Consider the following 72,089-nt stretch of genomic DNA (forward strand, 5'->3'; position numbering starts at 1 on the left):
AATTTTTCGTAAGACCAAAAAACATCAAAACTCTCTCAGTTTTCCTACAAGGAAGGAAGACATCACTGGGACTTTGGAGCAATCAGGCTCTTCAAGAACACGTCTTTATTATTTTCATTTGGTTTATTGCACAGGGTTCCTTTGCAGCCTGGGGAAGGGGTGGCAGAAGGTCAAGTGGGGCAAGAGCTCCCCAAAATGCTCCTCTAGACACTGTCTCTAGATATAGTTTTTGAGGATTAATTCTATCAGGTCGCCTGGGGTACCCATTAACAATGTAGCTTCCTGCTCCCCATAAGAGATGCACTGTCCCCAAACCCATCGTGTGGGACACTGATATTCACATGGTAGACAAATTCCCTGGGTAGCTCTTATGCATACTGAGGTTTCAGAACCAGAGCCCTGGTGCAGAATGTGGTCATCATCAAGTGTGTTCTGTTTCTCTGAAGGAAGTCTGCTCACAGCTCACTCGCACCTGCCTCCGTCACATGCCATCTTGTGACGCCCCACTTGCACCATCCTCTGCTTCTGCCACATGTCAATGTTCAGTCACCAGTTCCAGCTGGTCCCGGTGATAGAGAGCAAAAGTGCATGCTACTGAGACATAGGAGGGCTCCAAGGACAAAGCAGGAAGGAGGCAAGACTAGAAATGAGCCCCATCAGACCCTGCTGAGGCATGGCAAGACACAGGAGGGGGCTTTGGGAGTTTGAAATGAAAGAGAAATCTTCAAAGGTATTAGAGCCCTTGTTAGGAAGTCACAAAATCACCTTCCCCTGGAGAGTCACCTCAGGAACCAATTAGAGGTACCATGCTGGGGCGGTGAATATAAGAAGTGCCACCAGCAGGGGTGAGGGCTGGAGAGGAAGCAGGGGGAGAAAGGCTGGTCTCCTAGCCCTGCTGACTTGGGGTGGGTCTGCAAAACCTCCCAGGAAATGCTAGTGTCAGAGATGTATTGCTTTGTCAAGGGTGAGAGGAGAGATTCCAAGAAGTGAGAACAGGGGATAGAGGTACTAGAAATGACCCCATGTCTATCAGGTTCCTGTGACTGTGGACACAGGCTGCACCGTTGCTTACTGAAAGGGAACACAGGCAAGGTAATTAAGCCCAGGGAGGAAATGTGACTTGCCCAGGGTTTCACACTTGATGTGGATGAACCACAACCCAAGTGTCCTCTGGATTCCCAGGTTACAAGCAGAGGAAACAGCAAACAGAGGATGAAGACACCAGCAAAGTGGAATTTGGGTAAGGACAGTTCAAGCCCAGCTGATGGCCTGCAGGGCCAACTTCTTGTCTTTGTTATTATCCTTTTCGGGTGAGCTCAGCATTGGCCTGACTGCTGGTGCCCAAGCTATTCAAACATGACCAAGGTGCTCCTGACAGCCTTGTGCTAGAACTCCATCAAGGACCCCCAAATCTATCAACCCAGACTCCTGTCCAATAGCACTCCGACAACATCAGATTGCAAAAGCATTTCTGCTTCCTCCTGATTTCAAATTTGTATGCTGTTTATTATCAAGTTTCTTCCTTTATTAGAGTCTTTGAGAATAACTGAAAAATGCTTCTGGAGCTTTTTTAGGTGCCTAAAGGAGCTTATGTTTGCTGTTGTTTCCAGGGTTAATGCTAGTGTGTGTATATATTTATATAATGCCTCAGTAAACCAGCCAGCTCTAATGAGGATAACAGCTGTTTGTTAAACATTCATGTTTGTAAACTGAGAATAGATTTATTCCTATAAGCAGAGCCCATTGCTGATTGCTAATGAATGTTTTTTTTTGTTCATAGAATATTAATTTTCCTTCCTTAAAGTTTTCACTTAAAATTGTAAATAGCCCACATATATCCGTAGAATGCTTTTCACTTTTCAATGTGCATTTACATCTGTTTTAATTTATGCATTAGCTCCTAAGCAGGGCAGATACTACGATCACCTTTTGGCAGAGGAAGAAATTGAGGTCGAGAGAGGTTAAGTGCCTTGGTAACATCAAACAGCTAATTGGAAAGCGAGTTGCAAATACAAGATCTGACTTGTAACCTAGAGAATCACTTGCTTTCCATTCCCACTATAATAGAACCATTCATCACTTGTTATATTACCTCGAATTCTCAACTTGCTCATGTCACCCTGAGATGGCAAAGTGTGTTGAAGTCAAATGACGACATGTCAGACACTCAATTTAAGCTTTATTACTTGAAATGACTTGAACTTCTCTGGAGGGGTCTCCTCCTCTGGCTCCTGGATGGCTGAGGTGAATCACACTTTGGTGACTGAGTTCTTCCTCGTTGCCTTCACTGAGCATCCCGAGTGGGGGCTTCCCCTCTACCTGGTGTTTTTGAGTTTCTATCTCACCACTCTGCTGGGGAACGCTGGGATGATCCTCCTGATCCACAAAGATCGCCGACTCCACACTCCCATGTACTTCTTCCTCAGCCACCTTGCCTTTGTGGACATCTGCTACTCCTCTGTCATCGTCCCTCAGATGCTGGCCGTGCTGTGGGAACACGGCCTGGCCATCTCCCAAGCTCACTGTGCCACTCAGTTCTTCCTCTTCACCTTCTTTGCTTCTATTGACTGCTACCTCCTGGCCATCATGGCCTATGACCGCTATGTGGCCGTGTGCCAACCGCTGCTCTACGTCACCATCATGACTGAGAAGGCCCGCGTGGGCTTGGTAGCTGGGGCTTATGTGGCCGGTTTTGCCAGTGGCTTCATTCGAACAGTGACGGCCTTCACTCTCTCCTTCTGCGGGAACAATGAGATTGACTTCATTTTCTGTGACCTCCCTCCTCTGCTAAAACTCACTTGTGGGGACAGCTACACCCAGGAAGTGGTGATTGTCGTGTTCGCCATTTTCGTGATGCCTGCCTGCATCCTGGTCATCTTGGTGTCCTACCTGTTTATCATCGTGGCCGTCATGAGGATGCGCTCCGCTGGAGGCAGGGCCAAGACCTTCTCCACCTGCACCTCCCACCTCACTGCTGTCGCTCTCTTCTTTGGAACCCTCATCTTCATGTATCTGAGAGATAATTCAGGCCAGTCCTCGGAGGGCGACAGGGTGGTGTCTGTGCTCTACACAGTGGTGACTCCAATGTTGAACCCCCTCATCTATAGCCTGAGGAATAAGGAGGTCAAGGAGGCAGTTATGAAATTCTTGAGCAGATCAAAGGTTTCCAGAAGGCCCTAGCCAGACCCCTGTGAAATATGTCATTTCCCAGTTTCTCCATCCTTCCCGTCATTTCTCAAATGTCACCTTCTCAGGAAGGCTTTCCTGCACTATTCTAGTAAAAAATCGCACCTAATTACACTCTGACTTATTATCCTATGTAATGTTTGTCATAAATGGACATACTAGATGTTTTATATGTTTGATATTGTCTGATACTCACAACTGGAAAGTAATTGACATGAGACAAACATGTTTTCATACTCAGGGCTTAGCAAAGAATGGAGCACATAAAAAGCCCTCAATAAATATTTGTTGAATGAATGAAGCTTCAGTGTCTACCTTCAAATTTCATCTTCTTCAGTCCTTAGTTTCTTATCTGCCCTATGGGTTTACTTACTTAATAAGTCTTTTTTTTTTTTTTTTGAGCATCTTATGCACGAATGGGTAGGGACCATGTTTGTCTTTATTCACTAATATCTGCTGGCCCCAGTACATTCCCTGACACAGAAGTACATGATGAATTAGGAAAAAATATTTGGAAAAATCATGAAGCTGTCTACAAAGGAAACTTCTGTTTTATTCGAAGGGATTTTCCAAATCCCATTATTTCTTCTCCTTTTGTTTTCCTTCTTTCTCTGTGGCTTGAAATGATAATAATAAAGACTGTAATAATATTAATATATAGCAACTAATGTTTATTCGATATTACCTTCCAGAAATAATAGATTTGCTACAGGAATTACCTTATTTAATTTTAAGATATCCTTATAAGGCACGGTCTCTTATTATTCCTGCAGGTCGACGAAGCACTTAAGCTTAGAGAGGTTGAGCTGTTTTCCCAAGGTCAGCAAGCAAATGGTAGAGTGCCACTTCCACCCAGCCAGAGTCCGAGCTCTTAATTGCCATACCTCCTGTCTCTAGCTGTGATCTACTGCCTGCTCTAAATCACTCAGCCCAGAATTTATTGTTATTGTTCTTTTCTTTTTCCTTTTGTCTGGTGGAGAAAAGGTAAAAGTCCAATCTCTGGAAGTAGAAGGAAGCTGGCATCATTCATTTTATAGCCCAAGTGCTAGTGCTGTGTAATGTGACTGAGTGTGTGTGTGTGTGTGTGTGTGTTCTCGCACATGCACATATAGTTGTGTATGAGAAAGCGAGGTGCGCAGATTAAACAGATGGCAGCTTTCAAACTCTAAAAGGTAAAGATATAGGGGAAAAAAACTGTGCAGGTGGCCACAACATTGGAGTTCACCTGTCAGCTTTCGTGTCTTTGCATCAAACACCTAAAAACTGCTGAATGGGGTGAAAACAATCCAACGTTTGGCCTTTTTTCAAATATCAACTGCTATGTAAGTGTTCCCTCAACACACTGGCTTCCTGTGAGTGTTAGATGTGTTTATGTTGTAGAAAAGTCCTTGAATTTGGCATCATTGTATCCAGTTTATTACTTCTTCGCTGTATGGCTTCAGATTAGTTAGTGCCTTTCAACCTGCTTCTCATCTGTGAAATTCTACTTACAGAGCACTTACCCTGCGTGGGCTTTTCATGTATCATTTATTCTTAAAACCAACTGGGTGCTTGTGGAATAGGAGTGTGCTGATTAGCTCTATAACCATCCATACATGTTACTAAAATGAACGTCCAGGTTTCAGAACACAAAGAGCTGATCTGTGGGGCTTTTTATTTCAGAACTGTCTGGGATAGTCCCTCCTGGTCCCTTGAGCTTTGGAGGTAGACACTTCTACAAGTGGAGAGTTCACTAATAATTTTTAAACTTAACTCTTAAGTTAATGCATCCTAAGCACATGCAAGGCACTATGCTAAAAGCTTTACATGAATCATTGATTTTAGTCCTAGCAAGTGTAATGGAAAATAATTATTATTGACTCCACTTAGCAAAAGAAAAAAAAAACCACTAAGACCAGAAAGGTAATGTGACTTAACTGACTGAACTGAAAGTATGTAGCAAGAAAGTGGCAGACGATGAAGGTTCTGCTCTGAGGCCTCTTACTCCAAAGTGTCTCCTCTTAACTGATTCTGCCTGCTCTGCCCTTTCTTTCTCCAAGGCCCCACATTCTTGAGATTTTCTTCAGAGTGGTCCGGGTTTCAGTTGCACACTTGTTCTCAATGTTCTGTCACTGTGGGCTGCAGTGGGGACATTTTTGAGACTGACATAAATGGAAAGTTCATGAAACTTACCTAGGCACCTCCCATGGGACAATGTGGAAGGTCTGGGGGTATTTTCAGAAAGAGCAGGATTGGTTCAGCTGAACTATGCCTACCAAAGCCTTCCCAGAAAGACCTGTTCTGTCAAAGCTTTTTCCAATAAACAGCTAATCAATATGGTGCCACCATGCAGTCACCAACCTTGCCTTCAAATCTTCTTTTTTGGGCTTAAGGAATCATTGAAGGAATTGAGTTTACTTTCCAAATATGATCATTGCTATTTCTTACTATTTAATACCATGCACAAACATGGAATTGAATATTTGTGTATATATAATTCATTATTTTTGGTTCTATGGTCATCAACCTAAGCTATACTCGAAGGATGTGTCTAAAATCCTTTCTGATTTGCTGACTTAAAAAAGTGGCTTTGTTGAGGTTTAATTGGCATGCAACAAATTGTATATTTAAACAATTTACTATTTGATATGTTTAACAAATGAATATGCTCATGAAACTCTCACCATAATCAAGATAAAAAATGTATACATCATTCTTAAAAATTTTATTATGCCCTACTGTACTTCATCCCTTGTGGCCTTTCCTACTACTCTTTCTCCACATCCCAGAAAAACACTCATCTGCTTTTTGTCATAATACATTGATTTGAATTTCTTACAAAATCATGTAAATTTGGTATAAAGGAATAATGTATAGTTTTTTTCAACTACCACGATTATTTCAAGAATCATTGACATTGTTGCATATGTCAACAATTTACTCCTTATTGCTCAGTATTATTACATCATATGATATACCATGTTTGTTTATCTGTGTATCTGTTTATGGACTTTTGGGTTGTTTCCGGTTTTTGGCTATTATAAATTGTCAATGGAAAACCTTTGACTGGATATATACTTTCCCCTCAAGTATATACCTAGGGGTAGAACGATTGGGTCATAAAGTAGAATGTGTGTACAACTTTCTAGGAATCTTCTGAAATTGTTTTCCAAAGTAGTTGTATCACTTAACATTTGCATCAGCAATGCTCGCGGTGCATAAGAATTCCACTTACTCCAAATTATCATGGACACTTGGCATGCCTAGACCTTTCTTAAAAATCATAGTAAGAAAAGATAACATAAAATCTACCCCTTAATCAATTTTAGAAAAAAAAGGGGGGGAGGGGAACCAAAAAGTGGGGGAGGGTAATTCCATGAAAATAGAAGGGTGATCAGTGGAGCAGAGAAAGGGGATTAATAGGGGAGAAGGAGGGAATGGGAAAAGCTCCCTCATGGGATCAAGGACCCCACCAGAGAAGACAGTTGAGGCGAATTGCTGGGATAACTCAGGTACCCAAAGCAGCACTCTCTGATGAGGCTTCCCAGCACATTGCAAGCTGTCTCGTTCCTCTATGGTAGTGAGTGCACATTTTCCTTTCATCAACCATCTTTTGGATGGTGGAGTATTGAATTAGAGGTTAAGTGTCTTTTCATACCTGTTGGGCATTTGTGAATCTTCTTTGGAGAAATGTCTGTTGCCCACTTAAAAACATTTGATATAAATATTTAAGTGACAAATAAAGATGGTATGCATTCAAGGTGACAGTGGGATGACTTTCACTGAGTTCCCTTTGCACATCTGCCCCAAATCAGTTGTTCATGTGGGGGCCTATTTCTGGACTCTATATTCCATTCCAATGATCTCTCTGTTTTTGTACCAATACCACATGTTGAATACTAATGTATCTCAATTTCAATTAGTGCTAGTCCTTAAACTTCACTATTCTCATGGCCATTTCAGGTATTCTATGCCCTTTGAACTTGCATATAATTTTTAAAACCAGTCTTTCAATCTTAAAAAAAATAAGTTTATTGAAAATTTGATTGGAATTGCAATGTTGAATAGAAGTTGGGAGGGGATATAAATTCCTGTTCCTGATCTTAGAGGAAAACTTTCAATTCTTCACCATTCATTTGAGGATTTCTCATCAGGTTAAGGGAGTTCTATTTGATTTCTAGTTTGTGAGAGTTTTTTTTTTAAATATCAGGAATGGATTTTTGGATTTTTTTCATGAGATTTTATGCATCCATGAGATACCCTTTTGTTTTTTAAATTTTTGTTTATTAATATGTTGAATACACTGTTTGCTTTTGGAATGTGTATACTTGGTCAATAGTGTACTATTCTCTTTATTATGAGAGAAAAATAGAAGATATTTTCGATCATTCTTGAGTAGTTAAAAAGGCCACAGATAATATTGCCTAAAGCTGTATGCTAATTTAATTCCATTTATTTATTTTAAAAATTTCTGATTGACACATATTATTGTACACATTTATACAGTGTGATATTTCCATGCATGTATACAATATGTATATCAAATCAAGGTAATTAAAATTTCTATTTCCTTATCACTACTTTGTGTTTTGAGACTGCAAGCTCCCCTCTTCTAGTTATTCATAAAATATATAATAGGTTTATTTTCAATTATTAAAGAGGTTTGTGTTCTGAGTTATTGACAGTCCTTTGTTACAAGGAGAATAGAGCAAATGAAAGGAAGACATGTGAGATGTTTGTATCTCCTTACAAATCTGTTCTGCAGAAGTCAGTGTCATTTTGATTTCATTGCTGAGGTTGAAAGATAGCTAGGGATGATAGCAAATTAGAACGTATTTGTAACAGTGGATCTGAAACAGTTTTTCTCTTCTTGGAAAAATTCATTTGTCTTTCTGGGCATTATGTTATTCTGTTCTTAAAGATCAGAGTCTTCCAGGGCTTTGTCAGAATCTTTCTCTCTAGTCACAGGCGATTTCATTCAGCTGTATGTACCAAGCAGTCCTTCTATAAATACTTGATATAAAATTCCTTGCCATGACATGACCTACAAGACTGCATCTGGATGGGTTCCTAACCACCCCATGGCTGTCTCTACTTCCTTCTCCTCCTCATTCTGCCCTAGGGCTATCTGCTGCCTGTCCCTTGAGAAACAACCCTGTCCCTATGTAGGTTATCTTTTAAATTCACTCTTCCCTTGTCTTGAAAGTGTCTCCAGATCTTCTCTTGGCTCACTCCTTTGTTTTATTCAGTTTTCTGCTCAAATGCCTAGTGGAGGTGTCCCCCAACTCCTAATCCTCCCTACCTAAAAGACACCTTCCACCCTATTTCATTATCTTCCCCAAACCCTGCTTACTTCTTTCTGCCTTGTATTATAGTCATCATTTATTCATTTACAAGCTCACTGTCTCCTGACCTATGAGGTAAGAGTCAAGAAAGCAGAGACACTGCCCCTATTTCCTTCTGACTCCCACAGGTACTCAAAAATTTTGCTTAGTGAGTATTTGCAAGCTTTTTATACATATAGATTTTATAGCTCACTCAATATCCAAATATATAGATTTTTTTTGGTCTTTATAGGCATCCATCTTACATTTGCATTACAGTTAGATGGCAGAGGTTTCTCTTTTTTATTGATCAAATCACAAATTGGCTATTCTCAGGCATGGCTAGAGCAAAAATAATACACAATTCATTTGACTGTGTTGTGCAAAAATCTTATGCTTCCTTAATGACACGAATTACTGGCCAAACATTGCCTTTGCTTAGCAAGTCTTAAAAATCATGTAAAATTATTTTTAATCTTTCTCTGGTTTGGTAGTGCTTGAGGTCATGCATGGTGAGTCATTTATTCTCTTAGTCCTGTGGTCAGACTCAGAGACTGGTAAACAGAAGGTTCCCAATAGATGTTTGTTGACGATGACAAATTGGGGTCTAAGGATTATGCAAGCATCTAGATACAAATCTCGACTTCTCCTCTGTGAAGATTTGTCAAGGTCCTCTTAAGAGTTTGTGACTCTCTCTTCTTTCCCAATTATCTTCTATGTTCTAATACTAATTCTAATTCATGTTCTTGAGCAAGCTCCCAATTTGCATATGAGTCTATTTCTGGCCAAATTAGCTTTCCTGTTACTCACTCCCTGCCTTCCAGTCTCCTGTGGAACCTCAAATCCAAAGGCAATAGACAGAACAGGTCATAGGGATAGAGACCAATTTAACCCAAATCTCTTGGGGGTAGCCCTCTGTGTTTTGCAAACATGAGTGCCTGATTCCTTCTCTAGAGAGGCTGGGTCAGCATGTCCAGGGTGGGTTTTGGGGTGAAAGTAGTAAAACATGGCTGGTAGCATTTCTTTTAACCTCGGAGAAGACTGAACGTTTGAACCTTGGTCAAAGCCTTCTTGCAACTAATCTTTATAATTGATGAGTAATCTATATTTGCTGAGATGCAGTTGCACCAACAAATGAGCATCAGTCACACGCCTCTGAGGGTCTTTTGTGATTAACAGGGTATAATGCCTAAGGAGCTCTAGGCTTAATGTTTTCCAGAACTGTGGTGGCTCATATCACTCAGTGCTCTCTCTTGACCATACATGGAACAACTGGGATATTTAAAAAGCATGCCTAGGAGTCAGGAGATTTCCACTGAACTGCTTTATGTGACTGTCCTGATTATTTTCTTAAAACTCAGTAAAATTGACTCAGGGGGAGTTAAAAAGCCTGAATCCACACCACTGCATCTGGCCAAGGAAAAAAGGCATTGCAGGATCTAAAGATGTGAATTTTGGAAAAAAATTTCCCCAGTAACTCTGATGCACAAGCAGCCTAGACCAATCACCTTATTTTGTAGATAAGAAAATAGGCTCAAGAAGGTGAACTGGCATGCTTTAAGGTTAATAGCAACTTGGGGACAGAGTCAGGACCATCACTGATAACTTCTGTATACACACTTCCATGGTTTTCTATGGAAATAATTGAAGTCACCTGGAATCACATTTTTCAAAATGTATTCTATGCAACACTAGTTCCACAAACCACCCTGAGATGAATTAGTTTCTGTATTATCGAATCAGCTCAGTTTTGAGAAGTGCTGCATACCACTTTACCCTTTAAGTTAATATTAGCTGAAAACTCAGAGAAGTTGGCTAGTTCATAACATTTTGCCTTATTTAACTCAGAGTTGCCCCAAATTATTTGAAAGTGGGAATATTCCTTTTTACAACTATTAAACATCTCACTGAATAGAACTTTGGCAAACACACTTTGGGGAAAAACTACCTAGAAAACAGATTGAATAAATGATTAATAATAACTGGCTTCAAAGCTGCAAAAACTAGACTCTAGGCATTACATGTACCAACTAGTGTCTAAGTTATTAAAATTTTACACCAGAGTTTGTAGATTGCAATCAAGATGTGTGTTGTTGTCGGGACAACAATATGTATGTGGGGATGAAGGATCTTGTTTTCAAGATCAGAACTATGTGGGAAATCACCAACCCTTCAGAGTTTGGAATAGGAGGCAGCTATCTGGAAGTTCATCGAAGTTGAACCATCCCATCTCTGTCACAAACTCTGGGCTCAATCATCCATCTGGCCATGAAGATCAAAGGAATTCAGATGCTCATGGTATCAAAGGAAGTAACCTTTTTTTTTATTGATGAGCTTCTTCAGAGTTCCTTTCATATCCTTGTTCCTTAGGCTATAGATGAAGGGGTTCATCATGGGTGTCACCACAGTGAACAGGACTGCCCCAATCTTATCTGTGTCCTCAGGGTGAGTGGTCGAAGGGAAAAAGTAAACCCCCACAATGGTCCCATAGAAGAGCAGTACCACGGTCAGGTGAGAGCTGCAGGTGGAGAAGGCTTTCCACTTCCCCTCTGCGGATGAGATTCTCAGGACAGCCCTGACGATGCAGGCGTAGGAAAAGAAGATGAGGGCAAAGGGGAAGCTGATAACTGATAAGCCCACGATAAATAACACGAGCTCGTTGATCATGGTGTCTGTGCAGGACAGTTTGAGCAGAGGGGCCGAGTCACAGAAGAAGTATGGGAGAGCATTGCTGTCACAGAAGACCAGTCGAGTGAGCAGAAGGGTGTGTGTCAGGGCTACCATATTACTGAGGAACCAGGGGATGACAGTGAGTAAAACACAGAGCCTGGAATGCATGATGGTCGTGTAGGTCAGAGGGTGGCAGATAGCCACAAAGCGGTCATAGGCCATGACCCCCAGGAGGAAATTGTCAATGACGACAAACACGATGGAGAAGTACATCTGTGTGATGCAGCTCTCATAGGAGATGGATTGACTCTTGGTCTGAATATTCATCAGCATTTTGGGGACTGAGGTGGAAGTGGAGGAAATGTCGGCAAAGGATAGGTTGGCCAGGAACAGATACATGGGGGTGTGCAGGTATGAATCCAAGCCAACGGCCACGATGATGAGTCCATTCCCAAGCACAATGACCAGGTACATACCCAGGAAAAGCACAAAGAGGAGATTCTGCTGCTCAGCTTTGTTGGAGAGTCCCAGGAGGATGAACTCTGATATGGTGGTGTGGTTTCCTTGATGCATATTTCTGTTATCCTGAAGAATGGAACACAAAGTCTTCATACCCCCATAAGAAATAACAAAATGGTACCCCTCAGCCATTTCCGTGAGTGGGGGCACCTCCTCTAAACTGAAGGAGAATGAAGTTCCTCCTACTTAGTAGAAGGGCTACTTAATAAGGAACTATCTCAGCAGTGCAGAGACTTAGGAAATGCCTTAAGAAAAAGACAGCACATGGTAGATAATTCTCAATTAACGTGTTTTAAACTCTAACAGGATTCTGTATGTGATTTTTTCAGGTAGCTCTGAATATTTCTTGAATCTCCCAAACTGAGGACCACAGATGAAGCGCACCCCATATTCCAAAGATGCGAGATACCCTTATAGGAATTACTTAAGAATGAACAAACTCATCCAAAGGCTGTCTCCACTGTCCACTTCATCCTTTCAATCTAAGGAGATAACATTTTGAAAACTGAAGAACTCAGGGAAGGAGAAGCAACTGAATATGAGAATCCTTATGTTATATAGAGGCACACTAGGGGAGGACTCCAAAAGAACTGCTCTTGGGAAATGAATGCAAGAAGGGATGACCAGAACTCTGTTTCACTGGCACCTTTGTTTAGGTGATCCATGAGAATTTAGAGGATTCATGTGAACCTTCAGACTTGTAGCTCTCCCTTCTAAAAGTGGAAGCTTGCTGGATCAGCTTACTATAGCAGGGCAGAGTAAAAAATGGGACTTAGTAGGAAAACCGTGCATCACCACTCATGGCTGAGCAGGAGTCTGTGAAGTGAATGCTACAGGGGGTCATTGGAACTCAAGCCACTCTGTTGGGATTCCAGCCATGAAACAGTGTGCTGGGTAGAGGTGGCTGTAGCAAGAAGACACCGGAGACAGCTCTCTTATGAAAGAGATGAGGGTGAAAAGTTATTGCCCTTCTCAGGGAACTGCATAATGGAGTAGTCTGAAAAGGACACCTTGGAAGAACCCAAAAATGGTCCCAAGAGGAATCATGTCTGACACATGGGAGGCACCAACGGCTGGGTGTGTTATGGTAATAGACTTGGGCCATCCCACCTTTTCCTCCCCACTCTCATTTTTCCTCCCTGGCTCAATAAAGCTGAAAAAGAAAAGAAAGGAGGACCCAAACAACCACAATGATGATGACAATGGCAACCATTTGATGGGGATGTGGGGTTAAAGAACGTGGGGAGAACAGCTGCCTCTGGTTTGTAGAGCTCCATGCTGTACATCAGATGTGAGCTGTGGAGAGAGGACCTGGGCTTTGAAGTGGATATAAAATGAAAGGATTAAATTGGGCCAGGCTTGGCTGGGCTTGGCTTTTTAATACCTGGAAGTAGATCTTCAGTGTCAAAGTAAAAGTCATTGTTAAACCATAAGTGACCCAGAAAACTGCCAGGACTCACGTGGTTTCACCAAAGACTGGGAAGGGAGCGTGGATTAGTGACTTACTGGAAAGAATATCAGTGTGAGAACCAAACGGGGGTTGATTGCCATCTTTCTAATCTCCTTATATAGTCACCCTCTCATTTTTCCTCTCTTTCTTCTCTTGTCTCCCAAGTCCCTTGTCTCTCAAAGGATTTTTTTTTTTTTTATTCCCATGGAGTGGTCAGGAAACAGTGAGTCTCCACCTCTGGGATTCTGGAAAACTGAAGGTCAATGGAGCTTTGAGGTCTCTTTGCTTCTGAGAAGCCTGGCTTACAAATCAAACAGGGAAGGGGAGGTTCCATGACAAAACTAAAATGAGAGAAGGGACCAGCAGGGATCTATGCCTAAGACACAGACTGATCTTAGAGGGTCTTGTGGTTCCAGGTCTTGGGCTGGATTGGGCTTCACTAGAAAGGGGGCTTGTGTGTTTTTGAGTGTTGATCTCTAATCTCTCCTTCCTGTTCCCCCTCTCCCAGCCACCAGCCGTCTTGCACACATTGTTCTGAGTCTTTGAAGTGATCAGCTGGTTAAGTAAGACCAGTTGCTAAATTTTAAAAAGATTCACCTCTGAATGTCGGTAAGATCTCAGGAAGTTACAGGAGTCTGGACTCAGAAGCTTTCTTGTAGCAGATGGGGCCTGGGGGCAGCTGTCATGCACCTCACAGAGCTGCTGAGTTCTTGCTCTGAGCGTCAGCGTTAATGGAGTCATGGTGTTGGGCTCACGGGGGACATTGAGCTCCTTCTGAGTCATTTGGGATAACATCCCTGAAGTGTTTCCCCAGAGACAAATATTCACATCCTGCCCTTGATGAGGTAAATGGGGAATAGACAGGCAGCTCTGCTTTTCCTGTCTGTTTTGTTCCTATGTGTGATTTCCTACTTGTAATTTGGCTGGATATTGCTCTTCAGAGCAAGCCAATTACTGACTTGTGTGAGTCTCATGTTCCTGGGGAGATGATAGCATCTCAAAAGTCCCTTCTCTGTTTTCTCTCTAGAGCCTGCTGGAGGGGACACTTAGTAAACACTGGAGAACTGGTTTGCATTCTTTTGCTAGTGATTTTGACTCCAAAGAGATGCCATCCCCTGTGGAAGGGTATAGACCATGACCTCTAAGCACTCCAGTCATTGTCAACATTAGAAGGGAGTCCGAGACCCAGTAAGCAAAGAAAATGGATGTGTGCTAATAATATTGAAAAGAAACTTTGAAATCATATTTAGTGGTTCAAAATACATTGGGAAATCTGAAAAAACAGACCCCAAAATGGACAGGAATGAAAGAAGCTGCACAGCTGGAGATACAGCCCCAATTAATACTTCTCTTCTTCTAGTATATACATGTGCCTCATAACATGGTGCAGTTATTTCTCACTCAAAACAAGAGCATGTATTCTCTTCTAAACAGCAAGCAACTCAACATGGTTTCATGACATGGATTGAATAACATGTATTCATGACTAATATTTAAAATAACGAGATAATGGGGAAGAAACTAAAGGCAAGTTATTCTTTCTTTCTATATGTGCATCAACTCTTCCCACATAAAATTCTTCTTCTCTTCTGGACTATATCTATCTATCTATCTATTATCTACATGTCTAGTCACAGGAAGGAAATGTGGGTGGAGTTAGTATCTTTTTGTTGGCAATTGGTCCATGAGGGATATTTATCAGTCCCTTTTCTTACTGTTTTAAGATGGGCCTTCTAGAAAGCAGAGCCCAAGGCAAGAATTTAAGTCTTGGTATTTTACCGAAAGGAAAAACCTCAGAGAGGTTAGGAGGAGGAATACAGTCATCTGAGACTATGGTAAAGGCAATAAAATGTAACACAATGCATTACTCCAAGAATCATTGTTTACAACAGGCATGGAAGAGCTAGATAAGGTTATTCCTCAGATATGTTCACTCAGGGTATATTTGTTATGGAAGGAGAAGTCACAGCTGGGAGCGGTCTACAGAGGGGAGATAGGAAGGCATCTTTATATGGTCTTTCCTTCTCATCTCCTGTTTTCCAGTAGCTAAGGTCCACTCCATATCTTGAGCTTCCACCTTGCATTCTCTGGCCACTTGGTAGCCACACAAGAAGTTAGGAACCTTGCTCCACAATATACGTCTCTCACTCCGAGTCTAGAAGAGAAGGGGAATTTTGTGCGGGAAGAGTTGATGCACAGGCTCAATGTCACTGGCTCAGAGAAGTTGGGAAGAGGAAGCAGGCTTTGAGAGGTGGGTGGTGTTGTTAGAAAGAGGAGGGACATGTGGTGTGCAATGCAGTTCACCTGTCCTGCTACCTGGATTGGCTCATGCTGTCCCATCGACAGTACAGTGTGGTGACTCCATTTTCTTAGGAGAATGAAAATATTTGAATGGGGAAACAAAATTCTCAGCCAATACATAGAAATGTTCCTTAATATTTTATTTTTTATTGCTCAGATACTACCTTAGGCGCCTTTGTAGACTTTTATCCTGGATTCTTTTCACAACCTCACCCCCATGACATTAAATACTTTGGGGAAACAATTTTTCTCAGATGGCATTGAGCTTTGGAGAGAAACACATTACGACAATATCTAAGAATTTTTTTTCTCCCCTGTAGGACTAAATTTGGGCCATGTGGATGTGAACTTGTCCCTGTTGAGAAGGCATGGTCTAGAGTCTCTCACAAGGTGATGCTTTGTCTTGATCAGAAATGCTGAGGCAGGAACGCTGTCCACATGCATTCCAGAATCTTCACTTCCGTGGCTGTCTCCCAGGCTCTGATGGATATATTCTGTCTTCCATCCCTCACACTTCAGCTCACAGTTTGGTTGACCAGTGTTGGTCTTTGGGAGTTGGACCTTTTTCCCTGAAGGATCCCAGTTCTTATGGCCCTGATCTTGCTGGGTTTTGGTTGTGATCATTGCTTATCACAGTTTATAATTTGGAATTACTCTGATTCAGGATTTCAGGAATGAGAAGCAACAGTTGCCTAAATTGGACTTTGGGTGTGAGAGAGAAGGGCCACTCCTGCTGTTATCCATTGGCTCCTGAATCTGTGTTTTAGCTCTGAAGGATGCCTTCCTGCTTATCTGAGGTTGGCTCGAAGAATATGCACAATCCAGAAGGACACTACCCAACTCACAAGATATTGCTTCCTGCTTGGTACCTTAGATAGTTTAATTAGATTGCTCCATTGTTCTATCAAATGGATTATGTGATAGAAGGATGAATTCTGTGGTCATGAGTTCATTCCTACACCATCTTTGGCCTAAAAAGAGTCCCTTGGTCCCAGGCAGTTTGTGTGAGATGTTCTTATAATGACAGTTTAGACATTCTGTGTATGCTTGGATTGTGCTGGCAGAATCCTGTAGACAGGAATGGCAAACCCACATCTAGCTGCGCTGGAATGTATATGTCAACTTAGCTAAGGTAGGGAAATGATTTCTCCATAGCCCTCTTCCTTGTGCTATTTTAGGAATAGAATTAGCCAAAGAGCTTTTAAAAAATTTTTAAGGATGAAATTCAGCAGAAATCATTACTCTCAAGAGGTCATATTTTAGAGCATCACATGGTGATGGACAAGGGATGAAGTTGCCCAGCAGGGCCAGGCTGTTGCTACTCTCCTGTGCTCTGTATTCAGCACATCTTCCTGGTCTTCCTGGGAGACAACACCTATGGAGAGTGGGTGAGGGTCGGGGGTGTAGAACATCCAGGTGTAGGCAGAAAGAGGGTGCATTGTCTGCAAAGAATTTAACACAGCAACAAAAATAACAAAAAGACAGCCTACCTTTCATTATCACCTTGTGCCTGCAATGCTGAACATTGTCAGTGCTGAGCTTAACAGGGCAGAGCACACTCTTTGCTCCCTGTTCTTAGGATCCCCCTTCTGCCCCTTTCTGTATGTCTCTGAGGATAACTTTCCACAAGAGTATACCTAGATGTACCTCATTTTTTATGATGGCATAATAAACGATTTCTTTATTCTCATATTAAAGGGTTATCAGATTGCTTCTAACTTTTCCACTTACGAATAACGGAGAACTGAAATAGTTCTAGATATTTTTATGCACTTCTGCAGATATTTCTTTAGGATAGATACTTAAAAGTAACACAACCAGAGACTGGGGCTGTAGAAGTAGAGGGGGAGTAGAGAAGTTATCAATGGGTCTTAAACTGCAGTCAGACAGGAATAAGAAACTCTGGGATGCTATTGCACAGTAGGGTGGCTGTAGATAACAATTATGTACTGTATATCTCAAAAAGCTAGAAGGAAGAATCTTGAATGTTTTCACCATAAAGATATAGGAAGAGATGGATATACTTAACTAAATATTACATAATGTATTACATAATATACATTATCAAACTATTACATTCTATTCCATTAGTATGTATACTCTACATTTTTACATATCAGTTAAAAAACAAAAATTAAAAAAGTCATAAAAGGTAATGCACAAGTAAATATATATTTTAAGTAAAATTTGATATTGCCAAATATCTCCCCAAATATGGTATGGAATCTACATTTACAATAGTTGTGAGCCTCTGTTACCCTACATCTTTATTCATATCAGATATAAGCTTGTTTAATCAGATTGACTAAAATGCTTACCCTTAAATCTTTCTAATTTATTTCATTATGTGCAAGCTTGTGAATACATATATTTTGTTTATGGCTCATTCATATTTTATTTTCTGTAGATTACTTGTTATCTTTTGACTATTGTTTCCTACTAGGTTATGCTTTATATTGATTTATAAATGATTTTATATTATGAATGTAAATTCTTTGTTTCATATATATATATATATATATATATATATAGATATAGATATGATACATCTATCTTCTCAGTCATGTTTATAATTCAGTTTTAAAACATATTATCTTTCTCATAATAATTCAATTTTTCACATAATCAGAGCTCTCAGTTTTCCCTATTGTGGAAACTGAGAATGAAGTTAACTTTCTAATGAAGTAAAAAAGCATTCTTAAAATTGTTGTAACTTTGTTGTCATTATGAAAGGTATTTGTAATTTGTTTAATAATTATAAATGTTAGGTTTATCAGCATATTCCAAACACATTAGACTATAATGAGTAGCCAAACATGGAATACTCATCTTCGGCATTTTAGGTAGTATTTCAAACACAGACATTCCAATACCCCAGAAAGATTAACAGCATGACACAGATCACACATCCCCAATGTTAATTCAAGGACTTATTTGCTTCCAAAACATGTTGTTTCTTAGAACACCACTCACAGGGTTTACACAAAGTAAACATACACACACATAAATGTATATATATAATATTATATATACATATACTGTATGTATATATATTTTTTGCTTTCAAAACTTGTTGTTTCTTAGAACACCACTCATGGGGTTCACACAAAATCATATATATGTTAAGAGAAATGAGCTAGGCACAGAAAGACAAATAACACAAGGTATCATATATGTGAAGGATAAAAAACATCAAATTCATAGAGACAGAGTCTGGGAAGTAGCTGGATTGAAGAAATATCGGCCAAAGGATGCAAAATTTCAGTTAGACAGGAGGAATAAGTTCAAGAGATGTATATCAAGATGACTACAGTAATAACAATATACTGTATATTTGGAAATTGATAAGAAAATCAATTTTAAGTGTTGCTAAAAAAGGGTATCTGAGGCAATGCATATGTTAAGTAGCTGATGTAATTGTTCCACAACTGTAGCTTCATCAAAACCATGTTGCCTATACCACGAACGTACAAAATTTATTAATTAAAAATAAATAATAGAAAAAGAAAAGGAGAAAAGAAAAGAGGGGCTTTATTCTATTTATCTCAAATTTATGCAGGAAGGTAGCTGGGAGAGCCCACTAATTCAAGTTGAAAGGATCAAGCAACCCCTAAGGGCCTTCTTTGCTATAGAGTATTATTTCATCCTCTTCTTTTTGAGTTCCAAGTTAATTTCCTGTATGATTTGTTACATTAAACAGAGAATGAAAGGAAGCATGAAAATACAGTTGCAAACTTCTCTTTTGATGGTATTTCAGACAATGCCTGACACAATGTGTACAAATATAATTGATGCCTTATGTTCTGATCTGACTTGGCCTGGATAGGCTGATAAGCAGCCTGTCGACCAGGGAGTTTTATTCTTCTCCTGCAGCATTTACTTGGAAGCAAAAGCATTTCTAATATATTGTCAAATCTGTGGCTGTCCCCAGAATAAGTAACACTTTGTAGTTCTTCTCCTTATCCCCATGTGAAATCAGCTTAAAAATTAAATGCATCAAAAGCAGTTTTGAAGGAAAAAAGGAGCCCAAAGAATCAGTCCTAAACTAGGAAAAACACAAAAATGGCTTCAAGCTGTGATGATGGGAGGTTTGCATGCCAAATCAATCTATATGAACCTCCAATTTCTTTTTAAAAATTTTATTGGTCCGATTATAAGAACACAGGCTTGCTTTAGAAAATGTGGAAAATGCATCAAGAACTAAAGAAGCAAATTTTAAAAAAGCATCCTACAAGGCACAGATAATGACTATTAACTTTTTGGTGTATTTCTATTTAATATTACACACCTATATTTTTACAAAAGTGGATTTCTAGTGCTGGGAATGTAGCTTAGAGATAGATCACTTACCCAGCAAGCACAAGGCCTGGGTTCAATCCCCAGTTCTGCCAAAAATGAACAAAGAAAATTAGGTTCCTACGGTAAATACAGGTTTGAATCTTAATTTTGTCACTTATACATATAATGATAAAACTTTCCCTGAATTATTAAATATTATTCTAAATATAATTTTAAGTTTGCTTCATTTTTGTATAGAATATTATAAATTTTGTAGGTCTTAATTGCTTTCCATTTTATAGATTTAATTGGTTTTCATTTTATATTTATGTAAGCAGCAGCCTTATATTTTTCGATTTTGTTTGACTCTGAAAATTTACTGAGATGATGTTTTTGGAGTACACATTGCATGAAATCAAAGGATAAAAACTTTTCAAGACCTTTGTGATACTTAATCATATGGCATTCAGAAAATTCATACCAATTTCTTAGGTCAGTTTTTAATACTTGCAAGCAGATACTCTCACTTTCTTCCAGGTGTGGTTCACTGGAATCAGCTTTTGGGGCTGGACCCTCCCATAGCTGTTTCGGAAGATATAATTCCTGGGAGGAGTTGTCCCCAGAGCCCTCTTCACCTTGTTGTTCCTCAGGGTGTGCATGAGAAAGTGGAGCAGGATGTTTGCTGTGAACACCAGAGAGGGATGTGGATTCTACTTGAGAGTTTATCCCGAACTGGGTCACAGGTACCTGAAGATCATGGTTCCACTGGAGAGTTCTGAAGTGGGAGGAACAGTAGCGCCACCTGCTGAGTAGATCTATGAGCAGCAGCCATTATGAAGGTGTGAAGAAGGCAGAGCGCCAAAGGCCTGCGTGAGAACCACCAGTAGGGGGCGCTCACGCAGGCCGTGCTGCCAATCATCAGCGGTTGTCCTTAATACCCTCCTAAGGCTGGGAATCTGAGGTGCTTAGTCAATGAAAACTAATTCTGTGGTTGATCCGTCCTAGCGTGGCAAAATGAAAGAAAATGAAGACAACCAGTTGGGATGGATGGAATGAATGAAATTCATACATTAAATAAGCTACGATTTACCATTACCTTTAACACAGTAAAACACATTTGAGTAAAATGTGTCTTTATGAATTTTCCTTTCTTAAGATACCTTTCACGGGATAAAATCAATATCATTATCTCCTCAGGAGGATGCGTCTACAGGTACCAACCTTTATTCACTGCAGGAGGGTTCCTGATACAGTAATTACTTGGGTGGCTGGGAATCTTTTAAGTAGGACTAAGTAGAGGTCCTACACTGGAAGAAATTCAGTTCAGAAATTCAATCTTATTTAAAGCACTTTAAAAAAAAAGAGTGTAGGTTTTAGAAATAAGGCACAACAACAAAAACAACAACAAAAATTCAAACACCGAGTTTGGGAAAGTAAATATTTTTAATTCAATTTTTGATTTAGAGTTGATTGACATACAACTGACAGATGCCCACCCCAACCCCTAGGCCTTCAGTTGGACTCAGAGGCTGCTTTACTGATGATGGCATTCCTCAGAGCACCTTTAACATCCTTGTTCCTAAGGGTATAAATCAAAGGGTTGAGTAAGGGGGTAACAAAGGTGTAGACCAGGGCGATCTGGCGGTCCTCGTCCTCCGAGGTGCTGGACCGCGGCCGCAGGTAGACCAGGCTGCAACAGCCGTACTGCAGCAGGACCACGGTGAGGTGCGAGGAGCAGGTGGAGAAGGCGCGGCGCCGGCCCTCGGCTGAACGGATGCGCAGGATGGCGGAGGCGATGAACACGTAGGAGACACAGATGAGCAGGAAGGGGACGGTCAGCACCAGGATGCCCACGACGTAGAGCACGGCCTGGTGCACGCGGATGTCGGCACAGGCCAGGCGCAGCACCGGGGGCACGTCGCAGAGGAAGTGGTTGATTTCCCGACGGCGCCCGCAGAAGGGCAGGGTGAAGATCAGGGCGGTGAGCTGCAGCGAGAGGACTAGGGCCAGGCCCACGGAGCCCACCACCATCTGGACGCACAGCCTGTGGGTCATGATGAGGGTGTAGTGCAGCGGGTGGCAGATCGCCACGTACCGATCGTAGGCCATGACGGCCAGGAGAAAGCAGTCGGTGCTGCCAAGGGTGACGAAGAAGAACATCTGGGCCCCGCAGCCGGCTAAGGAGATGGGCTTCTGGGCCCCCAAAATGTTAGAGAGCATCAAGGGCACCACCACAGAGGTGTAGCAGATTTCCAGGGAAGAGAGAGTGGACAGGAAGAAATACATGGGGGTGCGGAGCGAGCTGTGTGTGCACACCACGCAGACGATGGCTGTGTTGCCGCAGAGGATCAGCAAGTAGAGGAGGAGGAAGAGGAGGAAGAGCAGGACCCGGAGCGCAGGGACAGCCGTGAACACGCGGAACACGAACTCGGCGGGGCCGGACTGGTTGAGCCCAGGGTTCCAAGCCAACATGCCCTCGGCCAAAGGAACCAAGGGCAAGTGGCGAGCGCTGGTTGGTTGAGTGGCTTCACGGCCTGCACACAACAGGGATTTAAAATCCGAGTTTTGACTTGGAATTACCTATTTACTTATCTGGTTTCCAACCACGATGCTCGGGAATGAATTCATGACAGGGGTCTGGCATGTTTTTCCTTGGAAATTTTTATGAATGGGGTAGACACTCCTCTGTGGAAGATCCTGGTGAGGAGACATGGAGGTATTTCTGGTGAAATGTCTTAAAACAAAACAAAACGTCCTGGTATTTTAAATCCAATTGACAGAGAGTTAATACTTTGCTTGCATTGAATTGAAGAGTTACATAGTTGTAGATATTTTTATAGTTAGATAAATGGGTGCTTCATATTTTGGTAAGCATTCTTATTGAAATAGAGACTGTACACAGAGGAGTTCCCAGATCCTACATATACAACTTTATTTATTTATTTATTTATTTTTGTACAGTAAATATACCACCCTATAACCACTACGAAGGTTAAGAAATAGGAACAATTCCAAGAATCTACAAGCAACCTTCCTTATCTCCTCACAAAAGTAATGACTGTTGCCTTTTATCACAGCTTAGTTTAACTGTGACTCAATTTACATGTGTAAGGACAAAGCAAGGACTTTATTGTAACTGGTTCAACACCTTGTCTTCAGAGGTTATTGTTGTTATTGTGTAACAATACTCTTCTTTCCATTACTTAATGAAAGAACATACCCATTATAGTAGGTTATTCATGAGTTGTTCCTTTATACTCAGATGTTTTGCCTCCATATAATACTAGGCAAACATCTTTTATTCCAATCCTTTCTGATACTTACTCATCTTTTATTCCAATTCTTTCTGATATATGCTCTTCATACACTTCCTTTTATTTAAAAATTTTCTCTAAATTTCCAACCAGGAACCTAAACTTTTGGTCTTGGACAAATTCGAATGACAAAGTACTGAACAGCCAAGTTAAAATTAAATTGCAGCTTTCTGAGATAAGAAAAAGATGGTAAGAAACCTAAAAATGCAATAGAAGGATTGAGTTATGCGTTAGGACAATCAGGAGGATAAGAAGGGGTTTTATAAACATCTGGGAATGGGAAAAATGCCCATAAATTAAGCACTTTCAGATTGGAGTACAACTTTATTTTTAACAATAAAAAAAGATCTAAGAGACAATAGAGCGCTGTCTACAAGAGTTTAAAGAAAAACAAATTGTGAAAGAACAGGCTTTAGTGATTTATGTTCAAAAGCAACAGAAAGACTTTTCCAGATTTACAAGGGCTTAGGAAACATATCCTAGCAAATACAATTAAAACAACCCCTCGACAAAGGCTCTGTGTTGCTGAGTGAGTAATCAGAACATATAATTCAGAACTGGGAAAGTTGTAATGTAAAATAATATGCTTTGAAAAAAAAAATCACATAGTAAATAATATATTTAACATTAAGAGGTCACTGCAAACAAATAAAAAATTGCCAAGAATAATTATTTAAAATATACATAATATAATTTTTAAAAAGTAAATAAATTATGCATATTTAAAACTGTAATTTGTATAATTAGGTAATTGATAGAGAGGGATAAGAGAAATAAAAGTATGCTAACGTCCTCAACCTATATAAAGAAGGATTTCCAGAGGTATTTCATTTAGATGTGACTAACGAGAGAAGTATTTACCCAAACATGTATTTCTGAATAATCATAAATAATGTAAAACTCAGCATACTCATTTTAAACAGTCAGATGATTCTTAAAAAGTAAATATGGCACAGAGCAAAAAGTTGAAAATGAAGGAAAATGTGAGCAAGCATATAAAGTAGCTTCAAATAAGCTGAGAAAAGTAAATATTTCAGCTATGAAAATAAATTTAAATGGGGCTTATATTCTATTAAAGACAGACTGTCACATTCACACATGAAAAAGTCCATCCCAGTGTAAGCATGGTGATATAGAAAGACTAGCATTGCTTTTGTTTGTCTTTATGTCTTCTGATCTAACCAATGCAGTTGAACAGAAGAGGTGCAGAGGATTTGACTATACAATAGGATTGATTGAAAAAAGCAGGATCAATAAGATATTTATTCTTTTGATTAGCCCCCAAATACAATGTAGTAGAGGGTCTTTCAACTCTTCACTTAACTGATGTGACAGATCAACTCAGGTTCCTCCTTCCCTCTGTATGACATAGGACATGTTTTCCACAATGTACCGAGCACCAGGGGCCTTAGCTCCCTCTGCAGCAGCTCTGAGGATTCCCACATCCACACATCGATTTGCACATCCACCAGCCAGCTGCATTTTCCTCCAAACTGTTCATATCATGCATACTAATTTCTAAAGTCATAAAAATTTATTAAATGCTATAAAATCAAATAATGAAAACTATCATTTGAATATTTGAGAAATACTTAACAAGTATAAGCTGCTAAAAATGGCTATGGGATAAGATGTGAGACAGACCACTATAAAAAGTTAGAAGGGGAAAATGAGAAAAGTTTGTATAATTTTATATTCACATTGGACATGAGTCTAATTTTCAATTCCATGTTCAAAAAGTTAAAACTGGAATTAGTACTTGATTGTTGTAAGAAAGGCTTTGACTTCATGTAACGTAAAACTAATAGTAAATCTCTTGGCATTAGATCAAAAAGTTGATGAGCAAATGCCCATTTCAATGGTTTCAGTTAATTTACTTCTAGTTTTATGATTCCACTAAAAATAATTATCTTTAATTTTAAATTAAAAATGCATACCTAGTAATGATGGGTGCTGCTGGGTCAGCAGGATAGAGATCTTTCTGTTGATGACTTAACCTTTTCTGTATTTACAAATTTTTGTCATGAACATATAACAATTTTGCAGTTATGTAATGACTTAAAAATCTTCCTTCAACATTTGTTATTTCAACAAAATATTAGGAAGGAAGACCAGTGGGTGTCAATGGCTTAGGGTTTTTGTATTCTGTTAAATTTGGGTTTGAACCCAGTTCCCTCTTTTGTTAATGATTTTCATATTGACCATGTTATTTGGCCCCTTAATGTATATAGGAGACTGGAATATGGAGCATTATAAGGAATTTAGAAAGATTAAATGTTTCAGAAGTACAATGTTCCTGAGACATAACAGTGTCTAGTGGGATGTATCTGCTCCTCTGCCTCTTTTCTCAGGATGGTGTAATTTCCTTGGATACTTACCCTTTAATCCTTATCTTTTCTGGAGTAGGGAATGAGGCTTCTCTAGAGCTACATCCTCTTAGGTCTTCCAGTTGCTCTGCAGATCCTTGAATAATAAGAGAAACAGTAAAAGAAAAGGAAGAAGAATAAACAAAACAGAAGAGAGATTTCAGCCAAACAATTGTCATTATATGTCATCAAAACCAAGTAAGTTAGAACTTGACTCAAGAAAACATTTAAAATGATCCAGTCTTACTAAGACATGAGCATCAAATGAGCAATGTTGCACCTGAAGAGAAACAATCAAAATCTTTTGTGCAAAACATACCTAATCTGTGGTTCAAGCAAGATGTGGATTTAGGAGCCTGAAGTTTGCCAGGACAAGATGTGACAAGGTGATATAGAAAAGAAAAAGGACATGTATTCAAGATAAGGCTGTCACATGAAAAACATACAAATTATATTTGAAAATAAATGTTTTCCTCTCTAGTGGTCATTTTCAAAGGGGTTTGGCCTACTCTAATGATTTCATCTCATTCCAACTATTCCTGGAACTCCTTTGGAAATTATTTTCTTTTTAAAAAAATATTTTTTAGGTTTAAGTGGACACAATATCTTTATTTCACATTTATGTGGTGCTGAGGATTGAACCCAGTGCCTCGTGCATGCCAGGCGAGCACTCTACCACTGAGCCACAACCCCAGCCCTGGAAATTATTTTCTTAAACAGATTAGTTGTGATATACATTCACATTGGGATGATACAGTAGCCATTTTTTTCCTTAACAACAAAACATTGAGACACAGTGAGATGAAACACAGTGAAGGAACTGGGTAATTGTATTTGGTACTACAGGATTTGCCCCAAACCAAAACAGGAGTTGGCGAAGCTAATATTACTGTGCAGAAGAAACATACAGCTAATGAAATGTAGGAATAAGTATCATTTCTATTAGGTTCATCAGATGTACCTGATTGTATGGTACAGTCTTTGTGTAACCTTACTTATTGTTGAAATTAACTGGAATCAATCCATTCCACCATTCAAATTCGACTCTTTTGAGCATCACATTCAAGTATTCTGTCCATTGGCATGAACGGATGGTCTGATCATTTAAACATTTCATCTGGCTAATGGGTAAGAGGTTGATTGACTCTAAAAGTTCTTAATAGAAATCTGCACTGAGACAACTATTTATTTCATGTCTACAAGAACTTAGTATAAATATTTTTTTTTTTCTATTCTGGACCTTCATCATCCTACCCCACTCCCCTGCTGTTTTTTTTCCAGTTATAAGGTATTCAAAATTTAATTTCCTTATCACCTAACAGTCCATGCAAATCTATAAGCTTTTATTTTTTATCATTATCAATGTTCTACTGTTCTCCTCAAAGTTATTCTCGAAGAAGCTTCCAATCCTTCCGTCCTCACTGTGCACAGAGTACACTTGATTTCTGCTGTTCCTATGGCTTATTTGGGAGTTGATGCTTAAAACACACAGCACCTGGCAATACCAGTTTGATTAACATTTTAGTCTGGGTTATATTTAAGCTCCACAAGGCCAAGAATATTTGTCTTGTTTACTCCCATATCCCCATCATAATTATTTTACTTACACTAAATGGAATTAATTTGTTCTTACATCTCGCATCCTTTAAACTTCCTTTTAAAATCAATGTTCAGTGGCTCCTTCTACAAATCAATTTTGCTGTAATTACTTAAGGCCCCCAAAGATTGGTACTTTTCTCTGTCCAATGGTTGTTTATATTCATTTGCTACATGAAATAAAGGAGAACTTGGATTCAGCTTACCAAAGGACAGTAGGAAGCACAGCAATTAAACTATTGATGTATTTTTTTTAACCAATAAATTTGACGATGCTGGGAAACTCCCCTATGTAGCAGTCTTTCCTCAGCGGCTGAGAGGCATTGTTGCAATGTGTAATATATGCATACTGCGAATACATAAACACTGTACCTAAGAAACCCAGAACACTCTCGAAAATGTCAGGCTGTGATGGAGTGATAGAAAAGCAGGTCAAAATGGGCTTACTTATAGAATATATGTAAAATTGAGGCTGTACATCTGGGAACTATAAAGAAATGCAATACATCTAGTTCTGTCTTTTTATATCCTTCATGCAAAAACTGACGTCCCCAGAGATTAAGCCTTATTCAAAAGCAAATGGAAGTTTCCAGGCCAGAATGCACATTCTGTTGGATTAATTACAGAGGGTGGGGTCCACATACATGCCTTCAATATGCCCCTCTTTTCATTTACATTTATGGGTATGCAATTTAGTTAAGAGAGGGTAAGAGCTGGGCAGATGATTCTGTTAGTGCAGCTGAAACAAATGTTCAAACTCAGTGTGACGTTATGCACACAGATGAGGGAGGCAGCATCCTTTGTTGGGCAATTGGAGAGCTATTCAAAACATTTCCAGCCCCAAATTATGTCTGTTAATGGCAATGACTACTGTACCAAGCCCAAGTTAATGACACCTTCAGGAGACATTTGGTCTCCCAACAAGAGTGTGAGTTCTGGATCTGCCATCTCCTAACGGATCTCTAGGAATCTCAGGTTTTGATTTAGAAAGAACACCATAGGTTACTGTGGAGAGTTACTGTATGATTATCATTAAGGTGCCTTATTAGGTGCATTGACCTGTGACAGGTATTTTATTATTCTCCTTATTGCGGTTTCTGCCCTAGTTCTACTGGACCACGTTGTTTCTTGCCCTGGTCTCTGTTGCTCTGGAGTCTTTGCATCATTCACTCTTTCCGCCTTGGACACCCTGCTCCTCTGAAGTTCCTAGCTATATCCTGCTCCTTTTTCTGAGCTCAGTCACATGTCATCTTTCCCTGACCTTCATATTTCCCCAACTCCAGTGGTAAACGCTCCTTCAACATAATTCCAGAAGACCTCCTCCTCATTGCAACTCCAAGGTCACTACTCTTATGAATAAAGAATGAAGCAGGAAAACATTAGCATCTGTCATTAACTCAAGTCTTGTGCTCAGCTATGCTGACAGATTTAAAAGAATTAAAAGACTAGATTGCCAACTACAGCTTCATAGGAGGACACATGAATGGAAAAAATTTAAACAATTGAGGAACTAACCCTTAAACTGTTTTCTTTAAAATAGGGACTCTTTATCATGCCCCAGAAATGAAAGTTTTTGTGGTCAATTGGAAAAGATTCACATTTCTTGGAGATTCACCATGCTTTATAGCATGAGAGTATTTTGTGAGGCTCTGAAACAAAGCAATCAGTTTAATTTTATTTCAAAAACTTTTTACCATGGAATGTATTATTTTCACATATAACCATTAAACTTATGATTTCATAGATGGTTCTTTGAAAAATAAAAATAGTTTTATGTCATTCTCTTTAGGATGATCCTGTGGAAAGAATTTAGAAAGAAAAGGCAGAAAACCTGAATTCTATCCTGGCTTATATGTGACACTGGACAGCCTGCTGTTTATCAAAACTACCTTTTCTGGATCTGATAAAATGAATGGTAAAACCTACTTCAATAACCTATTGGTTGTCCATAATTAAATGTTGATATTTATGATGATTCTCAGTGTAAAGCGTTATAGAAATTTATTTATTTTTATTCTTAGAATGAAAATAAAAATCAAATCAATCAGATAAGCTTAGACTTTCAAAACGCTCCCGTGCCACTTTGAAATTTCCTTCATTCTGTTAGCCACCTAAGGAAATTCACTAAAGAACAAATTAACTTTTCTGGAACATGTTGAGTTCCTGCCATAGATGATGGAGGAGCTCACCCAGAGAGAACTTATCTGTCTTCTTCTCACAGGGCAAAATGGAATGAAAGCCCATGACTTCATGTCGGGCAGCATCTCCTGGAAATGCAAAGCGGAGAGTAGGGGATACCTTCTTAACATCCAGCTGACGAGGGGGCAGTGTCCTTTGTGGGCTGATGCTCAGGAGAGAAGACATTGAAAAATTTGTGATTGTGCTGCACAGGCCGACAAGGACATCCTTACAAAAAGTGATGCCGGGGAACATCCAAATCTCAGACCTGACTGAGAAGACTTGTGTTCCCCTTAACAATAAAAAATGGATTCTGATATATTTACTCAGAGTCCAGTCCTGTCTGATCTCATCAGGTTATTAACTGTCCTTTATAAAATCTCTTTAAAATTAATGAGTCCCTAAAGAGGACTGATTTCCCCAGTGGTTCCTCTTAAATTGAATTCAACTAGAGAAAATATTTGAAAAAAAAATCCACAGTCTATGAACTAAGGCAAGGGTTAAGGGATGACCCTTCTGTGTGGTCAACGTAGATGATTATTGCCTGGGGATTCCACACAGCCCTCCTCCTTCCTTTCCTACACCCATCAGGGACCTACCAATGATATATTCCATAAAGAACACTCTGTGAGAGGAGCTGAATGCAGACGTGTATTCAATGAGAGCACGTGAGACACACGTTCCTCACTCACTTGACACCAGCCCAGGCAGCTGGAGGTCCAGAGGCCAGTCGTGGCTCTGTGGTGCAGCAGCTGCAGGCCACAGACTGGTATGGAAGCTTTCCAAGGGCTTCCCCCTCTGTGAGAGGGAGTGTGGGGTTCCATGGACTCCTTTATTCCTTCTAGCTGTAAAGTGGTACGAACTGTGTTTGTTTCTTTCTTCCCACCTCCCTCTACCCCTTATATGCTTAAAATAAGGTACTTTCTCCTCATTGTTGCCCTTAATGTTTAGCCATGTTCAGCTTCCCAGTCTCATGTTCATTACCGCCAATAGATGATGATCTTTATTCAATGTGTAACAAATATTTATTGAATTCCTACTATTAAACCAGGTTCTATTCTCAATGTTTGGATTATAGCAGAGGACAAAATAGAGATTTTTTTTCCCTTCATAGAATTACATTTTTGGGGGGGAAGGAAGACAGACAATAAGTAATAAACAAGAATAAGAATATTTAACATTGTGTTTGGTGGGATGAGAGTTAAGAAAAATAATGGGATAGGGTAAGGGCACTGGGGATAGGGGTGAGGGTGATGTAATAACTAGACAGGTACCATGGACTACCTTAAACCAAATGTCTAGGGAAGGTCTCTCTCAGGCAATAGGTAGACAATGAACTGAGAGTTTTCCATTCAAGAAAGGGGGAAGAACATGTTTTAAGGTAGAGATAATAGCATGTGAAGAGGTCTCTTTTGAACCAAAGTAGGCACATCCAATGTATCCATCAAGGTTCAGAATGCCTAAAATCACCTGAGTGAATCAGGTTGCCCTTGGCATTCACGGAGATGGTCAATCCATTGTTGATGCTGGTTCTAGGACACACACAACTGTGTGTGCATATAGAAGCTACATTCAGACTTGTTTTCCTTTTATCTGGATTCTAAGTTTCTTGAGTCTAGTAAAATTATTCATAATAAATTCAATATGTATAATCAAACATGTTCCAGGGTATTCCAAATATGACTTGATACGAACTTAAGTCACCTGAAACCCGCTGTGATCGGAAATTATGGAAAAGGATAATGGCTAATCTAAGGGCTGATATTTTTCCACTGATTCATCTATGCCAGGAACTTTTGATTCTCTTCAATATATTCAAAGCCATGACACCAAGTGGGGTCACTTTTAGTTGTCAGTAAAGACAGAAGAAAAGGATCAAAGAACCCTGGGGCGCATCAATATTTGGTTATCAGGAGGAAAATGAGAATTCAGCCTTGGGGAGAGAGACAAAATGGAACCAAGGAAAGAAAACAAAAACATGGTATGATATATATATATATATATATATATGTACATATATATCATAGATATTAAAATTGCTACTATAGTGCATCCAATTAACATAATGTATCATCTCACATATTTATCTCCCTCTTTTTGTGGCAAGAGCACCTAAAATCTGCTTATTTAAGAGGAGTCCCAAATACAGTACAATTTTACTAACTACAATAGAGGAAGGTTTAAATACCATCTATGCTTATGATTTCTAAATGTATGTTTATTGTCACAGTATTTCTGAACTCCTGATATAGATATCCAGGAAGATATTTCAAATGCAATATCTCCAAAATATAATTTTCATATTTTTCTCCACTACATTTGATTTTCTTGCAGACTTTCCCATTTTAGTAAATTACATCTCATCATTTCCCTTAACTTAGGCTAAATTTTTTGGAGTCTTCTTTGGCACCTCTCTTGGATTTCCACTCCACATGCAGTCCATATAAAATTCTACTGGCTTTACCTTTAAAATACACTCAAAATATAATTATTTACCCAGATTGCTATGCTAGATGCCTAAAAGAACCCTGAATCCTCTTTTCTTCAAACTAATATTCTTTGCACAGAGAACCATTTATTAAAAATGCAAGTCTGATAATACTGCTACTCTGCTCTAATCTCTTCAGTGGCTTTGCATCTTGCTAAGAAGGAAATCCAAGTCCTTATTATGTCCTATAATTCCCACCATGACCTTGACTTCAGGTAACTTCTAACATCCTCTCCCGCATACCACCTTCTGTGCTCTACCCTTCACTTAGTGCCTGAAGTAACACACTTCCTTGCTGTCCTATGAAGAGCAATACAGAACAGTGTGGATGATTAAGTGCATGGACTCGGGTACCAATTGCCTGGGTTTAATCCTGGACTATATCTCTTACTAGTTTGGTTACCTTAGACAACTCTGTAACCTCTTTGTGCATTAGTTCTCTTATTTGTAAGTTGGGGATAATCATGGTATCCTCTTCAAAACTTGGAAAGGATAAAAACGATTCAAACCATGTAAGCTATCCATAGGTGTTAGCTATGGCCACCACCATCATCACCACCATCATAAGCATCATTAACATTATCATCATTAGTTGCCATGACTACCATCATGTCACCACATCAGATCATCATAACAACCTTTTAAAAAATTTTTATTTGTTCTAGTTAGTTATATATGACAGTAGAATGCAGTTTGAGACATCACAAATAGATGGAGCATCATCAGCATGATCTGTCATCACACCATCATCTTTCTTCTCCTCCTCCACAATTGAACACAAGGACACTTTCATCTTCAGGAATCTGCACTTGCTTCTGGCTCTGCCTGAGATGCTCTTCTGACAGATCTCCACATGCCTTGCTTTTGTACAACCTTCAAGTCTTTATTTAATATTGACTCTTTCAAGAAGGCTTTCTTGTGACTTTATAAAATAACACTCCTATCACTCTTATTTTATTCTTCTTAACTTGCCATGTTTTCTTCATATCATATAGTAGCAACTATATTTTATTATTAATTGCTATCTCTTTTATTTTCTGCATCTGGGGCTTTATTTATTTTGCCATTGTATTTATCTTATTTGAAACAATGTGTGTTTTTGGAGGTGCAAATCCCTTGCGTTAAGTGTTTATTTGAATATTTAATGAGTTCTACTGGTCTCTTAAATTATCTTATATGTACAGAGTCCTATATCTCTGGCTATATTCTAAGTAACTCCTCAATTTTAGTTTTAATTTACTGATTCTTATTTCAAGTTTTTTGTCAAATGTTTATGCCATCTATTAAGAATTTAAAAAATGCAATTGATTAATTTTTATATCCATTTTTTATTTGTCCTTTTCCATATTGTTCTATTTCTAACTCATAATTATAATTTCACAGACTCCTGTTCTTGTTATATAGTTGTTATTTGATCCTCTATTTTGTTTTTACAAATTTATTATAATTTGTAATCTTATTTTTACCTGCTTAAACTTATTTTACTTATTTTCACATTATTACCATTTCTTTGCTTTGGTTTGTTGTGAAATATTGAGACTCTTGTGGCAATGGGTTTCTATGAATATTTTGTGACTTTTTTCTGGTTACTCATATAATTCAGGAGGGTTTTTGTTTGTTTTCTTTTTGAGCTATCATCTTACTTGAGTTGTTTTACTCTTGCCCTAACCCATATTCCTGAGGTCCACCATTTAGAACATAATTTATAGTAAGGAATGATGTTTACTCTGGGAATATGTTGGTTTACAAGTCCCAAGAAACTTTGTGGCTTGGCTTAGTTACTGTTTATGTGAATGCCATGCCTTTTAAGGGAATATATATTGTTAATGGATCCAAATATTCTTTATTCTGAGCACCATCTAGATCTTAATTTAGTGCATGTAGACTGGTTCCTGTACTCCATAAATGTCTTTGATTATTTCCAATTTTGAATGCCAACATTTTTTTTTCCTATTTCTGTACATACACACCCTCCTCCCATCAAGGATACAGTGTATCTGCTCTTCATTCATCTTGAACATGGAGTGGCATTGTGACTTGCCTGAACCAATGAGATAAGCAGAAGTGAAGGCCTAGGATTTGTTAACATAGGCCTTAGAGGTTTGTAGCTTCCAGTTTCAATCTCCAGATCCATGTGGCATATAAAGAAGTTTGTGCTGGATTATTGAATGACAAAATAAAAAAAAAATGGAACAAAAAAGGAGAGACAATGTCCAAGACTGGTAAGTGAAGTCATCTTGGACATTTCAGCCCTGGCCAAATTCCCATCTGAATGCGACTGTGTGTCTTTGAAAACAGAAGGCCCAGTCAGCTGAGTCCAGCCCAACCAGAGAGCCACAAGAAAGAATAATACTTATAGTTTTAAACCACTAAATTTGGGAATAGTTTGTTTTTTTGGCAACAATCAATTCTTAGATGAGTCACTGGCATGGACATCCCAACTTGCCAGCGCTGTCTCAGCTTCTGTCTCCACTAACAGACATGAGATTTCATTGCTTCATGTCTATGGACAATATATATCCTTAATATAGTTTAAAATATTTTTAGCTATTACACTTTATTTAATGTACATATTTTAGAAATCATTTCCATGTGTTTTGGGGGTAACCTAAAGCATAGTTCCTTTAATGTTGTTCTATTCATTTCTACTAAAATGTTTCAACCTGAAATACTATTCTCCTACCTTAAATCATATTAAAGGGCTTACATTTTTGGCAAGTCTCACAGAAAGGAGTTCTCTCAGTTAAGCTTACCTTTTTATGTTACACTTAAAATACTCAAGACTTAACATGGTGTAGGAACTAAAATCTATTTGAAGAACTCAGCAGAAAATTCCAAGGGAACATATTTACACAAGCCGAGAAAAGGCCTGGAAGAAACTTTGATAACCCAACCTGCACAGCATCTTCTTTCTAAGTTTCTTCATTTCTTTTTCTTCTTCATACTATAATAGCAGCAATAATAATAATGCTGTATGTTCATAGGGTTTAATGTGAGAGAGACATTATTTAATGTTTAATTGACCTGATCAGACAGGTGTAGTATCATCTCCATTTGATTTCCAATAAAACTCAAACACAGAGAGTTTATGTGAATTTTTTTCCTTTTTCTTTTTTGATACTGGGGATTTAACTTAGGGACACTTTACTACAGAGCCCCATCCCCTGTTGCCTGCCCCCTCCCCTTTTAAAGTTTTATTTTGGACAAGGTCTCATTAAGTTGCTTGCCGGTCTCACTAAGTTTCTGAGGCTGGCCTGGAACTTGCATCCACCTGTGTCAGCCTCTGGAGTTGCTGGGATTACAGATATCACCATTGCACCTGGTGTGAATTTCTTTTGTCACACAAATACAGAGAAGGAGACTCATTAAGCTAAGTGAAATAAGCCTAACTCAGAAAGCAAAGGATCCTGTTTTCTCTTATGTGGAAGCTAGAGAAATAGAGAGGGGGAAAAAATGTGTGTGTGTGTGTGTGTGTATGTGAATCTTGTGAAAACAGAAAAGAGACCAGTAGTTTGGAGGAAGAGGAGCAGGAGAAGGGAGGGAAGAAGGAAAGGAAAGGAGAGGAGAGGTACTGGGGAATGAAATTGACCAAATTATATTGTTCTATTGTGTGCATGTATGAATATGTAACTATGATCCCCACTATTATTGTATAGTTATACTATGCCAATAAAAATGTACTTGAATGGGAAACTAGAATACAGTAAGATAAAAGGGCATGAAAGTCACTTTTATTTCTTCTAGAAAATATAGCTTGCTTGGAGAGTATCCTGAGATACAGAGTATAAATCAAGCCCAGAGATGCACAAAGTAGGGCCATAACATGTGACTCCCTGACATGAACCTGGGATGCCAAAGAGCCACATTATGAGGTACAGCAGGGTCCCCAACTAACCTGCTTTACTTAGGATGCCATGTTTCAAATTCTGGGAATAACTGTTGAATCAAAAGACATTCTCAGCCTGTTAAGATTGTGAGAGATGCTGAAATTAGGAGACACACTGTCAGGAAAATGTATGCTGGAGAGAAAGCCGAGGATGTGGCTGGACAAACTTTAAAAAAAATGATATTTATTTATTTATTTATTTTGACTATATATATATATTTAGTTAGACACGTCAGGATATGTACAGTAGAATCCATCTTGACATAATTATAAAAATATGGACTATGTCCTGTTCTAATTCAGACTCCCACATCTCCCTTCTCCTAACCCCCTACTCCTTTCCCTCTACTCTACTGATTGCTGCCAGTAAATGAACAATCTTTGTTGATAAAAGTGTTTTGGAAGGATCAACAGATCAGATTTTTCATTCTCACAGAGGGTCCTTGAAGACGTTAGGTGCATTAACTCATGGATCCCCAAAACCACCTCAGAAGACACTAAGAATAGAGATAGGATTTTCCAGGAAATCTATATGGAGGATCCCCTGGAATAATAAATAATATGAGCAGAGAATATGACAGCTTATATTGAAAGGGAGAGAGAGAAAAGAGAAATGAAATGGAGTTGCCAGACTCCCCAAATTCTACAAATTAGGAAGAGGCTGAAAAAACTACTGAGATGAAAACCTACTACCCTCCATGGGAAAGGAAAGATGAGCCTGGAGATGGAGCCAGGGACCTAAAGAGTGACTTCTTGGACTTTTGAGGAAATCTTGGGTCTAGAAGGCAGAACTTCACGTCCAGGTGGTGAAGAGAAGATCCACACTGGATTATTCTTGGGTCTTGAAAATGAATGCAGCTTATCCTGTTTGATGATCAAAATTGCCTCAGAGCATTTTTTTAAAAACTTTTTTTTAACATCCATCCTCTTTTTTTGTGTGTGTGGAGTAGGAAGGTCTGTAACCATTATCTTATGCATGCTCCAACATCATATTATCTTCTTTTATAGTTTGCAAGTCTGCAGATGGAGAAGACTTTTGTCCCAGGAAAATTCATATTACTAGTGTCACCTAGGCCTTAATTTATATGGCTTAGATGATGAGATTAGGGACACTTGACTGATGATATTTAGATGAGATTTTGGACCCTGATTGATGCTCTAAAGGAATGAATTTTTTAAGATTTTGGAATAAAGTGAATGTATTTAATTGGGATGTGTAATTAAATACCTTGAACCTCCTCCCTAATTAGTTTCATAGTAATATGGTTGGAAAGCAAAGATGAACAAAAAATATTTTATAGTCACAAAGGAAAAACAAGAATATCAGTGATTTTTCAACAGAAACAATGGGAACCAGAAGATGATGGAATGACATTTTTTAAAAGATTAAAGAAAAAGGCATTCCTAGAATTTTATATAAAGTAAAAATAAACTTACAGTTAAATTTAAAAAAAATGTAGAAAACTACTCAAAACATGTTAAAAACTATTAACTGTTTATAACAAAATAATAATATAAATAAGATAACAGCACAAATATGGAAGGGCAGAAAATGGTATTATAATTTTGAGAGTTTCCTTCATATTTACTGTACTGGTATTATAATAACTCATGGTAGGTTGTGAAAAGAATATGACACAATATTGTACAGTAGATAGAGCTAGAAAGATAATAGCCGACATAACAATGCTTTAAAAATTCAAAGTATTGGAAAGGAGGAATCAAAAGAGCCAAGAGCAGAAGTGATGGATGAGGAGCACATGGGAATACGGCATATACACATTCCCATCGTGATTTGTAAAAAGGAAAAGGATGAACTATATGTTTTTTATCTTTTTCTTTTTTATTGGTGCATTGTGATTATACAAAATTGTGGGATTCACTGTGACATTTTAGTAGATGTACATAACATAATTTTGGTAAATTTTGTTTCTCAGATAATAGCCAGCAAGAAAAAAGAGTACTTCTTAATGACAAAATGGTTAATTCATCAGCGAGATATATCAATGATGAGCAAGTTTATATCTAATAACAGAGCTTCAAAACACAGGAAAGAAAAATGACCAAAACCAAAGGGAGAGACTGATACATGAAAAATCATAGTTACGGATTTTAACCCAGTTTTACCAGTAACTAATAACATAAATAGACAGAAATACATGATAGTATTGAAAATTAAGACCATATTATTAGCTGGCATAACATTATTGACGTCCCTCAAGAATGCATGTTACATACTTTAGATATACACACCCCCCCACACACATACGTACATACACACATATGTGTATATATATTTCTGGCACACAGTAAGCACTTAATTATGTCTAAAAACTATTATTTGAAAATAAATATAAGGCTGAATCATATTCCTTTATGCAGTAACATTTAATCACTTCTTTATCATGAAGATGAACTGTTAACATATTTTCATTCTTACATAGAATACCATAATAAGCAATTTTGTTCTCCTTCTTCTCTGTTGATCCCTAACTACGAAGGTCTTTCTGTGCCCCTCCAGTGCCCTTTCTGTGCCCTCCAGGTGATACCTGTGGCCAGGGTCACCCATGTTCTTTCCCAGGAGTCCAGGGAAAGAGAGAGAAGGTTTTGAGCAGAAAGAGGTTGTGGTATTTCTCTCTCTGCTGTCTCCATTCCTGGCCATAGTTCTGTCCATAGTGGCTTTTTCCCCGGCTAAAGTCACAGTTCTTCCTGTTGATTTCCCCCCCCATGCATCAACTCTCCCTGGTGTCTGATAACACTGAGACTTAAGTTTGCCTTTTGGGTCTAGGAGTGATAATGACTTCCTGCTATTGCTGGTGTGGAAGTCCCTGTTGGTTTCCTTATCCATAACTGCTGGAGACAATTCCATTCTTGGATTTCTTAAAAAAGTTAAAACCCATGGAATGAGCTGTCTCTTTCTAGCTGCACCCTCTCGTACTTGTTAGTTTGCATGATGTAATGTTCATTTGCTTTATTTCTTTACTAGAAGAGCAATTATTGAGTCAAATGGTAGAAATATTTTAAAGGTCTCTGGCACTTAGTTTTGTGTTATATAAATAGTTTTTATATAATTTTATGAATTTTAAAAAATTTCCTTGAACATCAGCTGAGAGAAATCCAGCCATATAGGCATATTGATGCACTGGAACTGAACCCTGGTCTGATAGGCGGTGCCCTCCCCTTTCCTAGACTCTCAGGGAGCCACAGTTCCTGGTAAGCACTTTCCCAATGGCCCCTTTCATCTCGCTGTTCCTCAGTGTGTAGACGAGGGGGTTGAGCATTGGGGTGCCCAGTGTGTAGACGAGTGAGATGAACTGATCTTGCTGGGGGTGGTAGCTGGAGCGGGGGCGCAGGTACATGAAGGCACAGCAGCCATACTGCAGCAGCACCACAGTGAGGTGGGAGGAGCAGGTGGAGAAGGCCCTGTGGCGGCCAGCTGCAGAGTGCATCTTGAGCACAGTGGCCGCTATGAAGGCGTAGGAGGTGGCGATGAGGAAGAAAGGCACGGCAATGGCCAGTGTGGCTGCCACCAGCACTGACAGCTCGTGGAAGTGGCTGTTGGTACACACCAGTTGCATGACGGGTGGCACATCACAAAAGAAGTGCTGAATACCTCGAGCCTGGCAGAATGGCAGAGAGAAGATGAAGGCCACCAGTTGTAAGGACAGGAACAAGCCGGTGACCACAGATGCCACCACCAGGCGGACACAAACAGTCAGAGTCATGATGAGAGGGTACTGCAAGGGGTGACAAATGGCGACGTATCTGTCATAGGCCATGGCAGCCAAGACGAAGCAGTCTGCACTGCCAAGTGCAATGAAGAAGGCCATCTGAGTGGCGCAGCCCAGGAGGGTGATGGTCTTCTCTGACTGCAGGGTGTTGGCCAGGATGTGGGGCACCACCACAGCAGTGTAGCACATTTCTACCCCTGAGAGGCTGCCCAGGAAATAGTACATGGGCACATGGAGGCGGGCTTCAGCCTGGATGGACACCACAATGAGGACATTCCCGGTGATGATAAGTGCATAAGCCATGCTGACCCCCAGGAAGGACAGGACTCGCAGCTCTGGGCAGGAGGGGTAGGCCAGGAACACAAACTGCATCATCACCGAGTGGTTCCCCCAGGTCATTGAGCTACAGCTTGCTCTCTGAGGGTCACAGGACAGAAGGAAGGATCAGACTGATGATGTATCATCACCCTGGTGATGTGTTTGCACTCTGAGCCATGAAGGTAATTTCCAAGGCTGGAAGTGAAAACAAGGAGGATCAGGACTAGTTCTTGGTTTTTGCACACTCTTATGAAATCCTTTCATAGAAGTATCTGCACTTCAATTTCTAACTGCCCATAGCTGGGTCCAATTATGTGAGAGAATATGAAGAAAAGTGGACGAGAGCAGAACTAAATAACTATTGTTTCAACTGCCAAATTTTAATATTTTTTGTTATTCAATGTGTTTTTGAAAAAAAAAAATCTCGATCCTGAATTACTAGTTGCAATAGAAATCATTCATATAAACCCAAGTCAGTGTCACAAGCATGGGGACTAGTGTCAGAAATATCTAAAACATCTGGAATCTGACTAGCTCTCTGTTCTCCAAGGTAAAGATAGGTGTCTCTTTCATTCATCTCCTTTCCTTTTCCAAATTCAATAATACATTAGATTATTTCTCATGTCACTTACATATTACACATTTTGCCACAGTTGTGTAGGGGGACCATATCAGTGCAAAGAAATCTCTGAAATTAGATGATTTGTTTTGAATAATTACATCTCCAGGATCCACGATGCAAGGCCATAGATAATTGCTCTGAATTTTGGGATTTTTAAATTTTAAAATAAAAAATGAAGTTAATATTTATACTTATTTCAAAGCATTGTGAATGCAAACAAGATGATAACATCAGTTGTGTATCACAATGCCTCATCCATAGTATTAACAACTTAATAAAAGATAGCCATCATTCCCTATTATATAGTTGACTCCATGACAGTATCAATGGCCATGCATGGTGGTTCATACTTGAAAACCAGCAGCTTGGGAGGCTGAGGCAGGAAGATTGCAAGTTCAAAGCCAGTCTTAGCAACCTAGTGAGGTCCTAAGCAACACAGTGAGACCCAGTTTCTAAATGAAGTATAAAAAAATGACTGTGGATGTGACTCAGTGGTGAAACACTCTTGGGTTCAATTCCAGGTACCAAAATAGCAACAACAAACAAACAAAACCACCTTCCGTGTCCTGGCTTCCTTCCATCAGTGTTGGAAGACACAATTCTTTCACAGATCCTTCCTGTCATCAACTGAATCCTCCTGCTAGCAATTTCTACATATTCAATGTGTTCTAAACACTGTGGCCATTTCTGCATTGAACCCTGCATGGACTACAGAGCTCTTAACCTGAAGCCCTGCACTGTCTTTCTAATTTCCTTTTACTATTTCTTATGGCATGGTGTTGATTTATGTCATAATTAAAGCTCTGGAAAAGGTCTCATTTTAAATATCTTCCTTAAATTGTGCACATGGGACAGATCACATTTAAACAGTTTGGAGAGATGAAATAGTGGAGCCAATGATTCCAAGAGCATGAAAGTTATGTCAACATGTCATCAACTTATAATTCCATGTTGTTTGTGAGCAGGATGTGCAGGACAGAAGTGAGAGAAGGGCACTCAGCATCATGCCTAGAGATTTCCATAGATCTCAGTGCATCTAGGAGATCTCCATTTACACTGTAGTTTTCCTTCTTCCCTCTCTGGGTAGCCCAGCCCCAGTGGGCAAGACTGTAATGAGAGGGATGGTCTCTGTCTCTGATTTCATGTTGGAAAACCAGACCGTGTAGGCTGAAACTGTGCAGCAATTATCTAGTTGGTTTTATGTGAAAAAGGGAAATAGTGGATTTGGCATTAAATAAGCCCAAGCTGCATGCTCAGCCTACTATTAATAGCATAATCCCCTGGGCCGATCATCTCACGTTAATTTCTATTTCTTCATGTTTAAAAGATGTGAATAATAACACTTACCTAATGGTGCTGTGGTGATATTAAAGGAGATAAAGTATTTAGAACACTTGGTTTGATGTATGAAGCCTATTAAGTTGCATAATACATGTTTTCTTGTCTCCTTTCCTTATGTCTGTTATAGGTTTGATATTAATAATATCTGCTTCATTAATATTATCTGCTTCCTGGTGGAGGATTATTTGAAGTACTGTATGAGTCCAGGGCCTTTATAAACATTTTAGTTTTACCCAAATTTACATTACTCATCCATATTTACATCATTCAACTCCACAACATTTCTTGAAAATCAGCTATCAACATTTTAGTCAGAATATTTGGGCTTCCCAGTGAATTTCAGGTTTCAAAATCTAGGAGACAGAAAAAGACTTTCTTTTACCTTTAAGGTGAGAAGAGAGAGGAATCTGCTGAACCAGGTTTCTCAGTTATGATCATAGAAGACAGGCCCTAGCATGCCATCTTTGTGCTCTGGTGGATCAAGAAGGAAGGAAAATTATCCTGGAGAGACTCCCCAGTGGAAATGAGTTCATGTACACTCCCAAGCAAAAGCCAGAAGGAGTAAATTGCTGTGTCATCTAGGATCTTGTCTCATGAATTCCATCTCCCAGAAGAAGGTGGTAGAGAGGTTATGAACCTCCTCCCCTGTTACCAGATAATGAGTCCAACCTAGAACGGTCTGTTCACTTGGGACCTTCTGATGTATGAAATTTCTGGAGTATGGTTATCTAAATAATGACCAGTATCACAACCTGTAGGAACATTCTCTGTGCCTGAAATAATTTCCTGAGACATATGACATATATAGACTGTGATGAATTGTGCCTCTTGTTTCAGAGAGATCACTCCCACCCAATCATCATAGCTCGGCTTACCCCAGTATCAAATTATTACTGTTCTGGGAAATGGAGACTACATTTATATATTGCCTACCATCCCTGGGGCCCAGCATAGTGCCATGTGATAAATAGTTCCTCAATCAATACACACCAAATATTTTACCTTTTCCAGGGTATCTTCTGTTAAGTTTCCATAGAGCAGAGAGACTCCCATAGGTCTTAGCAATTAGATTTATTCCTTTGAAAAAGTGATGATTGGTCAATAGTATTTAAATGTTTATGTGACTGTGTATAAATATATATATATATATAATGTTCTATTTGTTGAAGGGAATTCCTATTAGAGTGATTAATATAGTTTTTTTTTTTTGTGTGTGTGTGTTGGTAGGACAATCAGATTCCAAAAATTAGCAGGGCTGAAAAGACTGATATGTTCAAAGACTTCTGCAGCATATATCAATGCCAAAAAAGGAGGAAAGAGAGGGTGGAAGAGGTCGGAAGTAAACTATTATTTTGGTACATGTCAAGCATTAGAGTTATTAAAAGAGCTAAGTCTTTTAAAAATTTTAATGTGTTTTCATTAGTGCATCATAATTATAACTAATGGTGGAGCTCATTGTGACATACTTGTATATACATATCACATAGTTTGCTCCATTTCTTTTTTTTTCTTTGCAAGTTTTATTGCAATAAGTCTGCTCCATTTATTTTCTCAGCTTCTTTTCTTCTTTCTCCCTCTACCTGATGTCCTTCCACTTCTTGACTGGCCTCCCTTCTGTTTATTTTTGTGTTGGTGCATTATAATTATTCCTAAAAGTTGGATTCATTGTGATGCAGGTAAATAGCATGGTTGGATGATTTCATTCCCAAGTATCTTGCACATTCCTCTTCTCCTGCCTCCCTATCATCTTCTATTTGCTTCCATTTCTTCTTCTTCCTTCTATTTTCATGAGATCTCCACATTTTTTCTTTTTTTCCCCTCTAGCTTCTGCATATAAGAGAAAACATTTTATCTTTGACTTTCTGACTCTTATTTCACTTAGCACAATGTTCCTCGCTTTAATGCATTTACTCACAAAAGTGACAAAATTTTATTAAATCATCATAGTTTTATTTTTATATAAAACTCCATTGTGTGTATGTACCACACTTTCTTTATCCACTCATCTGTTGAAGGACACCCAGGCTGGTTACATAATTTTGCTCTCATGAATCACACTGCTGTAAACATTGGCATGCATATATCATTATAGTATGCTGATTTTAGTTCTTTTGAATAAATACCAGGCAACATGTCATAAGGTGATTCCGTTCCTCCTCTATTGAGGAATACTAATTTGCATAGTGTCTGTACTAATTTGCATTCCCAGAAACAATGTGTAAATATACCTTTCTCCCCAAATCATAACACTTATTCTTGATGGTTGCCATTTTAACTGGAGTGAGATGAAATCTTTAGTTTTGATTTGAATTTCTCTGATTACTAAGAATGTTGAACATTTTTTCATATATTTCTTGACTATTTGCATTTCTTTTTTTTGAGAAAATCTGTTTAGTTCACTTTCTTATTTGTTGATTGGATTAATTTAAAAAAATTTCTGGTATTAATTTTTTTGTTCCTTGTATATTCTGAATGTTAATTCTCTGTCAGAAGAATAACTAGCAAAGATTTTTCTGTGGGCTGTCTCTTCTTGCTCTCAATTATCTCCTTCAACGTATGGAAGCATTTTAATTTAATGCCATCCTATATAATAATCCTTGACTTTATTTTATTTTTATTAGGAGTCTTATTGAGGAAGTCAATGCCCATACTTGTATGTTAAAGTGTTGACCCTTCGTTTTCTCTTGGCAGTTGCATAGTTTCCAATCTAATTCCTGGGTATTTGATCCAATTTGAGTAGACTTCTGTGCATTGTTATAGATTGGAATCTAGTGTCATTCTTTTATAGAAGAATATTCTTTTTTCCTAGCACTATTTTTTTAAAAAGCTACCTTTTTTTTTCAACGTATGTCTTTGGCAACCTTGTCAAGGATGAGATGACTATTTTTTTGTGGGTTTGTCTCTGTGCTTTCTATTCTATTTCATTATCCTTTATGCCAATTTTATGCCAATACCATGCTGTTTTTATTACTATAGCTCTGTAGTATAATTTGAGATTGGGTATTGTGTGTGATACTCCAGCCTTATTCTTATTGCTCAGAATTGCTTTGGCTAAAGGACCTGAACAAACACTTCTCAGAAGAGGATATACAATCAATCAACAAATATATGAAAAAAATGTTCATCATCTCTAGCAATTAGAGAAATGCAAATCGAAACCACTCTAAGATATCATCTCACTCCAGTCAGAATGGCAGCCATTATGAATACAAACAACAATAAGTGTTGGCGAGGATGTGGGGAAAAAGGTACACTGATACATTGCTGGTGGGACTGCAAATTGGTGCATCCAATATAGAAAGCATTATGGAGATTCCTTTGAAATCTGGGAATGGAACCACCATTTGATCCAGCTATTCCTCTTCTCATTCTATACCCAAAGGACTTAAAATCAGCATTACAGGGACACAGCCACATCAATGTTTATAGCAGCACAATGCACAATAGCTAAACTGTGGAACCAACCTAGATGCCCTTCAGTAGATGAATGGATAAAAAAATGTGGCATATCTACACAATGAAATATTACTCAGCAATAAAAGAGAATAAAATTATGGCATTTGTAGGCAAATGGATGGCATTGGAGAAGATAATGCTAAGTGAAGTTAGCCAATACCAAAAAAACAAATGCCAAATGTTTTCTCTGATATAAGAAGGCTGATTCATGGTGGGGTAGGGAAGGGGAGCATGGGAGGAATAGACAAACACTAGATAGGGCAGAGGGGTGGGAGGGAAGAGAGGGTGCGGGGGTTAGCAAGGATGGTCGAATGTGATGGACATTTTTATCCAAAGTACATGTATGAAGACACGAATTGGTGTGAATATACTTTGTATACCACCAGAGATATGAAAAATTTTGCTGTATATGTATAATAAGAATTGTAATGCATTCTTCTGTCATTTTAAAAAAAATCAATTAAAAAAAACCTTGGATGGTAAAAAAAAAAAGAAAAAAATTGTTTTAGCTATTCTGGGTCTTTTATTTTTCTATATGAATTTTAGGACTTTTTTTATAATTATGTGAAAAATTTCATTGATATTTTGATTGGAGATTGCATTGAATCTTTAGATTGTTTTTGGTGAAATGATCACTTTAATAATATTAATTCCACTTATTCAAAAAGATGGGAGATGTCTTCCCATCTTTTAATGTCTTCTTCAATTTCTTTCTTCAATACTCTGTAATTTTCATTGTTCAGGTCTTTCTCTTTCTTGGTTAGATTTATTCCTAGGTTTTATATTTTTGGTGGGCTGTGGGGAATAACTTTGTTGTCCTTATTTCTTTCTCATCATGTTCATTATTGTTATGTAGAAAAACTATTGATATCTGAATATTGTTCTTGTTTCCTGCTACTTTGTTGGTTTTTAAATCATTTATAAAAGTCTTCTCATGGAAATTTTTGGGTCTAGTGAGTCTATAACCATATTATCTGCAAACAGAAATAAGTCAACTTCTTTCTGTATATTCTTATCATTGTAATGTCCTTCTCTTGCCTAATATCTCTGGCTAGTTTCAAGTACTATATTGAATAGAAGTAGTGAGAGTGCACATACTCGTTCTGTGCCTGATTTTAGAGGAAATACTTTGTTTTTCTCCATTCAATGTTATTTTGGCTTTGTGTTTGCCACATACAGCCTTTGCTTTTTTTGAGTTAAATTCCTTCTATCTCTCATTTCTTTAGTGTGTTAAACATGAATGTCTGCCAAATTTTGTGGATAGCATTTTCTGCACATCTTAATATCATATGGTTTTGTCCTTTGTTCTGTTTATGGGATGAATTACATTTTTTTTGATTTGTGTATGTTGAACCAATCTTGCATTCCTTGGTCAAGGTGCACAACCTTCTTTGTGTTTGAAGGCAGATTGCTACTTTTTTTACTAAGAATTTTAGCTTATGTGTTTATCAGATATGTTGGTCTTTAAATTTCCTTTCCTTGATGCATCCTTACCTTGTTTTGATGTCAGAATAATATTGTTTTCATAAAATAAATTTGGAAGTGTTTCTTCCTTTCTATTTCATGGAAAAAATTAAGGAAAATTGGCATTAGTTCTTTTTTTAAAGGTCTGTTAGAATTCAGATTAGAATATATCTGGTGCTGGGCTCTTCCTTTTTGGAAACCCTTTTATTACCCCTTCAACCTTATTGCTTGTTATTGGTTTGCTTAGGTTTCCTATGTTTTTTACTCAGTGTTTTCACTGCTGCGACTAAAAGACCAGATCAGCACAATTACATGAAAAAAAAAGTTTATTTGGGGGCTCATGGTTTCAGAGGTCTCAGTCCATAGAAGGCTGGCTTCATTCCCTAGGGTTCCAGGTGAGGCAGAACATCATGGTGAAAGAGAGTGGCAGAGGGAAGCAGCTCACATGATGATCAGTAGCAGAGAGAGATATCTCCACTTGCCAAATACAAATATATACCCTAAATCACATCCCCAATTCCCCAACTCCTCCAGCCACACCCTATCTGCCCTCAATTACTACTCAGGCCTATCAGGTGGTTAATTCACTGATTGGGTTAAGGCTTTTACAACCCAATCACTTCTCCTCCAACCCTTCTTGCATTGTCTTACTCATGAGCTTTTGGGGGATACCTCACATCCAAACCACAGCATATGTCCTCTTGGTTCAATTTTGATAGGTCATATGTGTAGAAATTTGCCAATATCTTCTAGATATCCCAATTTTTTGAAATATAGTTTTCAAAATTGTCACAAAAGGGCATCTGGATTTTAGAAATGTCTGTGATGATATCTCCTTTTTCATCTCTAATTTTGTTGGTTTGGGCCTTTTCTGTTTTTCTTTTGGTTAGTTTGGTTAAAGGTTTATCAACATTTTTATCTTTTCAAAGAACCAGCTCACTATCACAATTGATTCTTTTTATTCTCTATTTCTCTATTAATTTTGGTTCTAATCTTTATTTTTTCTGTATTCTACTGTTTTTAGAACTAATTTGTTCCTGACACATTTATTGCTCAAATTTGTGTTATTTGAATTTAATGTGTTAATATCGCTTCTGTTTTTTCTTATTGTTGATTTCTAAGTTTATTTCATTATGATCTGATATGGTGCATGGAATCGTATCGGATATTTTGTATTTGCTCAGAATTGTGTTATGTCCTAAAAATGCAGTCTGTTTTGTAGAAGTTTCCTAAACCTCAGAGAAAGAGTGAATTTATTTGGTGATTGATGAAATCTGTAAATTTCTGTTAGTTTTCTTTTTGATTAATTATATTTTGTATGTCTGAAGAATCTTTAATTTATGTCTCTATAACATACCTATTGGTGAGATAGAGAGTTGAAATCTTACAGTATTATTATATTGAGCACTATTGTAATCTTTCTGTAGAGTAAAATTCACTTTATGTAAGCAGGTGCACTGACATTTAGTGTGTACATACTTACAATTGTTATATTTTCTTGTTGGATTGTTCCCTTTACCAAATGTTTAATTCAGTCCTAATCTCCTTCACTTTGCTCTGCTTCCAATTACATTTATCCAAACACTAGCTCTGGAGTATTTTTAAAAATTATTCTGCATGTAATATTTCTTCAAGTATTTCCTTTATTTCTGGCTTAGAAATCACAAATTCTTTTAGTTTATTCTTATCTAGGAAAGTTTTTCTTCTTAAATTTTAAAAGACAGCTTTGCTGAATATATAGCAATCTTGGCTACTAATTATTTTCATTCAGAGCTTGTTTAATATTATTTTATGCTCTCCTGGCTTTTAGAGTCTATGGTTATAAATTAGACCTAATTCTTATTGACATATCTCTAAATGTGACCTTTCATTTTTCCACTTGAGGATTTAAAAATTCTGTCTTTCTTCTGTATTTTAGACATTTTATTTATAATATATTGTGGATTGAATCTTTTTTGTTCTTGTTCATTTGGGGATGTGAATGCATTCTTTACTTGGATTTCCATCTCATACTCATGGTTTGGAAAATTCTCTATTATTTTTACTGAAAAGCATATGTCTTCATATCTTAGGCTATATCTCAGTACCCTTTTTGATGTTAAAGGTCCTCAAATTGTTCTCTTCCACATTTCCTGAGTATTCTGGTCATTGTTTCTTATTGTCTTTTTTTTATTGATGACTACATTTTCAGGGTTATACATCTTATTTTTGTGGCCTGAAAATCTCCTATGTTGTCTAATCTATTGGCAATGTTTTCAACTGAATTTTAAAATTGATTTTTGAGTAATTTATTTCCAGAATTTGTATTTTTTTCAGAATATCTATCTTTTTTGTTGAAATGCTGTTTCATGTTTTATATTTTCCTTCTTCATTTCTTAGATATTCTGTAAATTAATTGATCATAACTATCAACTTTTAAAATTCTTTGTCAGGATTCCCCCTCTGTAGTGTCTATTTGGTCACTTGTTGAAGTTTTGTGAACTGTTGGGGGAGTCTCATTTCCTTGCAGCTGTTGGGATGATTACCTTCTGTTGTTGTACAAGTAACTTTTTAGTGAGCTACTATTTGTTTACCAAGTGCCCCAGGCTAGGAAAATACCTAAGTGTCAATAATCCTGCTCAATGTGAACCTGCTGCTATGTCCAGTCAACAGCACTGTTTTAAAAGGAGATACTAACCCCTTATAACTGTGACCACTTCAAGATAGTGTCATAATGTAATCAACCTTTAAAACTTTTATTTAAAATGTTCTTCAGAAGTCCCTGAATTCGACAAGAAAAAGAGAAATCTTGTTCCATGGGTTGACAAATCAGGTATGAAGAAAGTAAGACTACTATATAGTGTTTGAAAAGGGGAAAGAAAAAGGATAGAAAAACAAAAGAAAAAAAAAGAACTAGAAAAAAGAATGAAAGGAAACAAATTAAAAAGCAAAAAGCAATGGAGATAGGAGCAAGTAATGCAAAAAGAAAAATAGACAAAAGAGAAGCAATAAACATGAGCAAGGAGAAAAATAATGACAGAATAATTTCAACTCATGCTTTAATACATTAAAAACAGATCAAATTGGATTGAGGAAAACAATATCAAATAAAAAGGGGAAACCTATTGATTCAATCAAGAAAGTAATATCTGTGAGATCAAAATTGTCGTTAGACTGAATTCTTTGGGTTGGAGAGATTTCTTTTGGGACTCCATGATTTAAATTTTATCAGGATTTAGGAGCTTCAGTAAATGCCAATGGATCTACGAATTTTTCTCTAAGTTTCTCTGTGTTTGGATATAGTGGATCTCACCAGCACACTTCTAATACATTTCTAGTAGGTCTCCGCTTCTTTGGTGTTTCTGGGTACCTACTAATTTCCTGGCAGGCCAGAGGAGAAAACCCCTATTTCTCCTTGCCTTAGCAACCAGATTTTTCTCTCTGGTTGGGGATCCAGTCTTTTGTGCTCTTCTGTAGAAACGCTTTCTGCATCCACAGATGTCAAATCTGATGTGGTCTCACCTGCATGGATTTTGGGGTGTGTGAGGTATGGTGCTCTAAGGCAGAGGTGGGGTGGTTCATCTGTGGTGGTTCTGGATGGCCCATTGGGGTTTAGGACTGTTGTCCCTGGTGGGAGGCAGGAGTTGGTGGATCTATGTCTGGGCACACTGGTCTGTGACTGAAATCTGTGGGGTGGGGCTCTGTAGGTCCCCTCTGTGTGGAACATTTTTCTGCCAATGTGGGAGAGACTCTGCAAGCTGCTGGGTTTCAGGCTGGTTTCTGGATGCCCTTGGGAAAAACCATTTACGAGCCTGCATGTAAACTATTTTGTGGTTACCAGTAGATAGATGTTGGACCTGTGTCTGCAGATCCTCCAAGAGATGTGAGGCACTGCTGGGGCATGGGAGAGTCTGTCTCCTATTGCTGTGATTCCTGCTGCTTCTGCTACAGTTGCTGGTACTCATTGTCAGCAGGACTGCAGACCCTTGTCTGTGGGTGCTCAGTGGTGATGGCATCTGTGAGCCACTTCTGTTGTGCTCGGGGCACTGGGCATAGGGAATTCCCTGGCTCCTGTGAATCATTGAGCTCTTGAGCTTCCAGTCACTGTTGGGGACTGCTGTCAGTGACCCATGTATGGATACTTGGTGGTTGTCAGTGGTTGCGAGGTCTTTGTGTGTTAGCCTTCTAAGGGCCCTCGGGTGCTGTTATGGCATGAGAGCCACTTCTCCTGCTCTTGCATATCATGGGGGTCTTCCAACCTTTCGCGGGGGTTATCAGCTGACCCACCTCCATCTGCAGGCCACTGTGGATCTCTTGGTGCCACTGGGACACAGGTGCCTCTGCTACATTGCTGGTTCCTAGGACTTCTATTAGTGACTGGACTCTCTTGGTCAGCGTATGTTCATGATAGATTAGTGAAAGTGATCAACTGGAAGTTGCTCTGTTTGATGCAGGTCACTGAGCATGGGAGGTTGGCTGGATGTTCTGTTCCAGTAACCAGTTTCTGAGTGCCTCCAAGTCTCAGACTGTCCACTGTCATGTTTTAGAGTATATCCTCTGATGAGCTCCTCTCTGGTCTCTCACTGTTTCTGTTCTGTGCTAGGGAGGGGCTTAGACTCACTGCCATCTTCCCCTCTCCTAATTACTTGCAGTTTTAAACCACTAAATTTTGGAAAATTTTGATTTTTGGTAACAATTTACTAATATACGTGTCACTTTAGGTCACTGGCATGTATGTCCCAATTTGCCAGCAAGTCTCAGTCTCAATCTTTGCTAACAGATAACAGATCTTTGCTGCTTCATGTGTACGAACAACTTAATATAGTTTAAAATGTTTTTAGCCATAACTATGTTTCTTTAAAGAACATATTTTGTAAATCATTTCAATGTGGCTTTGGAGTAACATGAGGCATAGTTCTTTTAATATAATTCTATTCATTCTTACTAAAATATTAATAGTATGAAATACTATTCTCCTACCTCAAGGCATTTACATTTTTGGCAAATATCAGAGGAAAGGTATTCTCCCAGTTAAGTTTACCTTTTCATTGTTGCACCTAAACAACTAAAATCTATTTGAAGAGCTCAGCAGAAATTTCTAAGGGAACAGATTTATAGAAGCCAAGAAATGTTTGGAAGAAACTTTCATAACCTCACCTCCATAGAAGACACTCTCTAATTGTCTTCTTTTCTTTTCCTTCTCATGCAGTAAATTGTAATAATAGTAGCAATAATATTAGCATTTCATGTTTGCAGGGTTTAATAGGAGACATGTATTATCTAACCTTTAGTTGGCTCTAGCAAACATGTGTATTGTCATCTCCATTTGATCACCAATCAAATTGAATCACAAAGAGTTTATGTGAATTTCTTTTGTCACACAGATATAAGGAGGCAGCGGCAGGATATGAACCCAGGAAAGCTGACTCCAAGTGCCTATGCTATCCTGAAAAGCTTTTTTATTGCTTATCTGTAAACTTCATGACAACCACTTATTTAATGATACAACCAATAATGGATTGTTGCTTTTAGAATGCCATTGATAAATGGATGTATGTAACTAAGAAGCTAAGTACCATTTAAAATGCTGGGTGACAAAACTCAACTCAAAGTGGGTCAAGCACTTAGGCATTAGAACAGAGACCCTGCACTTAATAGAAGAAAAAATAGGCCCAAATCTACATCATGTCAGCTTAGGAACTAACTTCCTTAACAAGACTCCTAAAGCACCAATAAGTAAAATCAAGAATCAATAAATGGGATGGAACCAAACTTAAAATCTTCTTCACAGCAAAGGAAACAATAAAAAATGTGAAGAGAGAGCCTACAGAATGGGAGAAAATGTTTGCCACCTGCACCTCAGATACAGCATTAATCTCTAGGATATACAAAGAACTAAAAAAACTTACACACACACACACACACACACGAAACCCAAATAACCCAATTAATAAATGTGCTAAGGAATTGAACAGACAATTCACAGAAGAAATGTGATCAGTCAATAAATATATGAAAAAATGTTCAACATCTCTAGCAGTTAGAGAAATTCAAATCAAAACCACTCTAAGATTTCCTCTCACTCTAGTCAGAATGGCAATTATCAAGAATATAAGCAATATTAAGTGTTTGTGAGGATGTAGGGGAAAAGGTACACTATACATTGCTGGTAACAATGCAAATTGTTGCAACCATTATGAAAAGCAGTTATGGAGATTCCTCAAAAAATTTGGAATGGAACCACAATTTGACCCAGTTATCCCACTCCTCCATTTATACCCAAAGGACTTAAAATCAGCACACTGCAGTGACACAGCCACATCAATGTTTATAGTAGCTCAATTCACAATGGATAAACTAATGAACCAACCTAGGTGCCCTTCAACAGATGAATGGATAAAGAAAATGTGGTAATATACACAGTGGAATATTACTCAGTCATAAAGAAAAACAAAATTATGGCATTTTCCAGTAAATGGTGGCTATCATGCTAAGTGAAATAAGCCAATCCCCAAAATCCAAAGGCCAAATATTTTCTCTAATCTGCACATGGTAATTCATAATAAGTAGGGGTTAAGAAAGAATAGAAATACTTTGGATTAGATAAAGGGGAATAAGTGGAAAGGGGGTGGAATGGGAATATGAAAGATAGTTGAATGAATTGGGCATTACTGTCCTACATCATGTACAACCAGAAGAATGAGAAGTTATGCTCCATACATATATATGAGAATATACTCTCCTATCATGCATAACTAATTAGAACAAATAAAAAATCCAAAAATAAAAATATAAATAAAATTCTGGGTGACAGAGAATATTTGAAAGGTTAAAAATCATATTCTTAAAAGCCCTGAAAAGCTGACAAGATCTCCAACTGTTAGTAGGATATAACTGAATGAAAACCGTTAATAGAGTATAACTTATAAAAAGCATGGGAGTCACTTTTATCCCTTTCAGAGAATAAAGCTTGGTTGGAGAATTTTCTGAAATAAAGAGAGTATAAACCAAGACCAAAGATGCACAAATTAGGGGCTAACATGTGACTCCCCAATATTAGCCTGGTATGCAAAGGGGTCACATTATGAGGTAGAGTCACCAACTAACCAGCTTTACCCAGGACATCATGGTTCAAGTTCTTTTGAGCCAAAGGAATTAGGAGATTCCTAGTCTGTTTGGATAGCAAGAGATATTAAAATTAGGAGACACACTGTCAGGAAAGTGTGCTATGGAGAGAAAGTCAAGGATGTGGCTGGAAAATCTTTTACCTCAAGTGTTTTGGAAGGATCAACAGATCAGGTTTTTCAATCTCACAGAAGGTTCTTGAAGGCATTAGGTACATTAAATAATGGATTCCCACAACCACCTCAGCAAATTCCAGGAATAGAGATGGAATAGTCCAGGAAATCTATATGGAGGACACCCCTCCCAATAATGGAGTAAACATCTATAACATACATGGAAACGCTTATGAGTAAGTAATGTGAGCAGAAAACTTGATAGCTTGTATTGAAAGGGAGAGAGAAAAAAAAAGAAATTAAGAAAAGCTGTTAGACTCCCTAAATTATACAAATAAGAAAGAGGCTGATAAAATTACTCAGATGAAAACATACCACCCTCCATGGAAAAGGAAAGATGAGCTAAGAGACAGATCCAGGGACCTAGAGAGTGACTTCTTGGACTACTGAGAAAATCTTGGGTCCAGAAGGCAGAGAGCTTCAGGTCCAGGTGGTAGAGATAGGACCCACACAGGATCATTCGCAGGTCTTGAAAACTTGAAATGATCTATGCTGTTTGATATCTTTGGGTATCAAAGAATCTTTGGAGCATTTTTAAAAATTCTAAATTCCTTGGAATAGGAATATCTGTTACCATTTTCCTATGTCTGTCCCAGCATCACATTACCTTATTTTATAGTTTCCAAGTCTACAGATGGAGAAGAATTTTGTCCTAGGATAATTCATATTCAGAGTCTCACCTAGACCCCAATTGACATGGTTTAGATGATGAGATTAGGGACACTTAGCTGATGATATTTAGATGAGATTTGGGACTCTCATTGATGCTCTAATGGAATGAATTTTTCAAGATATTGGGGTAAGGTGAACACATTTAACATTTGAAATATGTAATTAAATACAACAAACCTCCTCTTTATTAGGTGCATTATATAATATGGCTAGAAACCAAAGAGAAGCGTAAAGTGTTACATTCACATAGGGGAAAAAAAAGTGATTTCTCATCAGAAACAATGGGAACCAGAAGATGATGGAATGTCGTCTTTGAAAAGAGTGAAAGAAAAGGGAATTTTTGTACCTATACCTAGTCAACTTTCCTTACAATCAAAGTTTTAAGAGATAGGTTACTTAAAAAAATTTTTTTAAGAATGATTAACCATTAAAAACAATGATAATCTATGATGGAATTTATTTAAAATTAGTACGATAACAGCAGAAACATGGAAGGACAGAAAATGGCATCATACTTTTGAAAGTTTCCATCGTATTTATTGAATTGGCATCCTAAGATTTCATGGTAGGTTGTGATAAGCATGCAATCACAAAATATAATTAGGAAGATATAACTAGAAAGTTGACAGAGGAGATAACAATAGTTTAAAAATTGAGAAAGAAGATGGAAAGGAGAAATCAAAGGGCAAAGAAGGGATCAATAAGCAACACATAGAAATATATACAAATATAATTTAATTTTGATTCAGCGTTTCTGGTGGGTAGGCCAGGAACACAAACTGCATCATCACCGAGTGGTTCCCCCAGGTCATTGAGCTACAGCTTGCTCTCTGAGGTCACAGGACAGAAGGAAGGATCAGCCTGGTGATGTATCATCACCCTGGTGATGTGTTTGCACTCTGAGCCATGAAGGTAATTTCCAAGGCTGGAAGTGGAAACAAGAAGGATTAGGACTAGTTTTTGTGCACCCTTATGAAATCCTTCCATAGAAGTATCAATTTCTAACTGCCCAGAGTTGGGTCAGAGACTACAAAGAAAAGTGGAAGTGGAATTGGGTGGAATTCAGGAACTATATTTAGAAGGAGTAAAATGAAAGTTAAATTCTCTCAGTAAATTCACAAGAAAGCATCATGAAATTGTTGGGGCTAGGAGACTTGGAGGTGAGAAAGGAAGTCATTCATTCTTTAATATATTTGTATATAGTATTTATTCATTGATATATTTCTATGTCTCCTGATGTATTAAGTCAGAGACATGTGGATTTATAAGTTGATGATGTGATGGAAAATGAAGAAAGAAAAACAAAATGCTCATGGGGAAGCAATGGTCCGAATTACATTGCTAGAAATAAGGCATAGAAAACAAAGCCCTCTTTGCCCTTGGTTCCTGTAGGTCTTTCCGATCTGGTTAGGTGGTGGACTTGAAGGAGACAGGGTGTTGTAGCAAAGCTTTGTCCTGGTTTGTGCAAGTCTGAAAAAAAATGCATGACCAGAAGGTGTTGGAGCTCCAAGAATCCTTCCTGTGAGTTAGGATGTGAATATGGAAGATCAATCCACTTACTTTCCCTGTGTTAATTTCCCTCATAAGGATCCAATGTGAAATTTGGGAGGAGCCATCCAACTTTCATGAAAAGCTTTTGAAGAACAAGACATAACTCACAGAGGACATCCATTCCACTTCTTTTCCCCCTTATGCCAACTCATATTTGATAATGTGGAAAAGAGAGGAAATGTTACCTTGTTAAAACTTGCCAAATTTTAATATTTCCTACTATGTAATGTGATCTTTGAAGAAAATCTTTACCACGAATCACTACTTGCAGTAAAAATCATTCACACAAACCCACCTCAGTGTCACAAATATCCAGAGCATTTAGAACCTAAATAGCTCTCTGCTGTTCTCCAACTAACAATGGCTGTCTCTGTTTCATTCATTTTCTTTTCCTTTTCTGAACTCATTAATAACTTGGATTATTTCTAAAGTCATTTAGCATATTACAAATTTCACTATCGCATGTTGTATGGGGGCACTGTAGCACTGTGAAGTGAGCTCTGAAATTAGATGCTTTGTTTTGAATAATTCCAACTCCAGAATCCATGATGCTAGGCAATACATAAATTCCTCTGAGTGATTTTTTATTTGAAAAGTAGAAAGAATAATTATAAATAATTATACTTATTTCAAAGAGTTGTGAATTTAAATAAAATAGTAATTCAGGTGTCTATCACATTGCCTCTTCCATAGTAATAGCAAGCTAATAAAAATAGCCATCATTATTATTTGCAAAATCTGGGGGCAACCATCCTGCCTGATTTACACTTTTATTGCCAGCCTGATGTATAAATTTGATATATTGTATAATTACACATTGAAGGGATAAATATGTTGTGAAAAGTATGACTCATTTTCTATTTCCTCTTTTTAAATTATGTCATAATGAAGTTTGTAATTTGTTCAGGATGTTTTGTGGAAAATAAGAAAAAAAATATCTAACATAAGACTGCACTGGGGTAAAATCCTATCACTTAAGAACCAGCTTTTCAATGCCTACAACTGGTAGACATCTGAAGGGTGGCCTATCCCCCTGTGAAGATGTAGGGTCTTAGGGTCGTGGTATGACTGCTGAAAGTTTTATTGATGTTTATTCCACTTATATCATCCTCATGGTTCTCTTTAGTCTGTAATAAAACAATGACATCAGAGCTATCACAGTCCATGACTTCTTAGTATTGTCTAGTTTGGTCCCTCTTAGATAGTCGAGTCTCCAAGAGAGTATCAGAAAACCTTCAGTGCCCAGGGCTTCCATTGTCTCCTGGCCTCCTTCCATCAGTGTTGGAAGATACAATTCTTTTTTTTTTTAAATAAAGCTTTTCTCCCCCCACCCCTTTTTTTAAGGGAGAGAGAGAGACAGATAGAGAGAGAGAATTTTTTAATATTTATTTTTTAGTTTTCGGCAGACACAACTTCTTTGTTTGTATGTGGTGCTGAGGATTGAACCTGGGCTGCGCGCATGCCAGGCAAGCGCGCTACTGCTTGAGCCACATCCCCAGCCCCGGAAGATACAATTCTTCAACTGCTCTTTCCTGTCATCAACTGAATCCTCCTCCTGGCAATTTCTACATGTGTTCTAAACACTGTGGCCATTTCTGCATTGAACCCTGTATGGACTACAGAGCTCTTAACCTGCAGCCCTGAGTTATCTTTCTAATTTCCTTTTACTATTTTTTTAATGGCATGGTATTGATTTATGTCATAATTTAAGCTCTGAAAAGGGTCTCATTTTAAATATCTTCTTTGAATTGTGCTACATGGGACAGATCACATTTAAACTGTTTGGAGAGATGAAATGGTGAAGCCTGTGATTCCAAGAGCATGAAAGTTATGTCAACATGTCATCAACTTGTTGAGAGCCACAGCCAAAGGGGCCCCAGCAAACTTCCAGCTGCCAGCAAACTTCCAGCTGCCAGCTGATGATTGGCTCACAGCGGCCCCAGCAACATCTAGCTGATTGGCTCCTCTGCGGTGATGCTCATTGGGCTGTTTCCCTGCCTTTTCAGACCACGGAGCTGCTCATTGGGGGACTTTTTTGGCTCCGCCCACATGACCCAGCCAATCGGCCTCAAGAGCAGGAGGATTGTGGGAGGTGGAGAGAAGCTTGTGTGGGAGAGAGAGGCTTGTGGAAAGCCGGTGGTGGCAGTTGAGGCTCTGAGGGTTTTTCCTGAGAGGCTCTGAGGGTTTTTCCTGAGAGGCTGTTTTGTTTGGCGTGTGTGGTTCTAAAAATAAAGTTAGTTTCTTTTGACAAGTGGCTCCTGATTGTGCCCAGACAGACTGCGGCACTTGTAATTGCATGTTGTTTGTGAGCAGGATGTGCAGAACAGAAGTGAGAGAAGGGCACTCAGCATCATGCCCAGAGATCTCCATGGGTCTCAGTGCATCTAGGAGATCTCCATTTACACTGTGGTTTTCCTTCTTCCTTCTCTGGGTAGCCCAGCCCCAGAGGGCAAGACTGCAATGAGAGAGATGGTCTCTGTCTCTGATTTCATGTTGGAAATCCAGACAGTGTAGGCTGAAACTGTGCAGCAATTATCTAGTTGGTTTTATGTGAAAAAGGGAAATAGTGGATTTGGCATTAAATAAGCCCAAGCTGCATGCTCAGCCTACTATTAATAGCATAATCCCCTGGGCCGATCATCTCACATTAATTTCTGTTTCCTCATATTTAAAAGATGTGAATAACAACACTTACCTAATGGTGCTGTGGTGATATTAAAGGAGATAAAGTATTTAGAACACTTGGTTTGATGTATGAAGCCTATTAAGTTGCATAATACATGTTTTCTTGTCTCCTTTCCTTATGTCTGTTATAGGTTTGATATTAATAATATCTGCTTCATTAATATTATCTGCTTCCTGGTGGAGGATTATGTGAAGTACCATATGAGTCCAGGGCCTTTATAAACATTTTAGTTTTATCCAAATTTACATTATTCATCCATATTTACATCATTCAACTCCACAACATTTCTTGAAAATCAGCTATCAACATTTTAGTCAGAATATTTGGGCTTCCCAGTGAATTTCAGATTTTAAAATCTAGAAGGCAGAAAGATTATTTTTTACCTTTAAGGTGAGAAGAGAGAGGGATCTACTAAACTGGGCTTCTCAGTTAGGCTCATAGAAGACAGGATCTGGCATGTTATGTGTTGGTGCTCTGGTAGATCAAGAAGGGAGGGAAGTTATCCTGGAGAGACTCCCCAGTGGAAATAAGTTCATGTACACTCCCAAGCAAAAGCCAGAAGGAGTAATTTGTGTTGTCATCTAGGATCTCGTCTCATGAATTCCATCTCCCAGAAGAAGGTGGTACTGAGGTTATAAACCTCCTCCCCTATTACCAGATAATGAGTTCAAACTGGAAATGTCTGTCCTTTTGGGACCTTGTTTTGCATGGAAGTTCTGCAGTATCGTTGTCTAAGTAAAGACCAGCATTGCATTGTTTAGCAGTCTTCTCAGTGCCTAAAATAATTTCCTGAGAAATAGAAAATTTACAGACTCTGGTTAGTTGAACCTCTTGTTTCAGACAGCTTATTCCCACCCAATTGTCATTGCTTGGTTCATCCATAGTCCCAATTATTATTGCCCTGGAGAACAGAGACCACATTTTATATGTTGCCTGCTTTCCATGGTGCCCAGCATAGTGCCATGTTATGAATAGTCAAATACCAAATATTTTACCTTTTCCAGGGCATCATCCTTTAATTTCCACGTAGAAGAGAAACTTCCAATGTTTTTAGCAATTGGATTTATTGCTTTGAAAAAATGTTGGTTGGTCATGTGTATATAAATGTTTAGGTGACTGAGTATAAACATATATACCAAGTGTCCTATTTATTTAAAACTTCCTCTGCTCAGACAGAATGATTAATGTAGTGTGTGTGTGTGTCTTTGTGTGTATGTGTGTGAAGGCAATCAGATCCCAACAACAGGCAGAGCTGAGATGAGATGTTTAGAGATTTCTGAAGTATCTTTAGTGACAATAAAGGAAGAGAGAGCATACAGGAGAGGTAGAATATAAAATGTATTCATCATAGTGAATCCCACCATTGTGGACATCCATAAGAATGGGGTGCTAATTAGAATAAGGTATATTCCATGCTTGTACAATTATATCAAAATGAATTCTCCTGTCATGTATATCTAAAAAAGAAAACCAACAAAAAAGAAAAAAAGTATTATGACTATTACATGCCAAAGCATTAAAATTGTTACAGTTGCTACATCTTACACTATTATTTTATAGTCTACACATTTTCTATTAACTCATATTATCCTTACAAATTCTAACAAAGAAGGAACTTTTGGTTTATATTTATACATTAAAGCATTTAATTATCATGTGAACTCTGCAAAGTCTCTTTTACCCTTATCTTACAGGTAAATTCAAAGGTAAACGGTTGATAGAATTTTAGCAATTTTCCCAAGAGTAGATGCAGCAATGGCTGGCGTGAAATTGGCCTCATCCTATAGCACGTTACCATTCTTCTTGGTTCAGCTTCATCCATGCCCCAGTGAAAGTCATATCAGCATGAATTGCAAAGATAAGCCATGATAAGGCTTTCAAGGCCACATGGGTCTAATTCTCACTAACTTTCCCCCTCTTGCTGACTTTTTTCTCTAGCTGTGTTAATTCTAGTCCCTTCTCACCAACCTTTCTCCTACCATCAAGACTTTGCTGTCCACTCTCCTTGGAAAACACTTCCTTTTTTTTCTAAGTAGTTCCTACTTATTCTTCACCCCAATTGTATTACCGCTTCCCCAAGGAAAACTTCCCTGACTTTTAGCCTCATCAGGATCAAACAAAAGTTTTGAAATATCCTGCAATCTTTCATTTATTGCCTTTCCTTTATTGTTTTGTACTTTTGAAGTGTCCTGCAACCTTTCATTTATTGCCACCATCTCTGCTTCAGTTTACATGTATTTGTGTTCTACTTAATGAACTTGTATTTTTATTTTTTTTGGGAGGAGGGGGTACTGGGGAGCGAACTCAGGGGCACTCTACCACTGAGCCACACCTTCAGCCCTATTTTATATTTTATTTAGATATAGGGTTTCACTGAGTTGCTTAGCACCTTGCTTTTGCTGAGGCTGGCTTTGAACTTGCGATCCTCCTGCCTCAGCCTCCTGACACTTGTATTTTTCTTAGTGGTGCCTAAGTTCAGCAAAGGAAATGACCAAGTTTTCTTCTTCTTAACTTGTATGTACATTGTATACATTTTGTATGACAGAAGCCTAGCCTAGGATTCCTGACCTGGGTACTATTGATGTTTAGATTTGGATATATATTTGTTGTAGGTGAGTGGGGGGGCAGGAGTGTCCAGTTCACTGTAGGAGGGGTTACATCATCATGGTTTCTCCTCATTAGATGATGGTAGCATCAGTCCCTACCCTTCAGTTGTGATGATCAAAAATATCTCCAGACGTTGCTAAATATTTCCCTGGAAGTTAAAATTGATCCCAGTTGAGAACATGGAGCTAGGCATATAGAAGGTATGCAAATGACGTAAGATTCAGGTCAGGAACTGTAATAAGGAATGAATCTTACATGTGAAGATAAAGATAAGGAGGTTGGCAGGAGAACGCAGAATTTCAGCTGACCATATTATGTACTTGCAAGTCTTTCCATTCTCCTCTGGCAGCCTGCTGTGTTTTCTTCTCTGTTGTACAGATATTTTAGTTAAATTAATTAAAAATGTTCATCTGGAATCAGAGCACCCTTTTTCCTGATTGAGTCCAAGTAAACACCAATTCTTCCTTACCATATATCTCTTTTTAATAATATAGATTAACTCCTGTCTATATGGAAATTTTATTCAGAAGCAAGTTGCCTGTGTGAGTCCTTGCTTGGGGGCATGGGGGACAAGTGAACGGTCCTACAACTTGGGGGATATGGTGGTGAGGGCAGAGAATTTATAACTATGAAAATATATAGGGCTCCTTTTACTTTCTCCAATAATTTCTCACTGTGGTCTGATATGTCCACGAGCAAAGCAAGGCATTATACAGCAACAATGATGTTAAATCTTAGCATGCTCCTTCCTGACTTCAAGTAAGTGCCTGGAGAATTTATTATGGAACAGGAAATTGCATGGCATAATTGCAAAAGCCACTCACCAGAGCAAAATACCAGACCACAGAAAAATATAAAATGATGGGGCCTTGGGATGGCCTTAATCTGGTTTTGCATCTTGCTTCAGACAGTGTCACCTGTACCTCCATGTGTATGCTATTGAGCCATTGCCCCCCATTTCACAAATACCCTCACTCCCTGTCATCATGTCCCAGGGGCAAAAGCACTTGGAAAAATAGATGAAGAAACAGATACCTATTTACCAAGAATTTCTTTCTCATTTCCCACATTTTATAAAGAAACTACTAGGATATACTGTAGTGATGGACCAGATCCTTCATGGAATGAATAATTTGTTGCTAAAGTAATTCTACTTTTTTCCCTTGATTTGCAGGGACTGGATTTAATTAATCCCAAAGGGAATTTGGGTGGAAGAAGTTGAGTCTACTGGCGTACTTTTCTGTAAGAAAGCTGATATTTTGAAAGATCAAACTTAACAAAAACAAAAAAAAATTGAATAAATTGAGAAATGTGAGGAGGCTTAAAAATTATTAATGTGGACGGCCTCCTTGTGGAGTTCCTGCAAATGCCATCATCTCAGGAATGTTCATGTCCTAATTTAGAAAGCATAAAACAAAAACAAAGATGTCACCCAGTGGCTTTGCAGAGGATCCCTGCGGAAGTGACCTCAGAAGTGGAAACCTAAGGATTTTCAGCAATGTTCCAGAAAGATCAGTAAAAATGAAGATAAATAAGCTTTGGTATCTAAATGTGGGTCAATGTGAAAAAAAGTTGTGATTTGCAAATGTTTGATGTATAGAGTTTGATTTACATAGAATCACTGGATATTTTCCAAATGGGTGTTTCTGACCTGTTCACAGAGGCTCCCATTGGGTGGTATTAAGTGTGGGACCCTGAGGACAGCAATTTCTCCAAACACTGCCAGTGGACTGTCCTTCCAGATGTATGCTTTATAGGAACTCAGGTTGGCACTAGAACTTGTGTTAGTTCATCCTACTATGTTTCACTGGGCACTTTGCAAAGCTTTTCCATTGCCCCAAATCGAGTCCTATACTAGGAATTCAAAACTCAAGGCAGATAATACAGTGAGTACTTTGTAGGACAAGCCTGTTTATCTATGGATTCCATGCCTATACAGCACACAGGGAAATGGATACAAAGTATCAGGCAAATTAGTACAAATAGTGCCATTGTTGCAAATTAAACCTGTAGTGTACCTGCATAAATTATGCTTATTAAATTAGTTTCCCATACAATTTTCTGGGTCATCCCTACAGCTCAAACTCTAAGCTATTTTTCTCACTTCTCTCTCTATACATCTGGAAAGCAGTCTGTGCCCTGGTCTGAGTGACTCCATGCTGGATAAATCTGAGTGAGTCTATTTTACAAATGCCATGAACTACTCTGTCCTGAGTGTAAATGGTAGCCAACCAACCTCTGTGGTTTCTTTTTGCATAAAGTCTATCCTGTTTTTGAAATTCTGCCCTGGTGTATTCTCTGTTAGGCTGAGAACTAACTGTGGAGTATTGTGATTTGCTTCTAAGTCCTTGGGTATAATTATCTAAGATTAGGTGATTAGTCTGCTGCAGACAGAGTACTATACAATGAGACAGGTGGTGTTTAGGGCAAGTTTATTATAAGGTGAGGGAAAGGCAAGAGAAAGTAAGATACACCTGGAGAGAGGGGTGGGCAGATTGACTAGGGATCACAATGCCCTAAATAATTACATTTTTTGTTTGTTTGTTTTAGGATAGTGGATGGGAAATTACAGTGGCATGAGACCTTGGCATCTTTGGTTCTGATGCTTTGTGTCATCACTGACCATTTGAGGAAGGAATATGCCTGTGCAGTTGAAAATTGAGGGCAGGGACCTGTATATGCAGGTCACTTTGCTCTTTCTGGCTTAGTGCCACTGGCAGAAGGTTATACAATGGTCTACTGATTCTTGGAGCAACTTGTGGGCACATGCATGACCTCTGGAACATGAGGGTGCCCATACATCTAGGGAGACTGTCCTGTGTCTCCTTCTGGAATATAGGGGTAGGGATGCTGCCACCAGCATGGCCAAGCTAGCAGGTTCCAGTGAAGGGTGGTGGGAGATTGGAAGAAATAAGATTCACAAACTCAGACTGTGAAACTAACAGCTGGGATTCAGTGGAGCACTGCTCTCTGATGGAGAAGCAGTTCTAAAGAATTACACCAGCAATTTTTATTATATATGTCTCGTTAATTAGATTAAAGACTATACAAGCATTATTCTTTGTATTCATGAAAGTTACAGAGTTAGCAACATTATGCAGCTTATTCCTCAGTTACATTCTACAGTTTGCAATGTGCAATGTTAGGAGCACTGTGTAGCTCTCAAGAAAGTCCATTGTTTAAAGTTACTGTTATGCATGCAGATTCAGGAGCAGCTGAGCTGGTGAAACATTATGGCTGTCTCAGCAAAATAATTCCTTCATTCCCAGGAGCTGTGTGGCTGAGAGCAAGGTTGAGGCTGATAAGACTCTAGCACAGAGCCTCCCTATGAAGGGCATTACCATAGCAACCAGGCATCCTGCACCTTTGCCCAGAAACTTTTCCAGGCACCAAGCATGCCACAGCCGTGAAATCATCAGGGACCCCAATCTCAGATACTGGCCTCCCAATCACTGTCACCGCTCTCCACGTAGGAGACTGGGAAGTCTGGATCAGTTCCCAGTTGGGGAGCCCTTTTATTATTGCTCCCCTCTCCTGACATTTCCTTCCATTCTTGTTCAAATCTAACTAACTATCTCTGCTAACATATCTTCTGTTATGTTTTTGGGTCTTTTCTCGTCTGTGGTTATAACTTATTACTGTTTTTCCTCTCGCAAGGATTGTTATTAAAGTCTTCTGAGGCCCTAGTATAGGGATCACGTGGTTCTGGGAGTCATCTATTATCTGTCTGTCATTGTATCATCTGCAGATTTATGTCTTTTAAGTTCTTTCAGTGCTAAATTGTTTACCCTTGGGCCTATCCTAATTGACCTGAGAGGGCTTTCTAACAACATTGCAGGTAACTCTTCTCTTCATGATCTCTCTATTAGTGGGTTACATTAGTTAGATTCTTTAAGCCTGATTTCATACCCTCTGGGACTGCTATTGATGATTTGCTTCCGACCTCCTTCTCTGTAGGGTGTCATGGATCCCCAGAGCCCAGCACTGTTTTAGGGCATTTCTTTTGTACTCTGTCCCTTATCTCTCTTCCCAGAGCTAATACTTTTTTCCTACTTAATTTTCTTGCCCACTGAAATACTTTCTTGATGTGATACAACTCCACAGTCCACCTCACAGGGAGTAATCATAGCCAGGTGACCTGAGGTTTGCTTCTCTTCTTCCTGCTGATTTGTATATTTCTTTTCCCCACCATTTCCTCATGAGATGAGACCCCATAGAGTGTAGGTAATTTTCCTTCTCAGCTCTCCCATCTTTGATCTGCATTGAACAGAGTTGTACCTTCACTGGATTTTACCCTAAATAGTTTGCACCATGGTGCAAGCCAGCCTTTGGGTTGGCAGAATGACCTTTAGTTCATGAGTTCCTGGGGCAGGATCTGAATCTTATCGCTGTCACCAAATAGTGTAACTTGTTTGAAAAAAAAGGTTCATGTATTTTGTGTTACTTTGCCAGTGGTCTATTTATTCACCAGATTCCTTCTTTGATGACTGGAATCCTGCTGACTTTTCCAGTTGTTGTGAGCAAGCTGTGCCATCAACATTAACATAGAGCAGGCACATTTTTGTCTTTCCACAGTGTCAGAATTTATTGAATAACAATAAATTCACCAGCTACAGCACGTTCATCAGCTTTAATTCACTGACAACCAGTGGTTCCCTTGATAGCCATGTGCAGGGTCATCACGGTCTCTTTTTATTCCATTCCAATTTTAATTACTAGTATCTCTAACTCTCAAGTCACATGTCATACTTTACATCATAATATAGAGGTTACAGATGGCTAAGAAAGGATTAAGGTGGTCACAGGATTTCAAGAGGCCCTGCCAAGAGCAAAGGCAGAGAGCAGATGCAAAAGCAAAAGGGTCACTGCAGGTGGCCAGATGAGATTACTGAGCTAGCTGAAGGACTTTTTCAGGGGACAGGGTGTTTTAGGGTGCAGAACTTGTTCAAAGTGAAGGTCATGGCAATCTGCTTTGTAAAAATGGAGTAATTCACGTTTAGGCACAACTTCTCTCCACACTTTGATCTATAGACCATATCCATCTGTATGCCAATGTTTAATACATAGACAATCTGTTTCCATATTTAGATATATCTTTATATATGGAGGGGGTTTGTGTGTATGTATGTGTGCACACATGTACATGCATATAGTTGAAGAGGTTATTTGTCAAATAATTTTATTGAGAAAAGAGTCTAATTAGAATGTATTGAATCCACATTCTAGTGAGTGCTGTACCCACTTTGCTGAAGAGCTATTCTATATCTATTAAAACCACAATAAAATGACTTACTAGAGAATCTGATATAAGCCACCGGTTCTTTGTTACTAAGTACATTGATTTGGATACTCTGAGAAGCAGATGCCACATCAGGATGAGACATGTAAGAGATATTGGGGCAAAAACCTATCAGAAAGAAGGGGAGAAGTCAGAGCAGGCAGGATGAGCTGCTGGACTGTGATCAGGATCTGCTCTGATGGGAGAGAGGACTGACAGGCAGAGTTTCAGAGCACAGCATCATTCTCAGAGAGTTTCAGCAGGGCTGATGGGGCTTCCTCGGCTAGAGTCTCCAGTCACAGGAGTCCTGCATCTTGCAGGAAGGGTTTGCCTTCTTATCTCTCATGCACCCATTGGCAGAGAGCTGTGCATGGGAAGAGTGTCTCTGGCCAGAGTGGGTTCAACTCAGAATCCATCAGTTATGCCTCCAGAAACAGAGGAGCTGTAGATTCAAGTGGTAGATTCTTATTAACATCTCATTAAGAAACTGGTACTAAGGATAATAGCACTATTCTGTTTTGCTGTTTCTTCTTGTCCTTCTCTTGCACCATACCCACTGTTGTTCTGTAGGGAGATCATAACTTCCCATTTTTCGAAAGTTCTTACTGTGGACTTTGACCTGAATTTACAGAAATGACATTCCAAGTTCTTATCACAATAACTCTAAGTAGAAGACTTTCTTTCACTAAACCCTGAGTTGACATTTTCTTATCCTTATGAATCTGGGAAAGGTATTGGTGTTGGTGATGAGGATTATGATATCTGTGAGTGTTTACTATCTATATTTATTTCTATGTTGTGCAAAAAAGAACTTTAAAAAGAGAGTGACAATCTGATTAGACAAACATAACTGCCCTGACACTCCCTGCATGTGACTTCTTAACTCCACGTTGGGGAATGGTAGGAGCCAGGCAATTTTCCTCTTGAACAGCTTCATGCCAAATATTGTATAGGTTAGACAAGTGGAGACTCTGATTGTTTAAGTGGAGGGAAAATTATGGAAGTAACGTGTCTTGGAAAATCACGCATTCTCTTCCAGTGATGGGAGGCCATATTTTGGAGGGCTAACAGATCATAATGAATTAAATCTGGAGACAGGGAGGTGCTTCACAGGTAACTGATGCAATTCAAATGCAAGCCCATGGTGGACTGGACTAGGGTAGTGGAGATAGGGCTGTGTAAAGATTCTCTTGTACTAACAAGATGTAAATTAATTGTATGTCTAACCAGTTCCTTATTTAAGACTTCAGCAAGAACAAATTTAGAGATCAGATTTTAACTTCCTCTCTCAGAGATCAGAGGAAACAGCAAGAGTTTTGTTGGTGTTAGAGCTCCTTGGGTGACTTATAATAAAGGGAAAAGTTCTATTCTCAGTGAAGAATTAAAGAGTAGGGATGGAAACGGAAGCAAAAGCCAATTATGCATAGTCTATCCTGTATAGATGATTGAGAGAAAATGCGTTAGGGTAATCAGGGCAGATGCAGGGATCCTGGTGGGCAGGTAGCTGACATCAGGAAAGCTTTCAGCAAGCAGGAGGATGGCTGTCACAGTGCTGGTGCTGGGACAAGATTTCAAATCCAGGAGGACTGAGGAGCAAGTGTCAGGAGACACTACTCACAGGTAAGAATCTTATAAAGCCAAGATAACATGCCCCCTTCATATCTGCAAAGGTCCCACCTCTCACTTCAACACCATAGTCCAGGGTTCTGGGACTCTGAGTTCACATGACTGGGATGGGTCTCTTCTCCAGGTCAGTGTGTCTCAAGGGTACACATGCTAGACCAGAAGCAGTTGTTTGTAGAGGTGTTTTATACATTTGGACTTGTGGATTGGGAGCGTATACACAGTGATTGATTTTCTATGTTCGCCGTGTGTGGGAGAAGGTGGTGACAATACTGCAGCTACAGAAATGTCGAATGTGAAAATGGAGGCTCTGGGAGATCTGGCTATGGAGAAAAGAACAATTGGAAGAGAGTACTTGGCAGACATTTAACTCTCCTGTTACTATTAAAATGACTTCCTTACTGTGGTCTTCCAGAATTTAAAGACAGTATAGATATTTCACTCCATATACTTTGCAGGTTTTGTGGGTTTTGATCATATTCCTGTTTAGATATTATCTTTTTTTTTGGGGGGGGTCCTGGGGATTGAACTTTTGCTAAGGCTGGCTTTGAACTTGCAATCCTCCTGCCTCAGCCTCCCCAACCACTGGGATAACAGGTTTGCACCACCATGCCCCCAGCCCTGCTTAGATATTATCTTGTCCTATGAAAACTTGATAATTAAAAACAGCTTCATTGTATTTCTCTTTTCCTTAGAATATTAGTTGTTTTATATGAAAATAACTTTCCTGTGTTCTCTTTGAGATGTGATAGTTATTGTAGGTGATAATTATTCAATCTTCGAGTTCACTCATTTGGAGTTTGGCTCATAATTGATTGACTGATTAAACAAGTAGGTATGTAATAAGACATACTCATCTCTAAGTTTTGGGGATACAAAAACGAACAAGGCAGGATGCCTACCTTCATGAAAATTGCTTTGAAGCTGATGCAACAGACAATGAACATATGAAATAAGTGAGATATTACCAGATAGTATAAGAGAATTTCCAAGAATAACATATAATGAGTTAATAGGCTAGGGAGTGACTAAAGGGAGAGTGACTGGGGAGGGTCCTCAGAAACATCTTCTTTGAAAAGCTGACATTTGACCTGTAAAGTAAGAAGAACCCCATCATAAAATTCCCCACGTGGGGTAAGAGCCGTTCAAACAGAGAGAAAAGGTGATAGAACTAGCAAAAACTTGAAGCTGGAACAAGCAAACAAAAATCAGTGTGTCTCATGCAACAAAAATCATAAAACTTAAGCACTTCCAATCAGGGGGAATCTTATTTCTGCTGTCAGAGACTTTCATGAAGAAACTGACATCCAGAGAAGTTGATTTATGTGAAAGTTCCTACCAAGTCTGCAGAAATAGTGGCAGCTCAGCTCTGATCTCATCCAATACTGCCCTCTCATGGGCAGCAACAGAACTGAGCGACTCTTAGGTCCTCAGAGTGAGAATAAATGTCTGTTTTTTGGGGAGAATGTCAGTCTCATTGATTTTAAAAACTAATGAGACTGAGGATTTCATCTTTTTCTAAATGTGACAGCTAATTAGTAAAACTTGTGTAATTAGTGCAGAACTTCTTAACTAATGAGATTTTTTTTGAAACTGCATTTATTTCTAATATTCATATGGCAACTGTGTTTTGAAGCAATACTCTTGATGAAGAATTTCTAGTTAGGTTAAATACTGTTAAAAGACTTCTGTCACAATTTGGTGTGATCAAAACAAAATGCCATTATGATTCCAGAGGCTACCAGATTCTTCGTCCTTTGTTCCGTCATGTCACTGGAACTGCTGTCCTAAGTCAGGCTCATAACCATATGGATCTGTCTATTATTAGTTGTCAAACGAATGTGAGGACCCAGGAAGAAGTTCTAAACTGAAGTTGCTTCAGTGTACAAGCAGTCTGTGCCCCAGAAGGCAAGCATTAAGTGGAGAGGAAAGGGACACTGGAAACTTCCATGAATGACATATAATGAGTTAACAGGCTGGAGAGTGACTAAAGGAGAGTGATTGGGGAGGGGCCTCAGAAACATCTTCTTGGAAGTTTGTCCATGAGATTCCCACATGCATTTAAATTTCATTGGAAAGAAAAACAAGGCAAAATAAGAATAACAACAACAACAATAACAAAATACTGTACTAGATCATGCACACACACACACACACACACACAGCAGCAGCAGCAGCAGCAAGTCAGATTCAGTTCACAAACAGACATTTTTTAAAGTTTTATAAGAAAATTGAAAAGGCCCAGTGTTTACCTCTAGAATAAGATCTTATCTATGTTTAGATTGTGGGTGAGTATGAAAAACTCAATGGTTTGGAACTTCATAAATCATTCAAATGAAAAATCATTTACATTGAGAAGACATCCATTGTTAGGAGTTCAATATATTCTGTTTCCTATTTCTCTGCTCTGCTAGTGTATCTTTGTGATACAGAGAATAGGCAAGATCATCACTAAGATTAAAGCAATGTGCAAAGAGAATGGACAGCTATTCAATCCCCAAGGAAAGCTCTGTACTTAGATATTGCCCATGGAAATGGCTCGAGTTTGACAGAATTTGATTGCTAGGAATTCTCTAACTAAAATGCACTGTCAGTAAATTCTGTCTTTCCACATAGCAGGATGATAACACCACAGCTGCTAATTTATAATACACATATTAATTTATAGGATATATTATCCATTCTGTACATTAACCCTTTCCATGCAATAATCTTGCTATATTGAAATTTGTCCGTATCACTCCAAAAGTTTGTTTTACTCATCCCTGTATCCATAATAACCAGAGGAGCATCAGGATACAGCAGGTGCTTAATAACATTAAACAAGTGATTTAGCTGCTGGGATAATGACCACACTTATGAATTTAGCTAGAATCTTTGGTTTGTAAATTTCTCAGAAAGCACTGGGCTTCTGCTTTTCCTTCCGCCAGGAGAAGACATTTCTGGGAGAAGCGACCTTGAGGATCCTTTCATCACGCTGTTCTTCTAGATGTAGAAGAGCAGGTTGAGCATAGGGTTGACTGGGGGTGATGTTCCTGTGATGCTGGGTCCAGCTCAGGGGAGAAGTGGCCCTAGAACAGGCACATGAATTCACAGTACCACACTGGCTTGAGACCATGGCGAGGTGGAAGGAACAGGTGGAGAAGGTTTGCTAGTGGATGGAAGTGGAGCTAAACTTTAGTGCAGCATCAGCTACGAAGACAGAGGAGAAGACAATGAAAGGAAGAAAGCAGCTGTGGTCAGTGTTCCTGCTGCCAGCACTGGCAGTTTGTGCGATGGACTTTTGCACAGACAGGTACATTAGCAATGGCACATTGTGGGTGAAGCAGTAGGCGACTTGGTTGGATAGAAGGGCATGCAGAAGACATGGGCCATCAACTGTGTAGATGGGGGAAAAAACCAGTGATCACACAGGCTACCACTAGGTAGGCACAAAACTTCTAAGTCATGATGAGGAGGTACTGGACACAGCAAATGACCTCATCTTAATTAGAAACCATAATACCAGAAACAAAACAAAATAGCACTCACACAACACTTCCAGGTCTCATTAAGTGTGCCATGTGTTCAGGACATCCCAAGAAGGAGACAGCTCTCTCCTCCTGATGGACATTACTTGGGATGCCACCACTGATGAAGCAGTCCTCTTTCATGGAGAAGCTGCCCCTGAGTGAAGCATGGGTGTGTGCAAGTCATCGTCTGGATGGCCATAAAATAGAGGGATGCTGACTCAGCCAGGATCATGGTACTGACCAGTGTGATTTCCAGGAGAACCGAACGTGTGTCACTGGGCTGATCAGATGGGCTAGAAACAAATTCCCTGAGTATCAACTGGTTTTCCCCAGACTATATTGGTTTCATCTTGCCCCCTCTACACAGAGAAAAGGCAGGGAATGTCAGATCAGCATGAGAATGGGTGTCACCAAGA

At 38.8% G+C, this 72,089-nt stretch overlaps 4 protein-coding genes across 4 annotated transcripts; 1 reads left to right on the forward strand and 3 right to left on the reverse strand.

The window, feature by feature from the left end:
- Positions 1 to 1,767: 1,767 nt before the first annotated feature.
- LOC107135383 (olfactory receptor 9Q2) lies at positions 1,768 to 3,547 on the forward strand. The gene has a single exon (XM_015477262.2). The coding sequence runs from the start codon at positions 2,236 to 2,238 to the stop codon at positions 3,178 to 3,180; it is 945 nt and encodes a 314-aa protein (XP_015332748.1). The 5' UTR covers positions 1,768 to 2,235; the 3' UTR covers positions 3,181 to 3,547.
- Positions 3,548 to 10,790: 7,243 nt separating this feature from the next.
- On the reverse strand, positions 10,791 to 11,771 carry LOC107159783 (olfactory receptor 1S1-like). The gene has a single exon (XM_015506400.1). It carries the CDS (start codon positions 11,769 to 11,771, stop codon positions 10,791 to 10,793), a length of 981 nt encoding a protein of 326 aa, XP_015361886.1.
- Positions 11,772 to 21,219: 9,448 nt separating this feature from the next.
- LOC107135384 (olfactory receptor 10Q1) lies at positions 21,220 to 22,179 on the reverse strand. The gene has a single exon (XM_015477263.1). The coding sequence runs from the start codon at positions 22,177 to 22,179 to the stop codon at positions 21,220 to 21,222; it is 960 nt and encodes a 319-aa protein (XP_015332749.1).
- A 16,541-nt stretch (positions 22,180 to 38,720) lies between these two features.
- Positions 38,721 to 39,665, reverse strand: LOC107159787 (olfactory receptor 10W1). The gene has a single exon (XM_015506414.1). The coding sequence runs from the start codon at positions 39,663 to 39,665 to the stop codon at positions 38,721 to 38,723; it is 945 nt and encodes a 314-aa protein (XP_015361900.1).
- Positions 39,666 to 72,089: the final 32,424 nt, after the last annotated feature.

This window comes from Marmota marmota, unplaced genomic scaffold (genome assembly GCF_001458135.2).
Source record: "Marmota marmota marmota unplaced genomic scaffold, marMar, whole genome shotgun sequence".
Taxonomy (NCBI): domain Eukaryota; kingdom Metazoa; phylum Chordata; class Mammalia; order Rodentia; family Sciuridae; genus Marmota; species Marmota marmota.

Excerpts from the sequence above, each read along its gene's own strand:
- LOC107159783 (XM_015506400.1), bottom strand. The coding sequence starts at position 11,771 with ATGAAGACTTTGTGTTCCATTCTTCAGGATAACAGAAATATGCATCAA.
- LOC107159787 (XM_015506414.1), bottom strand. The coding sequence starts at position 39,665 with ATGACCTGGGGGAACCACTCGGTGATGATGCAGTTTGTGTTCCTGGCC.
- LOC107135383 (XM_015477262.2), top strand. The coding sequence starts at position 2,236 with ATGGCTGAGGTGAATCACACTTTGGTGACTGAGTTCTTCCTCGTTGCC.
- LOC107135384 (XM_015477263.1), bottom strand. The coding sequence starts at position 22,179 with ATGTTGGCTTGGAACCCTGGGCTCAACCAGTCCGGCCCCGCCGAGTTC.